The sequence below is a fragment of the Nicotiana tabacum genome, chromosome 8 (assembly GCF_000715075.1).
Source record: "Nicotiana tabacum cultivar K326 chromosome 8, ASM71507v2, whole genome shotgun sequence".
Lineage (NCBI taxonomy): Eukaryota > Viridiplantae > Streptophyta > Magnoliopsida > Solanales > Solanaceae > Nicotiana > Nicotiana tabacum.
The window spans coordinates 91,620,056-91,692,144 of NC_134087.1; the positions used below are offsets into that span (position 1 = coordinate 91,620,056).

The 72,089-nt window shown below is 38.0% G+C and overlaps 2 protein-coding genes across 6 annotated transcripts; one reads left to right on the forward strand and one right to left on the reverse strand.

Annotated features, from left to right (window-relative positions):
• The first annotated feature begins 17,403 nt into the window (after positions 1-17,403).
• On the forward strand, positions 17,404-24,850 carry LOC107791084 (U-box domain-containing protein 13). Of its 2 annotated transcripts, XM_016613088.2 has the most exons (5): positions 17,844-17,975; positions 21,453-21,689; positions 21,799-21,915; positions 22,019-22,468; positions 23,335-24,850. In XM_016613088.2, the coding sequence occupies exons 3-5, from the start codon at positions 21,820-21,822 to the stop codon at positions 24,493-24,495; spliced, it is 1,707 nt and encodes a 568-aa protein (XP_016468574.1). In that variant the 5' UTR covers positions 17,844-17,975; positions 21,453-21,689; positions 21,799-21,819; the 3' UTR covers positions 24,496-24,850. The 2 variants fall into 2 exon arrangements, with proteins under 2 accessions (XP_016468568.1, XP_016468574.1); XM_016613082.2 differs by lacking the exon at positions 21,453-21,689 and having other exon boundaries at positions 17,404-17,975.
• A 7,004-nt stretch (positions 24,851-31,854) lies between these two features.
• LOC107791099 (dof zinc finger protein DOF3.6-like) lies at positions 31,855-34,330 on the reverse strand. Of its 4 annotated transcripts, XM_075219471.1 has the most exons (4): positions 33,925-34,330; positions 32,847-33,743; positions 32,649-32,684; positions 31,855-32,078 (listed from the first exon to the last, which is right to left on the reverse strand). In XM_075219471.1, the coding sequence occupies exons 1-2, from the start codon at positions 33,973-33,975 to the stop codon at positions 32,853-32,855; spliced, it is 942 nt and encodes a 313-aa protein (XP_075075572.1). In that variant the 5' UTR covers positions 33,976-34,330; the 3' UTR covers positions 31,855-32,078; positions 32,649-32,684; positions 32,847-32,852. The 4 variants fall into 4 exon arrangements, with proteins under 4 accessions (XP_075075572.1, XP_016468592.1, XP_016468599.1 ...); XM_016613106.2 differs by lacking the exon at positions 32,649-32,684; XM_016613113.2 differs by lacking the exon at positions 31,855-32,078 and having other exon boundaries at positions 32,594-32,684.
• Positions 34,331-72,089: the final 37,759 nt, after the last annotated feature.

The window sequence follows — 72,089 nt, forward strand, 5'->3', positions numbered from 1 at the left end:
GCTTCTCAACCTACAACGCCAATAACTTCATGCTCCTCTACACCAGTTGTACCTTCACCACCAGCATCCACTGTATCTCCTCCACCAGCCACAAACGCTCGAGAGGAGGGTGCTTCTCCTCCCCAGTTTCCCGACAATGGATATTTGGGGCACAATTATTCACCCTCTTCTCCAGATCACCGAGGGATGGGGGTGCCATTCTTTCGGTTTTGAAGGGGTGTCATTTGTTGTCCAGACTGGTGGAGATCTCATACTACCTCAAGCTATTTGCGTCAGAAAAGGATAAGAAGAAAATACTTTCCCTTTCAAAGGAGTGTCTATTGAATAATGCAATGCATAATGCGGCAATGGTATCGTACTTGTTTTCTTATTGCTTGTTTTCTATTTATCTGTTGTAATGGGGTTTCTAAACTCGATATACTTTTTACAAGCTAACTTCCTTGCTTTCGAGGGCCTTCATAGATTCTTGATAAAGAAGGACCTGTCTCCGAACGGGATCAATTGTTGGTGGAAAGGAATCAACTTGCTATGCGCCTCCCAATGTAGGAGGTAAAAGCTATTGAAGCGGGTGAGGTTGAGACCCGATTGCAGCAAAGTGAGAAAGAAGTGATGGCCCATAACCAAGAAGTCATTCAATTACATACACGGATCCAAGATGCTAAGGCTAAGTGGGTTGAGCTTCAAGATGTTGTGCTTGCTGCCGCCGAACGTGAATCTACCTCCGTTGAACAAGTGAATAACTTGGAGGCAGCCTTGAGCTCCAAAATCGAGGAGGCTAATTCCGTCGAGGAGAAGAGGGCCAAGATGGAAGAGATATTTAAGAAGATCATGGATCAAAATTGGCTTCACCTATATACAATCTGTGATCTTGATTCTAGCCTTGTTGCCACGAGATTCGAGAGGGATGTCCTTCAAGCGAGGTTGGTGGGTTTAAACAAAGCTCCAACACTAAAGGGATTCCTTGTATTTGAAAAGAAGTACGCTCTGTATCATATGAGGAGAAAAACCTTGGAGGACACCAAAGCGGGCATCGTTGATATTGATGATTACATCGCCAAGGCCCGAGCATTGGAGTTAACCGCTCGAGAACATCTCCCTATTAAACTTGATGCAATTGACTCTTCGAGCACCGATTTCGATTATTCAGGAATCGAGGAGGAACTTGAAGAGAATGATGATGAAGGCCCAGGTCCCGAACCGGTGGCTGATCTACCCACTTCCCCCATGGGGCGTAGATACCTCTCTTCCCCCATGTTCTGGCGGATAATGTTTAGATTTCTTCTTCTTTTCTTTTGTTGTTTTCCTTTGTACTTTTTAATTTTTGTCGTTTGGCATTTCAATAAATAAAGAAGACTTTTGCTTAAGTATTGCGCAAAGTTTATTCTCTTTTGCGTCAAATTAGATTAGGCTTCAGGTGTATTTTTGTCTCATAGTTTCTAAACGCTTCCAGAATCAACCCTTTACTATGAAGGTTTCATAAGAGAGGGTCAACTTATGTTTACGGTGCTCTTGAAAATGACGTCGCATGTTCATTCCGGCAAAAGCATTTGAAGTTTTCTGTAACTTTCAAATGATAAAATTAACTCATCGTTTGGACAAGAAACAAGATAAAAATAAAAGGACTTTATTTTATTCCTTTTATCTTTAAAAGTACATAATCATTCGATTTCTAAAAAAAAAGAAATTGCCAATACAAGTGGCTAATTCGTACAACTTATTTCTACGGGGCTAGCCATGCAATCTCCGATTCCGATGAGACATTTTGTTCCCAGGTCTTGTAGTCTGGGTTTGCATGGCATCCTTGCTGCCTTATCCAATACTATTCCCCACCCCAGTGTTCGAATGCAAAGTATGCGAATTAAAACACTGGAAGTCTTGCTTTGTTGGTGGAAACAACTCGTGAATGGTTAAATATTCTTTGGTTCGATGGCAAGTTTTTCTTCCCATCAGGAACTTGTCATTGAGCTAAAGACTATTTAACCATCCAATAGTGGTTTATGATTTTAATGTCTTGTCATTTAAAGGTCTTAACTTTGCTGATGACATTCCTTTCGTAGTATGCTTCCCGTTACTGCCTCGTTAAAAACCTTATCAGAAAAATCCGATTGGGACAAAAACTGATTGAAGAGAAAAAGAGTGTAGTCACATACTTTCGGTATAGATAGGATCCATCAGCAGTAGTATCTTTTGAGGTGAGCCACGTTCTAATTGCTGGACAATCTCATTTCATCTTGATTTTTTAGCTCGTACGCTGCTTTGCCGGTGACAGCTGAAACCCGTTAGGGGCTTTCCCACGTTGGACATAGCTTCCCAATGTTAATTTCTCGATTGTTCTAAGTCACCTTTATCAAAACCAAGTCTCATACTATGAAGTAATGGATATTAGCCCTCCGATTATCTTATCTTTCCATCATTTGTTTCTGAGCCACCATCCTCATGTGTGCCAAGTCCCTGCATTCATCGAGCAGATCCATCCTCACCAGCAATGCCTCATTACTTACTTCTTCATTTGCTTGGGAAAATCGTAAGGTTGATTCCTCCACTTCCACAGGGATCATAGCTTCCGTGCCATATACGAGAGAGAAAGGTGTATCTCTCGTGCTTGATTTTGTTGTCATCCGGTACGCCATCTTCGGGCCACTTGCATTTAGCAGCTTTTAACCTCTTTTTGAGGTTTTGGATAATCATCTTATTGTTTGACTCCACCTATCCATTAGAGCTCAGATGGTACAGTGAGAATGTAATCCTTTTGATTTTCAAGCCTTCGAGAAATTTCGTGACTTTGGAGCTTATGAAATGTGGTTCGTTGTCGTAGGCAATTTTCTTCGGTATTTCGAATCGATAGATTATATGTTCCCATAGAAAGCCAACTTTCATTCACCGATCTTTTGGTAAGGACTTACTTCAACCCATTTAATGAAGTAATCAGTTAAAATTAAAAGAAATCTTACCTTTCCGGGACCTGGTGGCAGTGGACCAATTATATCCATCCTTCATTTCATGAATGACCATGGGGACAGTACCAAATGCAAGAGTTCTGCCGGTTGGTGCACCAACTGTGCATAGCACTGACACTTGTCGCATTTCTGAACGAACGTGTTTGCGTCATGTTCCATCCGGGGCTAGTATTATCCTGCCCTAACCAACTTTAGTACCAACGAATTTACACTGGAATGGTTCTCGCAAATTCCTTCATGGACCTCTCTCATGATGTAGTTCGCCTCCAAGGCTCCTAAACATCGGGCCAACAGACCTTGGTACGATCTCCTATATAATTTGCCCACCATTGAGGCAATAGTGAGCCGCTTTGGTATGTAGTGCCCAGGACACCTTCGGGTCTTTGGGAAACATGCCATGCTGAAGATATTCGATGAACTCATGCCTTCAGTCCCAGACTAGGTTGGTTGTATTTACATCACAATAGCCGTCCACATCTAGTATCGAATGCAGAAGTTGAATGATAGAATCGGAGTCAGAGCCTTTCATCTCCGTAGAGGACCTCAAATTAGCCAACACATCTACTTCCATATTCTCTTCTCTCGAATGTGTGTAATCGACCATTCCATGAATCGTGCAAGTAATACCTGAACTTTATTCACATATTGTTGCATGCATCCCTCATTTGTGTCGAAAATCCTGTACACTTGGTTTACTACTATCTGAGAATCACATTTGATCTCTATGACATCGAAGCCAAGTCCTCGAGCCAGTTCGAGTCCTGCAGCCAAAACCTCATACTCGGCTTCATTATTAGTTAACATAATAGTTTTAATGGCCTGCCTCAGGGTTTCCCCTGAGGGCGTGATTAGAACCACCCCGAGCCCGAACCCTTTCACATTGGATACTCTATCTCTGAACAAGGTCCAAACTCGTGATGTCATTTTTGACACTAGCACCGCTCATTTAGCAGCCAGGAGCAATAACCTGGGACTAAAAACGTCCACAAAGTCAGCTAAAACATGTGATTTGATCGCAGTCCTAGGATTGTATTCAATATCGAACTCACTAATTTCGAATGCCCATTTAGCCAACCGTCCTAATAACTCAGGGTTGGGAAGAACATTCCACGGGGAGAAGGTTGTCACAACGGCTATCGGTTAGAATTGAAAAATAAGGCCTAAGCTTTCGAAAGGCGACTACGAGAGCTAAGGCAAGCTTTTCGAGGTGTTGATAACGAGTCTCCACTCCTGACAAAACTTTACTAACGTAATAGATAGGAAATTATGTACCTTTGTCCTCCCATACTAAAATGGAACTTACCGCTACTTTTATGACCGCTAGATATATTAGTAATTGTTCACCTTCTCCCAGTTTTGATAGTGGCGGGGGGCTTGGTAGATAATGTTTCAGGTATTTCAAGGTCTACTGACATTCCGGTGTCTATTCAAAATTGTTCTTCTTCAGAAGTGAGAAAAAGTGATGACACTTTTCCGAGGATCGAGAGATGAACCTGCTTGAAGGGACCAATCTTTCGGTTAACCTCTGTACTTTTTTTATGCTCGTTAATTGATCCGGGATGTCTTTGATGGCTTTGGTTTTATCAGGATATACCTCCATCCCTCTTTGTGAGACCAAGAAACCCAAGAAGTTGCCAGAGCCAACCTCGAACGCACATTTTTTTTGGGTTGAGCTTCATGTTATGCTTCCTCAATATATCGAAGGTCTATTGGAGGTGCTTTAAATGATCACCTGTATTCAAAGACTTGACTAGTATGTCATTTATTTACACTTCCATTGTTTTGCCTATTTGTTTCTCAAATATCTTGTTCACGAGCCTCAGATAAGTGGCTCCAGCGTTTTTAAGCCCAAATAGCATCACATTATAACAGTGTGTGCCAAAGTTTGTTATGAACAAAAAAATTTCCTGATCCTCCGAGTTCATCTTGATTTGATTGTACCCGGAGTAGCAACAAGGAAACTCATTAACTCATGCTCGACCGTTGCATCGATTATTTGATCAATATTTGGCACTAGGAACGAAATTTTGAGGCACGCATTATTTAAGTCTTTGTAATCTACGCACATTATAAACTTGTTATTCTTTTTTGGAACTACAACTACATTAGCTAACTATTCGGGATACTATACCTCCCATATTGAACCAATGTCGAGTAGTCGAGTTACATCTTCTTTAACAAACCTGTTTCTGACCTCGGCTATTGGACGCTTCTTATGCCTTACCAGAGGGATGCTCGGGTCTAGGCTTCATTTGTGCACGACCACCTCTAATGGGATGCATTTCATATCCGAGGGTGACCATGCAAAACAATCAACTTAACTTTAAGGAAATTAATAAATCCTGACCTGAGTTCTGAGTTGAATTCGGTTCCTAAGTGAAACATCCTTACCAAGAATTCTTCTAACAAAGCCACTTGCTCGAGTTCCTCAGTAGTGGATTTGGTTGCATATGTCTCTTCCGGCACCTGAAAGTATCTCGGTACTTGGTGGGATTCTGATGACTCCTCACCTTTATCATCTTTATTTGGCACAGGAGCAGGCGTCAGTTCCTGTAATTGCTATTTGCTAAGCTCTTTCCCTTTACTGCTGGAAATTGACATTGTATTCATCTCTCTTGGTACCGATTGTTCTTCTCTTATCTGCTTGATTCCCTCCGAGGTTGGGAATTTCAGCAGTTGATAATATGTTGAGGGTACGACCTTCATCTCATGTAACAATGGTCTTTCGAGGAATATATTGTAACTCATGTTGTCGTCTGCTACTTCGAATAAGGTGGTCTTGATTACCCCTTCGGCATTCGTGGGCATTAGGGTCTCTCATCGGGTTGTCACACTTGCCAAGTTGAACCCAGCGAGGAGTTTTGTTGTTGGAATAATGCTTCTGGTTAACTTTACTTATTCTAGCACTCTCCATTGAATGATGTTGGTTGTGCTTCCTGGGTCAATCCAAACACTCTTAATATTGAAATATAAGACATTAAGGGAGATTACCAGGGCGTCATTATGCGGTAGAAGAAGACCATCGGCATCTCCTCCGTGATGGTGACATCATCTTTGATGGCTTCCCGGAGTCTCCTGTTGTGGGTTACTAATACCTTTGTCTTCTTGTCCGCCGAGAAGGTTACACCATTGATTTTGTGTCCTCCAAAAATCATGTTTATTCATCCGAGGAGGATCTTCTGCTATGGTCGCAATTGTTCTTGGCCAGGTCGCTTAAGAACTCCCAAAGATAGCCGTTCTTTAATAATGTAGCCACCTCTTCATGCAGATGCCGGAAGTCCCTAATTCTGTGGTCGTGAGTCCCATGATACTCGCACCATAGGTTAGGATCCCTCTAGCTGGGGTTAGATCTGATTGGCTTTGAGAAATATGCTTCTTTGATATTCTTGACCACTGATACCAACTATACTACGTTGATGTTGAAATTTTAATTTGACAACTTGAGATATGTGGAATCTCGGGTCCCCGGTACCTCATTTTCTTGCAACGATCTGTTGTTCCGGCCACGGTCAGTTCTTCTGTCCGGAGCGAACCTATCCGAGGACCATAACCCTTTGCTGTTGCATCCTTTGGTTATCTCGTATGACAAGAAGTGTCCTTTAAAAGATCACCGGTCTGCATTAAAATCACATTTGAACTTATCCTGGTTCTTGTCTTGGTCCCACCCCTTGGTTAATGCCGGGAACCCGAGCTAATCATCTTCTATACTTATTATTGACACATAAAGATTATGAACATCCACCCATGTGGTCTCTTGGAATTCGAGCAGGCTTTCCTTAAGCTTTAGGGAGACGTCAGAGCTCCTTGGGTTCAAACCCTTCGTGAACGCCTCAGCTACCCACTTTCTTGGTACGGCCGGTAGAAACATCCTTTCTTTTTGGGACCTAATCACGAATTCACGTAATAATTCAGACTCACCTTGTGCGATCCTAAATATGCCCGCCTTCCTGGCTTGGTCCTTTCTGGCCCCGTTGTGGGCCTTAATAAAGGAATCTGCAAGCATCTCAAAGGAGTCAATTGAATGTTCAGGTAAGAGTGAATACCATGTCAAGGCCCCCTTTGCGAGGGTTTTTTCGAACTTACTTCAGCATAATCGATTCGATCTCATGTTGAGCCAAATCATTCCCTTCACAACCGTGGTACAAGTTATGCTGTGCTCCTGCGGGCCCAAAGTCCCATCGTATTTTGGTATGTCTGGCATCTTGAACTTCTTAGGAATTAACCCTAGTGCTGCACTCGGTTTAAACGACAACTAAGTATATTTTTTCGAATTCGGGATCTTCAAAATTGGTGGTGCGCCCAGAATTTGATCCATTCAGGCGTGAAACTTCTTCACGTTTTGATCCATCTGTTCGTTCATTTCCCTCATGAGTCTTATGAGCTTGAATTTGAAGGGATCATTACCGTTATCATTACCGGATCCGCTACCAGTCCTCCCGGCACCTTCGAAGCTGACCTCACCCCTTGGGGTATTGTTATCAACTCCTTGAGCTATTTGATTTGCAGGAAAACCGGGAGGAACCGGACCCCTACCGCTTGCATTGTTAGAAGCGCCTGACAACGCCTGCTTTAATTCCATCATTACCTGATCCTGTCTTGAAGGATGACCCATGATGGCTTTTTGTTGCTCTCTTAGGATCCTTACTATTTTCGCAATCTGTTCATCTTCTGCGTCATCGGGAGTTGGATATCATACAAGTCAAAGGTACTGTCCTCCACGTATCGGGGTTGCCTCATCCCCTCATTGCGGGTGTCGCTTATTGAATCCTCATGTTGAGGTAGATTTCATGCCCCTCAATGTTGTGTGCGATGTTGACATCGTTAGCTGTCATTCTCGTTTTTTTGCTAAGGAAAAAAGAATCAAACAAGTTAGTAGGATCAATCGATTACGCAACTCTCTAAGCCCTACGATGGGCGCCAAATTGTTACTCTCAAAATGGTACAATTGAATTTTTTATATGGTTTATAGACAAGTGAACTGATTTGATAAAAAAATGACAAATAAATAAGATTAAAAATAAGACTGAGCAGTTAAAATCGAAGGAAATGACAAACTTGGCCCCGAGGACAGAAATAAAAATAATATAAAAGAGCTAATAAAGTTATTTGATTAAGCTTGAGAATGAAATATATCGTAAGTTCTGCAAAGAATTCACGTGTTACAATGGCTGTGCAACCTATTATTTATAGTTATACCTAGGGAAACAAAATCCTAGGACCAAGCCCTTCTTAAATAACAATAAAGGGGTCATTGATGAATATGTAACGGTAGGCCATGAATGCAAATATTCTCTACAACGACTCCCCATTTAATGCTAAGAAATATTCTTCATTAGATGCTATCCGGTGACAAATATTCGATCTGCTCACGTTGATAATGCTTCCTTTAGGGTTTATCCGATGCCAACTGCAGATGTTTTTCTCGATACGAGTTGTTACTTGATTTACTTTTTACCTGTTTTTGATTCCACGTGTCACGCTACTATCGATCATTTAATATAAATCAATTTTACCCTATAAATATATATTCAATACGGAAGTGGTAATCAATTGGACCTTTGATTGAATAATATATATCTTGATTGACTTCTCGTATTGGAGCTCTCTTATGGATAGGAGTGACAAACGGGCGGGTCGGGTCAGATATGGTTCGTATTGAAAACGGGTAATGAAAAAACTGATAAATTATTCGACCCGACCGATATTTAATACGAATAAAAAATGGGTTAACCGGCGGATAATATGAGTAACAATATTATCCATGACTTCTTGTATATGATCACTTTTGGGAGAATTTTTAGTCTCCCTAACTTGAAAACCCCCAATTTGAAGCTTTACAAATCTAAAAGTTAGACTCATTGGTTATCCATTGGTTACCTATTGGTTATCCATTTTCTAAATGGATAATATGGTTCTTATCCATATTTGACTCGTTTTTAAAAAGTTCATTATCCAACCCATTTGTTAGTGGATAATATGGGTGATTAACTTCTTTCTTTTAACCATTTTGCCACTCCTACTTATGGATCAAGGACAAAACCAAGAGTTTTTTCTAGAGGCATACGTAATGTTATACCAAATCAAATGTATTATGCTTATAGAAGATTTTGTGCATACATCATATTCGGATAAACTTTATGTGATGGAGCATCGACAAAGTTACTAATTTAAAAGTGGTGTTTAGATCATGTTTGGAAATTCAAAACATATAACACATGTTTTGCATATCAATTTTTACTATCTCTTAATCATTTAATATGTGCACGGAAAATCAATTAGCAGCTTTATTAAATAGAACTCTGCACTTGGTGAAAAGAAAATACAACTCTGCATAACATGGACATTATCGGAATAATATCTTCTTTATCTTTGACTAATGTCTCTTAAATCATTTTCACAGACTGTTCATCTGCCACTTGCAAAATAATTAAAGTATGGACAGATTCATGAAATAGCTTAGTCAATTATGAGGCACATGCTTTCAAGATTCTCGATGCTAATGTTTTGGTTCAATTTAGTGGACGAAAATCATAGCGAAAAATGTATTCAAAAGTTAAGTTGTCCTTGTTAAGGCCCTTTTATGATTATCATTTTTCCCAATTCCTATGTTAAATGTTAGTACCAATGTTTCAAAAGGCGAGCGTGAGGCGAGACATTCTACCTCTGACGAGGCGAGACGTAAACCCTGAGATATGGGGCGTAAGTCCCAGAGATCTTTAAATTTTACTAATTTCAAGAATGTTAAGATAGTATAAAATAAAAATAATTATAAAATTACATTAAAATCACAAAATTTTAACAAATAATCTATTTATAAATTATAATTCAACTATGAATAATACGAAAAGTATGACAAATATCATAATATGCAAATTAGCTGCAACGTCGTTACAACTCAAACATCAAAAGTAATGTATTCGATACGAAATCTTATATGTATCTCTTAAGTAGTAATGCATCTTAAAGAATTTCGATATTATAATTTAATATTTTTCTTAAAATACTCCTTTTATTTAATACGCTTTCTATTTGAAAGAGAATTTATATAAAAACATAATTCACAATTTAAATATGATTCTCTAGCATCATTTATTTTTAAGTTTCAACAAGTTAATAAAGTGACACATAATTCATCATACAATACCATGATAACTAATTATTTATAAATAGTTACTAGCTAATACGGCGTTATTAAATTAATAAGTATTGTATCTCGTAAACATAAAAAAAGAATATTTAGAAAAAATAATTATAAAAAAAATTATGGACTATTATATAGTAAAGACATAACAAAAGTTAATAAATTAATAATTTTTAAATGAAAGATTTATTTAAAATTAACTATCATAGATGTCTTAGTAGATAACGTGCAATAATTTTTATTTTAATTATGACAAAAAAAACTCTCAACTTAATAATTTATGATTAAGAAAAAAATAATTTTGTATTGTCACCGATTTATTAAGAAAATTTGAGGATTTACAAGATTAGTTACATACAATTGCATAAAGTTCTACTAGGCGAGCCCAGTACGCTGGGCGTTGGGCGTGTCCGGGACGTAAGACCCGATGGCCAAGAAGTAAATCTCACGGAACTAAGCCTCACACATAAACTCAGGGGCGTTTTACGAGTGCTCCGCCCCGGGACGACCCCCGGACGAGTTCCAATTCTGCCTTTTAAAACAGAGGTTAGTACCGTATTATCTAAAGTTATTTTTGTCGATTTAAATAGTCAAAAAGCTAAGATATCCAATATTAAGTTATTTTATGGCTTAGCTTAAACAGGCTCACATCATTTCGTAGTTCTTTTTTCCTAAACACAATAGGAATAAGCAGGGCAACTTTTAATAAAAATGTATTTTCAAGCTGTCATTATAGCATTCATTTAGGTGGGATTTGTCACACTAACCATGATGCATGTTAAAAGCGGACCCATTTACTCATACATAAATATTTCAATATTTGTAAATATTAGCTTGGATTTTTGTGTATAAGTACTTTCAAAACTTAATTACTAGTAAGGTATTTTAGAAACTTATAGAGAAGTAGTCAAGTGAAATATGGATTTTCGCCTACAAATATTTAACTTTATTCAAATAAAATTATGGCCAAACATAACTTTAACCACTCAAATAATTGTTTTAATTCCATCTTCAAGTATACATTTTTATAACTTCAAACCAAGCATTTTCCTCAATCTATAATGTTCTTAATTCCCAGAAAAAATAAGAGAAAAGAGAGTTGTTGGTCTTTCGCAATTACATCCAATTTTTCTCTTCTTATACATTTTTTTTTGGATGGAGTGTATATGTGAGCTTGAAAATGAGGATTTATATTACCGATTTAAATTTGTGTAGGATTGATGCATAGCAGTTGTTGTTGTTGAGTGTACCTGTGAATAGAGAAAGGGGCATAGTTGGTTGCAACGAGACGTTTGGAATAATTTTTTTAAAAATTATTTATTATCCTTTATTTACAAAAAGATTAACTTTTCCCCTCCGTTTATTTAATTGTCAGCAAATGTTCCAAAACAATTTCTATTTGTACTTCTCTGCAATTGCCAATAAAATAATTTTTGTCCCCTTTCTTAATTTGTTGCTGTGCAAAGCTTTATTTTAGTGAATTGACAAATGTATGCTTCACCAAAGAAGGAAAAAGAGACAAATGTGTTTTTTGGAGGAAAGAAATGTATCTTTTGGGGGGCAACCAATGGCCTGAAATCATGTTAGTACTACAAAACTTTAGTTGTTTTATCCATATAACTTAGGGTAAATCCAACATATACCTAACCTATGCGGGACCTTTCTTCCTTCAATCCAAGATAAGAAACATTTTATTTCTCTCTTCATCGATTTTCTCTCTTTGTTCTTGCTTCTATCTTCGTAAGTAAAATTATTTATCTGATAGGCTATATTTTTATAATATTCACAAAGTAAAATATTGATAATTAATGGAAGCAAGGAGTAGCAGTTTTTGTTTAGTTATGTGATGATTTTGTGTATACAAAAAAATAGATTTGCTCAATATCAATAAATTATGATTCAATTAACTCACTGCACGCATGTAGTTTTATTTTCTCTTGCTGAATGAAATGATCGCCTATTGAATACCTTTCTTTGCCATAAAATGCTCTCTCCCTCCCTATAAATTTTATATTTTCTCGTTGCTAATTATTCTAGTTCGGATCATTTCCCGAAAATTTTTAGTTATGATCATGTTGCTATTAAATATTGCTTATACTACTTTTTGGAAATTCATACTGAAATTTGATCGCAGTAGGAGCTGATTTGAAGTGATCGAGATCGAAATTTTCAGCCGGAAATCGAAAAAGAACACAATTACATAGCAATATACTACTATGGTATACAATATGTTGTAGAAGTATATAGCTATACTACAATAGCATACTGTTATAGCATATAATATACTACAACGATATATTGTAATAATCGAAAAAGAACACAGTTACCTAACAGTATACTGCTATAGTATACAATATACTATAGGAGTATATAGTTATACTGCAATAGTATACTATTATAGTATACAATATATTGTTATAGCATACTATAATAATATGCAATATACTGTAACAATATGCTGTAATAATATACAATATACTATAATAGTATACTTATTACCCGTAAATTCACTTGTCTTTCCCTTTTAATTTGCTTTAAGTTTTTACCCTGTGTGAGAGGCAAATTAAAAATGCAAAAAAAATATATTATAGAATGTTATATAATGTAACGGTATACTCTTACAATTAGATCCTTTTAGAATTTTTTTAAATTTTTATTGACAAGCGATATTATTTCAGTTTAATAATTGAATTAAAATTTTTTTAACTCTTTACGTACAATTGTATATCCTGTTGGTATATCTATATACTATACTGGTATCATATGTTAGTTAATATTTTTTGGTTGTATTAGCTAAATTTAATTGACACACAATTTAATTTTTCTTTAGTAATAGTATAAAAAAGAATAATAAAAACGGTAAATGAAATTAGATTATGAAGAGAAAAAAGAATATAAAAAAAGAAGTTAAATGAAATTAAAAAAGTAAAAAGGAAAAAATTAAGAAGAAAACGAGGAAAAAGAAAAGGAGAAAAGAAAAAAAAAGAAAAAGAAAAGAAGCATAGAAATTAAAAAGAATTGGAGAATAAAGAAAAAATTCTTTACAAAAACTATTATGGGTAGGAAATATAATTAGTTTATGGATAGAAAAATAAATGGGTAGATAAGGATAAATAGTTTTATTTTTGTGGGTAACTGTGTCAAAACCCCCAATTCTAGTCTCACATAAACAATGAGTTTTCACGCAACTCTTTTTAATCCGAAAATGGTTAATTAGTATATTTAAAGTAGAGTTAATAACTCGATGGACTAAATTTAGAAAAATAAACTAGAAATACTCAATATATTCAACTGGTTCTATAGAGCCTTGAATAAGAAAAAAACAATATATAAACAATTGATTTATCAAAGTTTGACTCTAACTTTAGTATTGTATAAATGATTTGGACATCCAATCTGTTACGCGACGCCTTCCTGAAATTCCTTGGAATGGCGACGTAAGGCTAAGCAACTGATATCAGTGCAGTTGTTGTCCGCCAACTGAGGTCCCCTCCGTACGCTAGACTAGATTGTCAGTGCCGTACGAGAAAACCAATGTCAAGAGAAATTGAGAGAACAAGAATGAGAATTGAGAATGAAAGAAAGCTTGATTGCATTAATGAAAGCTATTACAGAAAGGCAACGCGGTGTTGAGGGGGAGAGACACCAGTACAGAGAATTGTTTGCTTGCTAAAAAGTTTGATTGCTTGATCCCCCCTAATAATACTTAAAAAAATAAACCAAAGCTAAGAGACTAGACTTGATTAAACTAGAGAAACATAATGGAAGTACATGGAATAAAACTACTCTATATTTACAATGAAAAAGACTTAGTTTTCTATAAGGCAGAAACAGGTTCGTTGTCAGCAGCATAATCTTTGGCATCAGGGTCTGCGCGCGCGGCGTTGTCTGCGCGCGCGGCGCTGTTGGCATCCGCCTGCGGTTGGGCACTGGCGAGGGATATCAGTGGGGCGACAGAGGCACATGCGCGCTTGTCACCTGGCGCGACCAAGACCACGAAGCCGTCCGTGGCGCTAGGCATTGGGAGGCTTGCTAGGACGCCACGAGGCGCGCCCAAGGGGTCATGGGGCACGGCTGAAAAGACGCCCATGACATTCTCCCCCACCTGAGTTGGCGACGTCCTCGGCGCCTTACTTGCAAGATAATCTTCAATTAGGCTCTTGTAGGCTTTGAGGTTTGTTCCCCTCTCCCAAGTGTTCTCCTCTGCATTATAGCCGTGCCATTTCACCACCCAGTCTATCGAACAAGTCTACCATTAGCGGAATAGGGTACTTGTTCTTCACAGTAATTTTGTTTAGATCCCGATAGTCCACACAGAGTCGTAGACTACCATCATGTTTCTTTTGGAATAGCACAGGGGACCCGTATGGGGATTTGGAGGGCACGATAATCCCTATGTCTAGCATTTCTGTCAATTGTCTCCGAAGCTAGGTGAGTTCAGGTTGTGACATTCTGTAAGGCGCCCGGGCAGGTGGCTTCGCGCCCGGCACCAGCTCAATCTCATGGTCCACAGTGCGCCTAGGCGGTAGTCTCTTTGGCATGTCTTGTGGCATGACATCTTCAAACTCTAGTAGTAGCTCCTTCACAGGCTCAGGAATGGGACCCGATGAGCGTTCTACATCTTCAATGCAGAGGGTTGCCAGGAACGTGAGTTCATGTCTTTTGACCCCCTTCTTCAACTGCAAGGCCGAGATGTTTTTAACGGCCATCTTCATGGGCATGCACGGGATAATGCAGGGCTTGGTCCCATTTGCTCCCATCATCAGTAACATGTCAGCATACGGTACAGGCATGGTGTTGGTTTGCCTCAGGAATTCCAATCCAACTATCAACTCAAAGTCATCTATGATCACCACGCGCAGATTGAATTTTCCTTCGTAAGGGCCAAGCTTCACTGGTACTTCTTTGGCTATTCCACCCACTGGCTGGGGAGGCGAGTTGATAGCCTTGACACAGCCTCTACCTTTCCCTACAACTAGACCAAGGTGCTCCACCTGAGTCGAGACTAAGTAGTTGTGGGTAGCACCCGTGTCTACCATGGCCCGAATGGGCTTGCCATTCACCTTTATCTCAACGAACATTAAGGTCCTCTCGTGCTTAAGAGGAGTCTCCTCATCCACCTTCTTTTTCCCTTTCTTGGTGACTGGACATGGGTCCTTCTTCTTACGGATACCAGCACTAGTCTCTGCTAATGCCTCAGAAATGGAGCCAACAATTGCATTGAAGGCTCCTACTGGTTCAGTCTGATCCGCATCATCTGAGTCATCATCAGTCCCATCATAAAAAGTCTGATGGGCGTTCATTTGTGCATGTGGGCACTCATTGTTCCAATGTGGTCCGCCGCAATGACGGCATCCTGAAGGAGGCTTCCTCCCCCGATCATTGTTGTTAGACGCAACACTGTTGCTGCTTGTGGAGGGAGCCTTAGGTTTGGTTGAGCCCCGATCTCCCCCACTTCTGCTAGGGCCACCATTGCTCGACTGGCCCCTTTTGAATCCCGCTCGGGCAGGCGACTGAGGCCTATCCTTCCGAGCTTCCATTTGATAGTCCCCAAGGCATTCAGCTGCTTGGATCGCCTTAGACAGGGTATCTACCCGTTTTCTTTGTAGCTCCATACGGGCATAAGGTTTCAGCCCTTCTAGGAAAGTGAAGAGCTTGCTTTGTCCCCCATGTCGCGTATGCTTAGCATGAGTGCGGAGAATTCCCGCACGTAGTCCCGCACGGATTTGGTCTGGCGGAGCTCTCGTAGCTTTCTCCTTGAATTGTATTCAACATTTTCGGGGAAGAACTGTAGGCGTATGGCTGCCTTCAGTTCTGCCCATGTCTCGAGAGCATCTTCACCGGCCTTGATGGCTTCGTATTTCACCCGCCACCAGAGTTTAGCATCCCCCTGAAGATACATGGCAGCAATTGCCACCTTCTTAGCTTCTTCTAGTCCCCCAACAACATCGAAATATTGTTCGACGTCAAAGATGAAGTTCTCCACTTCCTTGGCATTCCTAGCTCCACTGTATGGCTTTGGCTTAGGAATTTTCAGTTTTTGTGTCGCGGATGTGGGGTTTGCAGCGCCCCCGATTTGGTTTCCACCACCCCGCAGCAGGCCCTATAAAGCAACATTGACAACATTGAGCTTGTCTGTCAAGTCGTCAATAGTTTGTTGTATGGCAGTCACTCTGTCTGCCTCTTGTGCCCTGTAAGCTAAATCCTCGGCACGCTCCTATTGGAGTCTCTCGAATTTGCCAAAAATTTCGGCTGCCTCTGTGGCTGCCGTTTGCCGATCTCCCTCGGAGTCACGACTGATGTTTTCTATGTCAACTTCGGCCTGGAGCACCCTGCGGTCCAGGTCATCCAACCTTTGCCCTAGGTTGGTTCTTAGTTCAGGCACCGTATCCATGATGGGCAGTAATCCGTCGACGGTCTGTTCAAGGGCCGCAATGCGGTCCCCATGATTCACCATGGTCAGAAATGGTGGTAATGGCAATGCGTTCCCTCGTCCGATGTCGAGCCTAGGCTCTGATACCAACTGTTACGCGACGCCTTCCTGAAATTCCTTGGAAGGGCGACGTAAGGCTAAGCAACTGATGTCAGTGCAGTTGTTGTCCGCCAACTGAGGTCCCCTCCGTACGCTAGACTAGATTGTCAGTGCCGTACGGGAAAACCAATGTCAAGAGCAATTGAGAGAACATGAATGAGAATTGAGAATGAAAGAAAGCTTGATTGCATTAATGAAAGCTATTACCGAAAGACAACGCGGTGTCGATGGGAGAGACACCAGTACAGAAAATTGTTTGCTTGCTAGAAAGTTTGATTGCTTGATCCCCCCTAATAATATTAAAAAAAATAAACCAAAGCTACAAGACTAGACTTGATTAAGCTAGAGAAACATAATGGAAGTACATGGAATAAAACTACTCTATATTTACAATGAAAAAGACTTAGTTTTATATAAGGCAGAAACAGATCCGTTGTCAGCAGCATAGTCTTTGGCATCAGGGTCTGCGCGCGCGACGCTGTTGGCATCCGCCTGCGGTTGGGCACTGGCGAGGAATATCGATGGGGCGACAGAAGCACATGCGCTTGTCACCTGGCGCGACCAAGACCACGGGGCTGTCCGTGGCGCTAGGCATTGGAAAGCTTGCTAGGACGCCACGGGGCGCGCCCAAGGGGTCATGGGCCACGGCTGGAAAGCCGCCCATGACAATCAAACACTCCAATAAATAAATTAATTAATAAATTAGAGAGTATATTTCCTTCGAGTTAAAATACAGAAAGAATTTACAGCTCACTCATACAGGCAAGTGAGACGAGGCAAACGGTTACTGAAAATCACCAAATAAAAGGCTGCTGCCTGCTTTCTTCTTCACTCGTCCAGTTACCCCACATTCCATTCCTATTTTCACCGCCGTTAGCTATAACCGACAAACAATCCTCAGCCTTCTCTCTCCGGTAAAACTTCATTAACAGCTTGTTTTAGCCGCCACGCCAAAAAAAAAAACAAATCATACTCCAGCTCACTTTAGCTCATATTTATAGGTTCTTTAAACAATTCATTTTCTTTAAATTTTCGCTTGAATTTTTTCTTTGAGAAATTGTGGATCTTCAAAGCAATGGGAGAAGAAAAAAGAGCGTTGGCGCAAAAGCTGATTGAGATAGTGAATGAAATATCAGGCATTTCGGAGTTCAGGATTTCAGTGAAGAAAGAGTACTGCAATCTGGGAAGGAGGCTCAAGTTGTTGATTCCAATGTTCGAAGAGATTCGAGATAATGACGTGCCAGTTTCTGAAGACTCGATAAAAGCACTTGTTTCACTGAAGGAAGCTCTTGAATCAACTAAGGATTTGCTCAAATTCGGTAGCGAAGGAAGTAAGATTTATCTGGTGCGTGTTCCCATTATTATTATTATTTTTTCTGCTTTTTTGGTTTTACTTTAGGAATTTTACTTGATTTATGCTACCATTACATAGAGGATTCATAATTTTGAGCTCAACTAGTTGGAATTGAGACGTAGTTGTTGATAGATCTATTGATTGAAACTGCACAGTTACCTGTCAATTAAACTCCAGTGTGTAGGAGGGGATGCAAAGCCATATATCTAGATGAACAATGGGCATATCCACTCCAATCCGAAGAATTTTCAATAAATCCCTATATTGTCTGAATCCAAAAGGACACTACATTTTCTCAAGTTTGATTAGTTCTCTGGTGATACACGGCAGGTTTTTAGAAGTATCAAAAACTTATGATGTTTGTAGGTGTTGGGAGTGCCTGGACAAGGAATTCACAACCTCGTTAACTTCCCTAAAGCATAGTTGAGCTCCTATTTATGACTTCGTTAACTCATATTGAAGTAACATTCGCTTGTTTAACCTCTACACTGCAACTTCTGTTCTCCTTGGCATGATTACCATTTAAAAAAGATCCTATGGCCTGATAATTTGAATTCTTAACAATGCCTTTGCCATGTTGTACAAACCAAATTGTAATCCATAAAGGCTCAATGCAATGGTACCTTGTGAAGATTCTTGATCTTGTAACAAGGGGAGTCGACAAGTCTTAAGTTGCTGGATGATGAGGAGTTCAATCGGCTAGGATGTGTGGTTTTATGAATTGGTCCTTTGATTATTGCACACCATCAGAAGGTTGTGCTATTATTTCTGCTCTCAATACTTAAGTTTGTGGAGAAATCCACTACCTGTTGCCACCAAACCTCTTAGAAATGCTCTCGTTTCCTATGCAATGATTACATATCATTGCCTATTCGTTTAGCCTTTTGTTTTTATTGAGGAAATGCAACACCAACAAGGTTGGCATGTTCAGTATGCTAGCGGAAATGGTACTTGCTATATGGCTGAACCCTTTTGTTGAACTTTTCTGGTTCATCTCCCTCTCCTACTTTCAAAAAGTGGGGAGCTGACAGTGAATGAGATTAAAATGCAAACTAGGAAAGAGAAGAATCCATGCATTTATCATGAAATGTTTGATGTGTACTTGCCTATTCGGGATCTCACATTGGATTAGACTTTCTTTGTTAGAATGATTTTAAAGTAAGTTCTTTTGAAATGAAAATAGTTGCAGCATCTTGATAGAGAAGCTAATACATGGAAGCTGAATAGAGTTGCAATGCAGGGACTGAAAGATTTTATGTCCTCTTTTAAGTTAAATATGTGATGATCGAAATTTTGAACTGAACATGTAGGAATTAAAGGGTATTGAAGTGTTTGACCATCTCATCTAAAAGTTTAGGTTATTAGTGAGAGCGCATATTTATTCAGTTAATTGTGTTTTCAACGCTCTCCCTCATGTGCATGCCTGCATGACCTCTTTCATTAACCAAGCATGTTGATCTTATTTTAATAATGGGTGGTGGTGAGACACGAACCCAAGACCTCTGCCTGCTGTGATACCATATTGAAGTGTGTGACCATCTCATCGAAATACTTCAGTTATTAGAGAGAGAATACATTGGATGGTTAATTATCTCTTCAACAAAAGGCTTGTGACAGATCAAGTCAGGTAAAGATGTCTCATAACACATGCAACATCAGTAAGTGTCAAAAATGTTAAACTTTGCTTATGAGATCGTAAAAAAAATAAAAAAAATCTTAGCCAAAAAGATCCATGTTGAAGTGTGTGACCATCTCATCGAAATACTTAAGTTATTAGAGAGAGAATACATTTGATTAGTTAATTATCTCTTCAACAAAAGGCTTGTGACAACTCAAGTCAGGTAAAGATGTCTCATAACACGTGCAACATCAGTAAGTGTCAAAAATGTTAAACTTTGCTTATGAGATCGTTAAAAAAAAATTACAAAAAAATCTTATCCAAAAAGATCTAAAAGAAAAAAGAAATAGAGGAGGACATCATGTCATTCCTATAGCTGACAGCTGTCTTTTGACAATTGCTATTGGGGCTTTCTACAACAACTAATACTCTTCAATCCCAAACTAGTTGTCGTTGAGTCTATGATCCTCAATATCTATTCCACTCCATTGGGCTTGTCCCATTCTAATATTCATTATCCTACCAATTACAGTTTCTTGAATACTAGAGATTCTTTACATTTTCTATGTACAAATATCTAAACAAACTAAAAGACCTGTAGTGAAACACCAAACCTGATGTAAGTCTACCAACGCAACTAAGCTTTAATTCCAATTATCAATCTTTTGCTTCCATTATGTTTTGCACTTTCGATAAGTCTGCATGGATGGTGATACTGTCTGTGTGTTAGCTAACTTTTTTCATTTAATTTAGGGCTACCTTTCCTTTTTAATATTTTTATCGGGGCTTATCTATGACATAGGTATAGGGGTGTGCATTCGATTTATCGATTCGATTTTGACCCTTATCGATAATTACTTATCGATTATCGATTTGTACATATGCTTATCGTTATCGTTTCAATAAGGTTTCGATTTTTTCGATTTCGATTTATCGATTTTTGGGGCTTATCGATTCGGTTATCGATTACACCAATAAGAGAATTTGCAGGATTCCACGGAAAGTATATCGCTATAAACACGCCTAACTAATATGGACAAAAAGAAGCTAAAATAAGACGAACGCCATTTATAACATAAAAATTGTGTCAACAAGCACATGCAACGAAACTTAAGTAAGGGATCAAATATATGCCACCAACACTCCAACGGTATAAAAAAAATACATCATCACGGCTAATTCTGTTTTCCATTAATTTGAACTTCACTCCCTTGAGCTTTAAATATGATCATTCCTTAAATGTGGTGAGGAAATAATAGGGTTAGGGACTTAGGGTAAAGGGAAAGGTATTATAGAATAAGGGTAAAAAAAAATTAATTAATTTTTTTTTTGTCTTTTTAGTATATCTTATCGGTTTATCGATAAACCGGATAAACCGATAACCGAAGAGGACAAAATCGAAATCGATAACTTGATAAGGAAAATTTCGAAATCGAAATCGATAAACCGATATCGATAAACCGATAACAAATAATCGATTCGATTTATCGATAAACCGATTCGAATGGACACCCCTACTTACAGGGTAGTACATTTGGAGATCTATTAGGACATGACCAAACCATGTCAGGCGACCTTCTTCAGTTTATCCTTTATGCGTGTAGTGTGCTACTTGTACCTCTTCTGTCAAATGTGATCAATCCTAACCTTGTCTAATCTTATAAGATGCACATCTATTTAACATCTGCATTTTGGCACTCTTGTTGTGGAGAAGTTGGGTGTTAAAGGCCCAACACTCACTCTCTTATTACATTACTGGCATCTCAACCGTTTAGTAGTTCACTTTGGTAAGTCTCTCCCTGTTGGGGCATTATGTTGTAAACTGATAATGGAATAGTTGTTTTCTTTAGGGAGAGGACTCTTTAATGGATTTGGAAGCTATTATTCTGCTACCTTAAAGTGAGCCTTTAATAGCATGCCCGATCCACGGCTTTTAGGTCATCAAGATGTCCTCATTTCTTCTCCCTGAAGTGCCGCTTTTACATCTACTAATCAAGAGTTTGCATGGTAAAATGATTCTCACAGCCATCATTTGGATCATAGCTGGTGTTGCGTATTGAGCAGATTTCTATTTCAACTGCATACATGTATGAGTGATTAACTTTAGTCCTTGCAGAGCACTGTATGTTTAACTGAAACATAGGCCCTATCTTGGCCTACAGAGTAAAGCTCAATTCTAGGAATTTCTCTTTGCAGGTGTTAGAAAGGGAGCAGATAATGAATAAATTTCACGAAGTGACAGCTCAGCTAGAACAAGCTTTAAGTGGAGTTCATTATGAAGAGCTTGACATTTCTGATGAAGTTAAAGAGCAGGTAAAAGCATTACCTCATTAAGTCTTCATTTATTGTGGATGGTTTCATCTCTTGATGTGCAGTTATGCAATTATTCTTTTCCATCTGTGGCTTCAATTTCCAGGTAGAGCTTGTTCTTTCTCAGTTCCAAAGAGCCAAAGGAAGGGTTGATACGCCTGGTACCGAACTACATGAGGATCTATTGTCCATTTATAGTAAGAGTATTGATGCTGCTATAGATCCAGTTGTCCTAAGGCAATTGGTTGAGAAGTTACAGCTGACTGGAATAGATGATCTCACACAAGAGTCATGTGCTTTGCATGGAATGATCACTGCTACTGGCGACGATATAGAGGAGAGGATAGAGAAGATGTCAGTAATATTGAGGAAAATGAAGGTCTTTGTGCTGACTGAGAATCCAGAGAGTGATTCTTCTTCGAGGGAGAAGTCTTCAACTTGTAGCGGACAAGCATCTACAGGGACAACTTATAAGGCCCCAGTAATACCTGATGATTTTCGGTGTCCTATATCCCTGGAATTGATGAAAGACCCTGTCATTGTTTCATCTGGGCAGGTACCATTATTGGATCTTTATCTTGCTTTTTTCCCCGTTAAAATTGGTTGCCTTATTATCCATTTCTCTTGCTTCCTGATGACAGCAAAGATGTTTTTAACAGAGTCCTTCCGTTTCTTCTATCTTGCATTTGTGAGGATACATAATTATTATCTTGTATTGGTGCATGCATGGATGTGACTCAGACTGTCAAAACCAGGCCATAATCATTTCATTCAAGTGCTGCAGGTTCCTCGTCTTGTTTCCTTCTCTCTTTTTTTCCAGTAAGTAGAGTAAATATAACCTAAATGATCATGGAAGAAGCTATCCTCCATCTTCTAGCGGGACTATAACATGTGTATGAAGTAATAACTTTAATACCAGTGGCTCCTACACCCAATATCTCTCTGGCTCTTGCTAGTAGAGGCAGATGGAACATTTTGCCCCTTTATAATTAATTGTGACAAGCTCTCAGATCCAGCACATTTTCAATCATTTTCCGTGAAGTGCTTTGAAATCAGTTTTATCACTTTAAATAGAGAAAGGAGGAATAAGGTAGACAGTGATTATTGTTTGTTTCTCTTTCAATCAGTAAAGTAGACTGATTCATATGCTGAAAAGTATAGACAGACAGGTGATTCGTGTTCAATTTTATTGTTATATGGTCCTTGCTGATTTATGAGATTATTTCCTGAGCAATTATATATTCTGCCAGAATCTTGATGCAGGATTTATGTCGCATCTATGCTACTTCTCTATGAGGCACATGCCTTATAGACCTTATGTTCATGGAAGATGTGGTTTCATGTTGGTAGGCTAAATTTGAACTGTAGTTATCATTCCATATCGTAGTTTGCTAACAATAAATATGGTTTCCTCCACTCCAGACTTATGAGCGTTCTTCTATTGAGAAGTGGCTGGAAGCAGGGCATAGAACTTGTCCCAAGACACAACAAGTCCTCACAAGCAATACTCTCACTCCAAACTATGTGTTGCTTAGCCTCATAGCACAGTGGTGTGAAGCGAATGGGGTTGAACCACCCAAACGACCAGGTAGTTTACCCAATAAGGCAACATCCGCATGCACGCCTGCTGAGCACTCAAAGATAGAAGATCTCCTGAGAAAGCTCACATCTGGCAAACCTGAAGATCGGCTCTCTGCCACAGGTGAAATCCGCCTACTTGCTAAGCGCAATGCTGATAATCGTGTTGCAATAGCTGAAGCAGGTGCTATTCCTCTGCTCGTCGACCTTCTTTCCACACCCGATTCTCGGATCCAAGAGCATGCTGTTACAGCACTACTTAACCTCTCTATTTGTGAGGATAACAAACGGAGCATTGTAACATCAGGGGCAGTGCCTGGTATCGTCCATGTGCTTAAGAAGGGGAGCATGGAAGCACGTGAAAATGCGGCAGCCGCCCTATTTAGCCTTTCTGTTATAGATGAAAATAAGGTCATAATTGGTACTTATGGAGCAATTTCTCCACTTGTGACATTACTAAGTGATGGCACCCAGAGAGGGAAGAAAGATGCAGCTACCGCACTTTTCAATCTGTGCATTTATCAAGGGAACAAGGGCAAGGCAGTAAGGGCTGGAGTTGTGCCCACTCTAATGCAGCTGCTTACGGAACCTCAAGGTGGTATGGTCGATGAAGCACTTGCCATTTTAGCGATATTGGCTAGTCACCCAGAAGGGAAGGCAGCCATTGGAGCTGCAGGGGCAGTTCCTGTTTTGGTAAATGTGATCGCAAATGGGTCTCCCAGGAACAAAGAAAATGCAGTTGCAGTTTTGGTACATCTCTGTTCTGGGGACCAACATCATATAGTAGAGGTTCAGGAGCTAGAAGTAATGGGGCCGTTGCTAGATTTAGTACAAAATGGCACTGATAGGGGCAAACGAAAAGCAACTCAGTTGCTTGAACGAATAAACAGATATGCTGAGCAGCAAAAGCAGCCCCAGTTACAAGCTGAAGCTCCAGTCCATGCTCAAATTCATAACCAGCTTTCACAGTCGCCACCCTCATCCACAGATTCCCTGGACAGCTGAATGTTTTTTGTCTTCCTGTTATATTTATCTTTGCTTGGTTTTTATAGCATTGATTTAAGAAAGGGGTTTAGGTGTGGGAGAATGGGTGGAAGATCACCTGTCACCTCCATCAAATTCTTCATTTATTTTCCGGGGTTGAGGTGTATACACTCCCATGAAAAAAGGCCATGGACTGAGAGTAAAAACTGAAAAAACACAAACAGCTTTGACAATATTGAATGTCAATTGTACCAGTATAATACATGTACAAGTGGCATCTTCCTCAGTTTTTATAGGAGGAGATGCTTTCTATTAGAATAAACCTTGTTCCATTACTTCCCTTGATTAGTCATATTCTTGATAGAATAAGAAATCAGTATTTTTGCCCCAACTCTTGTCAAACCCAGAAAGCAGTACAGCACATATATTCTGTTTGTTGCTCAACTGGGTATCATGGAAGCAGATCTCATTTAATCAGTTCAAAATAATTGAAAGTCCACTTTAACAGGTAACAATCTACCTGCTTTATGGACTGTTTCACAATCAACCGCAGGAAACAGTTTGAACTTTGAATTCACTATAGCCGAAATCAGTTTTGAGCTATTCGAGTGGAGCAATCTTACTTAAAGAGAAAACGATCAAAATAGTGTTTTGCATATATGGGAAGATTTATTTGGTCCTAATACTTTACTTTAACAAAAATTTGTTTTTACGAGCTTGTGAGCACTTTGATTTTTCCAACGAGTACCTGCTACATTTAATAAATACAATTGCATAAGACATATGTGAATCAACTACCCCACTAGATATTTACTGCCTCCTGTCAACACAAGTACCGTATAACTTTGCCTAGCAATTGGGTAGTTTTTTGGAATTTTTACCTATCTATACCATATATCAAACATTATTACTCTCAATGTTTAAGGTTTGTGTTTATTACATTTAAGCATACCAAATTACCATTTCTATACCATAATTCAAATTAGGGATATAATTAAGGGTTCATTTATATTAGGCATAATTATAGGACTGTATCTTCCCACTTTCTCTTTTCTTTCATCTCAACTGTTCACAACACACACACAACTCACGATGCTCCTATGCTTCCTCTCGTTGATCATCCCCAACTGCCCACCACCGTCGAAGAATATCATATTTTCAGATTCACAAGAAAATTTTAAATTCTTTGATCCAACCGCTTGAATTCCCACTAGAAATAATAATGGCAGAGAGTTCGAAATTCTTTGACCTATTTTTTTTTGGACAGTGGTTGAAGGTTACTGGTTAACACAGTCGATTGAAATTCGAAGAAGAAGATGAGGAAGACATATTTCCAGAATTTGTAGATATTTTGTAGTCAAATTGTAGTCAAATTAGAAAAATTGTAGATAAATTGTAGACTATTTTTTGCAGAAGATTTTGTAGAAGCTTTAGTCGTTTTGGATTTGTGAAAACAGAAAATAATGCATCTACAATCAGAATACAAATAATCTACAATTTATCTACAAGATATCTACAAAATAGATACATTGAATTTTAATATCCAAATTCTCATTTCAATTGTAGCATAATTGGCATTTTCGACATAATTGTAGAAGATTTGTAGAAGTTTTAGTCTTCCCAATCTACAATTCATCTACAATTTATCTACAATTTATCTACAATTTATCTACAATATATCTACAATTCTACAATTTAACTACAATTTCTGGAAATACGTCTTCTTCTTCTTCTTCTTCTTCTTCTTCTTCTTCTTCTTCTTCTTCGAGTTTCAATCTAAAATTCAGTCAAAACCAAGTCTAATCTTCACCAAAACCCCTCAAAATTGAGATATAAACTCCTAAACATATTCCGAATTATTTACAACAACACCCAATCCAAACAAATAATGATTTTTGAAAACCCAAATTTGAATTCAAAGCTTTCAAGCTTTTTAATGGCTATCAATGGTGGAAAATATATGGAAGAACAGATGAAGATGAAGATGAAGATGAAGAACATAAATCTCCTTTCCGTTTGATTACTGGAGCTTCAGTAGCTTGCGTTTTTTGAGAATTGTAGTTGAGTGAGAGAAGAGAGATCTCTTTCCGTTGAGGAAGGAGAGAATTACGCAGCAATTCGAATTTGATGTTGACAGAATCACACGCAGATCTGGTGCCTCATTTTAGGGCTTTTTTTATGGCAAAATCTACCTATTTTTGGATTGGTATATAATTTGTAGTAAAAGTATGGACTACACGGGTAAATAACAAATTATAAACATTTTTGGTAATAAAATTTGATATATGGTATAGATAGGTAAAAATCCCTAGTTTTTTTGTGTGTTTGTGTTGGGATACATTCATTATCTTCAAGGTTTACATACACTTTATTTATCACTCTTAGGTGCTTAGCCTTTAACATAAATAGTCCTTCAAGTTGAAGTGTGTCACTTTTTGCTGTCACTTTTTGTCCATGACTACAAAAACATATAAAGATAACGGAAAATTCAAATCTAAGTTAAAACTAACGTCCATGTGAATGCTAATTGGACGAAACGATGAGCCACCGGAATCTTCATCTTATTTTAAAGGCATAATATCTTAAAATCCTTCTAAACTTAACATGAATTAGTGGTTATATTCTTAAACTATTAATAGTCTATCGGCTATTCAGACAATTGTTATCTCTGGACGATTTGATCCTAGAAAAGTGACATACATGCACATGCCACATGGATTTTTGTGTCCATTTGAATTTTTAGTAATACAATATATTTTTACCTATTTAAATTTATTAATTATTTAGATCATCTTTTTCATATAAAATTTAGCTAGAACTCCACTAATTAGGCTAAAACTTTTGGCTAAAAATAATGAAGTTTCAGTTAAATTTTTCAAATTTTGCCTAAGAAAAAAGAAATGCACAATTGAAAAAAAAATAGACATTGCATCTAAAAGAGATATAAAAACACACAGTTTGAACTTCATAATTCTGGCTAACTTTTTTGACTTAGCTAAAAATTATGGAGCTCTAAGCAAGTATTTTATACAGACTTTTCCCGAAAAATAAAGAATACACTGTTAAAATAAAATGGCTGTTGCATCTAATAAGGAAATAAAAATTATACAGTTGCAATTTTATTATTTTTTCTATATCTTTTTTATCTGGTAGAAAATGATTGAGCTCTAGCCAAAAAATTTATACTGACTTGATCTGAAAAAAAAAATACAAAGTTGAAATAAATAGCCAATGAATATGAAGAAAAAATAAAAAGAAATATACTGTTGGTGTTCTATTATTTTGGTTAGAACTTTTTAATTTGGTAAAATGATTGTGTTCCAGCCAAATTTGGCCCACAAAAAAAAGGAGAAATACACAGTTCCAACAAATAGACATTGTATCTATAGAAGAAATCAAAAGAAAATAAATAATTAGAGTAAAGTATGCATTGTAACATAAAACAAGAAGAAATATACAATTGTAACAAATAAATCATTGTGTATGATTATGTGATAATTTTACGGTTAAAAAGTAGTCCATTTGAAAGCTGATTTTTCAATATGTTTTCACTTCCACGCGCCTAAAAGAGAATGTATCTATGTTCTTTGCTACACCAGTGTTTATGGGGTAACAATTATCAAATAATTTGTGTCTAGTTTAACGGGGTATTAGGCATTCTGCCTATTTTAAAGGTGAAATTAAAACGTTCCCTTTTCTGTTCGAGGCCAAACAACTTTAGTTTCTGCCCTCAGCATCGCATCTCATCTCTGCTTGCCTACTTAAGGTGAACACGTAATTGTTGGTGGGAACAAAATTACGAGTGTATTCAAATCCTAAATCAATAAACTCGATAAAGTACTGACAATGTCTCCAAACGATGGGGAGTAATCTTTAACAACTCAGTTGGTGGACTACCTAAACATTTATCTTTGGTGAGGGTTTAATTCCCCGCCTTATAATCCCCTCGCTTCCCCTTCCCCCACCCCTAAATTAAAAAAAAAAAAAAAAATTTGTCTCAAAGAAAACGGTCATACTGGAAAATGAAGTATAAGTCATTAAAAATATCATTTCAGGAAAAGAGGTCTATATGGTCAGTAGCCAACTTTGCAGTTCATCTCTTTCCTCTTTTTATTCCTTTCGATTTTCTTAAATCTTCAGTTCATCCGTCGCATTTATTCCAATGTAGTACTTGCCATTCATATATATATATATATATATATATATATATATATATATATATATATATAAATAAATAATGTATAAACAAGAAATAGATAATATGAAAGGGCAGCCCGGTGCACTAAGCTTCAGGGGCGGATTTAGGGGGTGGAAGGGTGTTCACCCGAACCCCCTTCCCCGAAAAGTTAAATTGTATATATAAGACAAAATCTATTTTTTACCTCTATATATTATGTTTTGAATCCCTTTGACATAGCCCAAAAGCATGGCTTAGTGGACAAGCAGCTTCAAAATTTTTGTAAGGTCATTGGTTCTATTCCCACTTGCTATAACTTCTTAACTTTTTTTTTAAACCCCCTTCAGAGTAATCCTGCCTCGCATACTGCTAAGCTCCCGCTATGCGCAGAGTCCGGGGAAGGGCCGATACACGAGGGTCTATCGTATGCAGCCTTACCCTATATTTTTGTAAGAGATGATTTTCACGGCTCAAACCCGTAACCTCCTGGTCACATGGCAACAACTTTACCAGTTGCGCCAAGGCTCCCTTCAGATAGACGATATGAAAAAGAGGTTGAAAGTTGAAAGGGATGGAAGATGAAGTAGTTCCTCACATTTTCTACTGCCGTATGTCCCTTAGAACATGGAGGAAATTATGGCTCCCTTTCATTAATATATTGTATTTCCATTTACTTAACTAGAGATAGACGCAGTGAAGTCAATTGGCGAAAGGGAAATGTGGAGATTAGGTTCTGTATTTCCTTCCTATATATATATGTACTTTCACGTTGAATTTCAAAAAAGATAAGAGAAAGATTTTGTCTAACTCCGCCATATTAGGGTGGTCTTTTACTAAAAAGAGAAGTACATGCCTCTAATTACAAAATAAGTAGTATAATTTGGACATAGATTTCAATAAAAGAGTTTTTGAAGTTGTGTTAACAATAATTTTTGGAAATTGAAGTTGTATTTGCACATATATTTTACTTGATAAAAAGTTGAAGTTTTGTGAGTGGAAGAAAAAAATTCACCCAAACTAGATTTTGGAACTTGAAATTTTTTCTTCAATTTTTTTTTTTAAAATACTGATCAAATTTCATGAACAAACAATATTTTTATTTTTATTTTTAAAAAGAAAAAACAATCTATATTCAAACGGGAGCTAAATTCGAATCTAATTGGGTAACTTATAAGGGACAATATTCTTCTGCGAATTTAATTTCTATACATGACCGGCAGTGTAAAAGGTTTAAGATTAATTTGAATTAAAAAATATGATGAGCGAGGATTCAAAAAGCGGACTCTAACTAGTACTGGGACTGAAGTATATTTCTTATGTTGTTATTATTGGTGTTGCTATTGGCAGTGTAAGAATTTTATTAGTACATAATTAGGATATCTAAAAAATTAAAGTTACTACATCTAATCATCATAATAAGTGAATTGTTTACACTGTTAATGTATATACAAATTGAGTTAATTTCCTGCTATTACAAACGTTTGCCCTAAAGCCTTTACTAACCCTTCTCTCAAAGACGAGAGAGAGAGATGTAGGTGCTGTACGTAGAAAAAGCGAAAGCTGGACGAAGGAAACAGAGAGAAGCCGAAAGATAAAACAGTATCACTCTTATCCATGCCCAGTGGTGTGGTGGGGCGTCATAAAAATCTCTCTCTCATATTCATGCCTACATACATACACATATATGGAGTATATAAATCACCACATTTAGATCCAATGCTTTACTAAAATAAACAGACAAGAGAAAGGTTTGAAGTTTTCTATTTTTCCTTTTTCTTATCTGGGATTGGAAATAGGGAATGGGGGATGAGAGAAATAGGGTTAACGAGAGCCTACTTTATTATGATAATATTTGTAGTAGGATTTTTAAGTATATAGCCTGACAATATATATTTTTTTAGCACTATTAATGTAATTTAATAGTGGAGAGGTAGAGGCAGGCCGAAAAAGTATCAGGAAGAGGTGATTATGCAAGATATGACATTGCTCCAGCTCACTGAGGATATGATCATGGATAGAAAAGGGTGGAAGTTGAGAATAAAGGTAAATGGTTAGGAATTAGGATAGGTAGCTGAAGGTTGTCCTTGTATGTAATAGTAGCTTTAGTACATGAGTTAGTGTTATTTGTGTATTTTTGTATTCCTTGACTTTTGTGATTACTTGTTGTCGGTTTTGTTTTGCTTTCTGATTGCAGTACTTAGTTTTAGTTTTGTATTTTTGCTTCAGTTTTCTAAATGGTGTGCTTGTTGCTACCCTTCCTTTTACCTTTCATAAGCCAATGGTCTTCTGAAGACATGCTCTTTGGCTTCTTGAAGGTAGGGTAAGCATGGGCGAAGCTACACTATGGCAAGGGTGGTTGACCACCCTTTGTCAGAAATTACACTGCGTATATAGGTAAAATATTAGGTTTTTGAGGCATATAATATATATTGAATACCATTTGTCAGAGATTTTTTTTTTTTACTTCTTTCAAGTTTGAACACCCTGAGTAAAATTCCTGGCTTCGCCAATGGGGGTACAGTCTGCATACACATTACCATCTCCAGACCTCACTTGTGGAATTGCACTGGCCTATTATTATTGTTGTATTAATGAAATTTAACTTACGATAGTAGAATAGTTATCATTTATTTGTTACACATATTTACCTAGTTTAATAGTTCAGCAGAATCTTATCGCTTTATTCAAACCCTCGTTGCTCGAGATGTAGTATCGGTCCTTGCAAAAGTTAAAAATTCCTCCCTCTGGTCTTCCTTTATCTTTTTAGACCACCGTGTCTCCAGTTGTATACTTTACTAGTACTATGCTTTTTCTGTTCATGTAATTATGAATCTTGAAGATTTGCCTCCAACAAACTATCCCTTTATAATTAACAAACATAATTGATTTGACCTAGCTATAGACTAGTTTGCTGCTGTGAACGTGGGGGATGATATCATGTCAATGATAGTATTCTCTCTTCTCTCTTTAACGGAATATGATGACTCTGAGATGAGAGAATCCTTCTTTAATTTGTTTCTTCAATTTTGAGTTTCTCTGTGATTGGATTTTCTTGTGTTTTGAGTACATGTGGTATAGAACAGTTGCATGGTTTTTAGTGGAACTTTGGCGTTTTCTTTCTTTGACTAATACTTTATCTCTTTGTGTTCTTTCTAAATCTTTTCAAGCATCTCACTTATCCCACTCACAACCGACAAGATAATGCTCACTAATAATCTTGTCATAGATTAAGAATCATTCGCAAAAATTCAATCATAGGAAAATACTACGCAAAACTTTTAGAATTTAAGCCACATACATATAGAAGAAGTACACCAAGAGAATATATATTACTGTGCACCCATAACTAGGCTCCTGAGGTTTGAAGATAAAATCGTAAAAGCTTAGTTCCATTGCTTTCTCCTTTTTTGACCGGCAACATCTCTGTCTGAAAAAATTTCAACCGAAATTTACCAGTTTTATTCTATCAGCTTATTTAAAAGGCAATTATTAAATGGAATTAATAAGGCAAATAACCTTTTGCATCAGGTAATTAAATTGCATCGATAGTATAAAAATTCAAGAAATTTTCCGTGGATATAAGTTAATCCGAATATAGAATTTCAAGTGGCGAGCTGAAATACAGAAGTAGTTCAAACATGATCACAAGAATGCTGGAACAATTCGTGTATGAAAGACTTCAGCATATACTGATCAATATATAGTAATATAAGTTAAAATTTATCCTCTTAGATTTCAGATAATGAACGTTGAAATATATGAGATTATATAACTCCATTAAATAAGAAAATCTAATGTAAGTATTTTTACTCAAGAGATACAACTTCATATAGATAAAATTGAGAATATCTGAACTTAACAAAGAGACACAAAGGCAGATGTGGCTAGGTAGTGTTGGGATCACGATATCAAATGAGTTACTAAATATTATCACAATACTACTTGATGGAAACAGATTATAATGTCAGAATCCGAACTTACAAACGACTTCACAAACCTTGTTAAAGAATCTCCAAAAAATTACAAGTGTCCACTGAAACAAACAGACAAAAAAAAGATTCAAATATGCAATATATATATGTTTAATTTAGACCAATCCACACAACCTAGCTACCCATGCATCTCTTCTTTTTAATGAAGTAGACATTGACTTAAGATTGAAAAGAAGGGTAGAAGCTTCAAGTTTCAAGCTTACATGAAATCAAAGGAGATGGCCAGCTGAAGAGGAGTTGAGACCAGAAAACCCTGTCCATGCATTTCCACCCCAATATTGATTATTCTCCATAGTTCCCAAAAACTGTTTTGTGGAATTTAACCCTTGATTATTTTCTTCCATTCTCACTACTGAATCTTGATGAGAAATCCCAGATGGTGTTGCTTCAATTCCTTCACCTTGAAAAGGGTATAAATTTGTGGCTGCCAAAGATGGCAATCTCCACTGATGATGATCAGATCCTCCAGTGGCTGCTTGTAAATTGTTAGTACTATTCCCTATTTGGAATCCCATTTCATGACCAAGTCCCCCATTGTTTTGTGTAGAAACCAAAGGAGGAGGCTGAAATCCTCCGTATTGATGATTTAGGTTTTGGAAGGCAGCCATGAGAGGAGTTAAATGTGTGGATGACTGTGAAAAGTGTTGGCCAGTAATTTCTTTGCTGCAGCTTGAAGGACTTGCACTAGTTGAAGTGGAAGTAGTACCTATTTGTCTCTCCGCAGTGTTGTTACCGCCAGCGGTCTTTGAGCTGTTGTTAGTGCTTTTGCTTCTCTTGTTTCTTCGGCATCCTCCTCCCACCGGGACGCTCCTCAGAGCACCCCCTCTAGTCCAGTAACGACGACAACTCTTACAGAAGTGTCTGGGCTGTGCAAGGTTATAATTATTGAAGTAGCAGAGCTTAGTGTTCGAGGAATCACACCTCGGGCACTTTAGTCCAGCTTCCGGCAGTGGAATCTTTGCTAATCGGGCTCGATCAACCATGGAACCAGGCCTGATCGAGCCTGGACTCCCACCCACATGAGCAGGCGGGACTGCTGTTGGAAGCTGGGAATTTTCGAGCCCAGGGTTTCCTTGTTGATTGTGATCTAGCTGCTGTAACTGAAGAACATCAAGAGGATGAAAAAGAAGAAAGTTAGAATTTCACAACTCTTAAGTACTCATCTATATTTGGTATATTCAACAAAAAGACTAGTAGAGAATATGAATATCTGCTTCTTTTTTTTTTTTTTGTTAGTTGAAGAAGATGTATGAATGGGGGGAATTAAGATTAAAGCCATACCTGTTGCAAATTGGGATGATCTAGATAGACTGGAAAAGATGAGAAACTCATGGTTTCTTTCTTTGATCTCTTTGATCTTTATCTCTTTTGTAAAAGGTTGATGAATTTTTTTGGAAATATGTGGTGGAGGAATCACAGTAAAGAGAGGAGGGGAATAGAATACCAGAGCCCCAATAAAAAGAAAGGAAATGAAAGGAAAAGAGAGAAGGAAGATGAAGGCAGGAAAGGGGGAAATAGAGAGTTTTAGTTTTATTTTCTTCTCTCGTTCGTTCTTTTTGTTTTTACTACTACTACTACTATATTTTTAGGGTTTTGTAATTTGAGTGGGGGAAGTTCCTTCGCATCTAAGCTTTCTTTGTTGATGCCCTTGGACTACATATTGTTATTATTATTAGTGCTCGATAAAAAGGAGAATTGTGAGTCCTCTCTCTCTTGCCTTGTGTAATATTATCTCAGCTATAGCTTTTTATGGTGGGATCCTCTTACGTATTTGAAATTCTAAATAGGGTCATAGTAGCTCCATAATAATCAGGAGTGATATTCTTTGGACCCCTTTTTTGCTTTAATTTGCTTAGCCTTGTTTGGGATAGAGATAATATTTTTAGCTAACTACTGTTGCTAGTACTTTTTATGGTACCCTTGTGTAAGCCCTAGAGTTAGGTTTCTTCTCCTCCTCTTCTTCTGCTTTTTCCCCTTGTCTGTTTATATCTTCTAAAGTTTATGGGTAGCTTTCTTTAATTGACCCACATGCAATTTGATGACACTTAAGTAATTAAACAAGGAGAGACGTTCCAAACTTAAATATCTCAACAGAAAATCTTAATTCTAGTATTGGTGCCAATTGAGTATTCATGGAGTTTTTTTAATGGAGTTCAAACCTAGAGAGAAAGAAAAATCAGCGGTCTAGTTCCTACAGTAGGTTATATTGAAGTGAAATATATCACTTCAAATGAATGAGTTTAAGTTATATACACCGTCAGTGCATGTTATTAATTTTTATAGTATATGTATATATATGTATCATGCATTTCATGTCAGTCGCCCTCAGAGGCACTCAGATGTTACAGGTTGTATCTTCTCTATCTCTTTAAATTAGTATTTTTATTTATGCTTTCCTGCCTTACATACTCGGTACTGTATTCGTATTGACGTCCCTTTTGCATGGGGACGTTGTGTTTCATACCCACAAATCCCAATAGATAGGCTGACGGTCCTCCTTGTAGGTTGCCAACTCAACGGAAGGTGTTGTTGCACTCCATTTACTCAGGAGTTGCCTTTTGGAGTCAGTATGCTTATGTACATATGATGGGTATGACGGGGCTTGTCCCGACCTTATGATGTTTATTTATTCCTTGACAAATATCATGTATATAGATGTTTTGTTTGGCCTAGTAGGCCCGAATATCTTTTGTATATCATTTTGGGGTTGTCCTTTATCGAGCATTCTTTATGTTATGTTCAGGTTATCTCATGACGGACTTTCTCACCCATTTACGCATGATAGTATGGTTAAGGATACGTTACATTGGTACTCGACAAATAAGGCCCGGATGCCCATCGCGGCTCTACGGTTTGTGTCGTGACAGTTTATATGTATTTTGCATTTTCAGCACATTAATAGTTATTGTTTCAGCAGATTGTATGTTTTATGTTTTCTTTTGTATTTAGTTGTTTGGCTTCTTTTTTTAAAATAAAGAAGTATGACATATTATGCAAATTTATGCTACGATAATGTGATGACACGATAGGTCATTTTGAGTTCAGGCATTTATTTTTGTATTCTAAGACCCCGATTAGCTCCGTTTAGTGTTTTTCGATTTACGTGCACACTCCATGTCTTATTCCAAAAATTTTATGTGAAAAACTAAAGAAAATATGAATTAAAGCCTTAAAAATAATTTGAGTTGATTACGGTCAATATTTTGTGTAAACGGACCCAAATCGATATTTTGATGGTCCTGGTAGATCCGTATCGTGATTTTGGACTTGAGCGTATGTCCGGAATTGAATTTGGTAGTCCCTAACATGTTTTGGCATGATTTGTTAAAAATTAGTAATTTGAAGGTTTAAGGAATTCCGAAGTTTGACCGTAGGTTGACTTTATAGTTACCAAGTTCAGATTTTGGTTCCGCGACTTGGTATAGGTTTATTTTACTATTTAAGATTTGTCTGTAAAATTTGGTATAAAACAGAGTTGATTTGATATGATTCGGACGCTCGGTTGTGAATTTGAAAATTCTTGAGTTTATTTGAAAATTTCATGCATTTTGATGTCCGATCGTAGAAATATGTGTTATTTTGGTATTTCGATAGCGCGAGCAAGTTTGTATGATGTTATTACACTTGTGTGCATGTTTGTTGGAGCCCGAGGGGCTCGGGTGAGTTTCGAATAGGTTAAGGATCGATTTTGGACTTAGAGGATCCGTTGGTTCAGCTGTTGCTGATGTCTGGTGTTTTATTCTTCGTGATCGTGAAGCTACTCTTGTGATCGCAAAGGGTAACTTGGGGATGGGGTGGTTTTCTTCTACGCGAACGTGGAGAAGTGGCCGCGAATGCAAAGCATCAGAGGGATTACCCTTCGCGAATGCGATTGTTTAGGTGAGGATCTGGGGGAGGTAGGGGTTACTCTATGCGAATGCGAGCCCAGCTCGCGAATGCGAAGGACATGGGGGACAGGCCATCGCGAACGCGTAGGCCATTAGGGCCGCTGTTCTTCGTGAATGCATCGGGCCCTTCGAAAATGCGAAGAAGACCTGACGCCCAGTGCTTAAAAGGTCCCAAAATCGGGAATTAAGTCATTTTTCACCATTTTCAAGTTTGAGCTTGGCCTAGAGGCGATTGTAAGAGGGTTTTCATCCCAACTTCATAGGTTAGTAGATTTTAACTTGTTTCCTTATAATTTCATAATCACCCATTGATATTAACCTTTAATCTATTCTTTTCTATGGTAGAAATTAGGGATTTAGGTAGAAATTGAGAATTTTGAGAAATTGATATTTAGACCTCAAATTGAGGTCGGATTTTGAACTAATCTCATAACCGGGCTCTAGTGTGAATGGGTAATCGGGGTTTAGTCTGAATCTCAGGTTTTGACCAAGCGAGCTCGGGGTTGACTTTTGTTGACTTTTTCCAAAAAATTAAAGGTTGAATCTTCTTCACTTGTGGGTAGTTTCTAAAGCATATTTTGAATTATTTGAACTATATTTGGTTGGATTTGATTGGTTTGGAGGCTAATTCTAGAGGAAAAGCCGCGGTCGAGCATTGATTTGGTTGCGGAGTGAGGTAAATGTCGTGGTTAACCTTGACTTGAGGGACTATGACTTGTTTGTCTATTTTCTACATGTTTTATATATGGTAACAATGTATATGTGAGGTGACGAGTACTTATGCATTGTTGTTGTGTAACAGCATGCAGGTGGAACTTGTTTCTTTGTATTTTATTGTTTTGTTAATTATGATATCCATACTTAGGTTAGATTATTACTTCTTTGATTATTCGTTTCATATTTATTGATTATTTCAAAGTTGTTAAATATTTTCGGAAGTTGAAGTTTGATATCATGGCACCATATTTGAATTTAATCACTTTTACTCTCGTCCTCACCATGTAATAATGTGAATCTTAATAATACATAATGCGGGGAAATAATTTAACTTCAAATATGGTGCCATGATATCAAACTTCAACTTTCCAAAACATTCAACATCTTTAAAATAAGAAATAAATACGAGACGAATAATTAAAGAAGTAATAATCTAACATAAGCATGAATAACATAATTAACAAAATAATATAATACAAAGAAATAATTTTCACCCGCATGCTTTAACTCAATGATAATACATAGATACTCGTCACCTCACATATACGTTGTCCCCACACATAAAACACATAGTAAATAGACCAACAAGTCTTAATCCCTCAAGTTAAGGTTAATCACGAAACTTACCTCACTTCCACAATCAAATCAATGCTCTACTGCTATTTTCCCTCTAGAATTAGCCTCCAAAACAATCAAATCTAACCAAATATAGTTCAAATAATTCAAAATAAGCTTCAGAAACTACCCACGAATGAAAAGATTCAATCTTTAATGATTTTGAAAAAAGTCAACAAAAGTCAACCTCGGGCCCGCTTGGTCAAAACGTGAGATTCGGACCAAAACCCAATTACCCATTCATCCCCAAGCCCGATTATGTTATTAGTTTCAAAATCCAACCTTAATTTGAGATGTAAATCTCAATTTCTCAAATTTTTTAATTTCTACCTGAATCCCTTATTTCTACCATGGAAAAAACATAGATTAAAGGTTAAAATCAATGGATTTTTATGAAGATGTAAGAAAACAAGTTGAAATCTAGTAACCTATGAAGTTGGGATGAAAAACCTTTTCAAAATCGCCTCTAGGCCGAGCTCAAACTTGAAAATGGTGAGAAACGGGATAAAACCTTACTTTTGAAACTTTAAATCACTAGGCATCAGGTCTTCTTCATGTTCGCGAAGGACCTGACGCGATCCCGAAGAACAACAGCCTGAGTGGCCTTTGCGTTTATGAGAAACGCTCCGCATTCGCGATGGCTTGTCCCCCTAGCCTTCGCATTCGCAAGCCTAGGCTCGCGTTCGCGTAGAGTAACTGACCAGCTCCCCCAGGTCCCTCCTTAATACTACGCGTTCGCAAGAGGAGAGTCACATTCATGAAGGGTAAATCCCCCACTACTTTGCATTTGCGAGCAGCATCTCGCGTTCACGATGAATGAAGTCCTCCCCAAACCTTATTCCCCTTCGTTATTGCGAGAGGCTTCGCGATCGAGAAGCATGTTGCACCAGACACCAGAAAACTAGCTGAAGCTGCAATCTCTAAGTCCAAAAATGATCCGTAGCCTATATGAAACTCAACCGAGCCCCTCGGTATCTAAACCAAACATGCACATAAGTGTAATAACTTCATACAAACTCGCTTGCGCGATCGAAATACCAAAATATCACTTAAACTATAAACCAGACATCAAAATGCATGAAATTTTCAAAGAAACTCAAGAACTTTCAAATTCACAACCGAGCGTCTGAATTCTATCAAATCTACTTCGTTTTGCACTAAATTTTATAGACAATAAAGTCAACTTATGGTCAAACTTCACAAATCCTTAAACCTTCAAATTACTAGTTTTCAACAAATCATGTCAAATCAAGTTAGGACTTCCGAATTCAATTTCGAACATGCGTCCAAGTCCAAAATCGCAATACGGACCACACTAGGATCGTCAAAATACCTATCCGGGTCCGCTTACACAAAAATATTGACTGTAGTCAACTCGATTTATTTTTAAAGATAAAATTCATGTTTTTTTTATTAATTTTTCACATAAAAACTTTCCGAAAAAAAGACACGGACTATACATGCAAATTGAGAAATATTAAACGGAGCTAATCGAGGCCTCAGGACACTGTAATAAGTGCTAGAGCTTAGAATGACCTATTGTTCATCACTCATATTCCCATAGACATGTGTGCCGTCTATAGAGATCACTGACCGAAAATGTGTACAATCGTCAATGGATGGTTTAAATGCCTAAAATATATATCTTAATATGTTTTATTGAATTCTAGGAGGAAGTCACAAAGTGGCTTGTGGTAAGAGTACCACAAGTTAGTTGAGTAAATCCTTTGCAATAGGAGTCATTGCAAAGTGGCTTGTAATAGGTTCTTTACAAGTTAGTGAAGTTAAAAGCCTACAGGTGTAGGTCATGGTTTTTTGATCCCCTTGTGTGAGATTTTTCCACGTAAAAATTCTCTGCCTTATTTACGTATTGTTTTTAGCATTCTCAGCAGAATCTTGTAGAGGACCAAGTACTTTATGGTTTGGTGGACTCATGCAAACTAACATATACACTGTTTTACCTTGTACCTTATGGACTCTCAAGTTGTGAAATCAATACATAGGCAATCATATCAATATCCAGGTTAAAATAATTTTTATTGAATGTGTCCATATTATGTGTATATATGTCTGCCGATGTATTTGCAATCACCCACATGTTGCTTCCACAGTGCCTTGCACAAAGCATCCACTTACAACCTTTCTCCCATCAAATCACCTTTCAAAATTATTTTTGTTAACTCAACAACCTCAAACTCCTTAGAACGTTTGATGCTAAAGTTTTTAACTGCTCTTTTGTAGGATATTCTCGCTATTATATTGAAAAGTATACATTTTCAACTATTCAACTACTTTTCTTCATCTCACATTGTTGTTCGAATCTCATGCATATCTCTTATGAAAACATCAACATCGGGTTGAAATTGAAGGTGATGAAGAAAGAAAAGATGCTTAGAATGATATTGCACATGTACCAAGTATACCTGTGGCCGCATGGCCAGAGCAGGCTGTGCAGTCACAGCCAGCTCAGTGGTGGCATTACGCTCCATTGTCACCACTAGTTCCTCCTCATGATCATAATTTTTGTCATGCCTAAAGGGTGATTCATTGCCCGACTCATCGGTGTTATCATCATAGTCACTATTATCTCTTTCACTCCATGCATCTGCTATATCATTATTCTTTCAATTATGTTAACACATGATCGTTTTCCTTATACAAGCAATCAAATAATAAATATGTTGAACCTATAAAATATTAATTAATTAATTTACGGTTTAAAATTATCATTTATAATTTGTATGTGGCGCCTTATTATGCCTTTTTTATTGGCTCGTAGATGTAACAACATGACCCTCCCTCCAAGAATAGAGAAAGTCCTAACTTTGTACGTTTGTTTGTAACTTGTAAAGGCTTCATTTGAAAAATTAATATCGGGCCAATACGCCTTATAAAAAAGCAAACATAATATTAATATAAGCATAAAAGAGTGATACTATAGACATTGAATATGTCTTTACCAATTGGACTGTGAAGTCTGCCATTTATCGTCCCACCGTAGTTTGATTGTTCATGCATAGACGAGAAGTTGTGTTTTGGTTCCCCATTCGATAGAGATAGGTTCAGATCAGGCCAAACTCGTTGACATGGTACTTATTCTAATAAAACAGCTCTAAAAACATCCTCAGAGGGTTGGGTGTTAGTCGGAGTACACAAAACTTCATTCCCGTTCATATCTTCTAAGATTAAATACATTTTAAGAATTCTTACCGCAAGTAAATTCCTATGTTCATCCGGAGCCCTTAAAAATTCTTGCAAAGTTTCACTATTATGAATTTGAACTTGGCATAATAACTCACACCTGGTGAAGTAATTGAATATGAAAATCTTTCAATTACCTTAAGTTCATCAAACACCTATTAGCACCCATTTTTGAACATAACAGAGCAACTAATATGTGGTACTAGCGCAACTTAACACTAGTTGCATGAGAAAAACTATAGTGCCGAGTTATTATCCAGCACAATCTCACCGCTCCCAATATAATGCAAACCTAATTCATCTTTCATCCGTCATTGTTTAAAGACTACTAAAAATTATAATAAAGATAAAAAAACAAAGGCAAATTCGTATCAACATAATAAAATGTTAGCTCTACATGAATACGGGTCCGATTTAAGTAGATGATAAATGAACAGTTGGAAGGATTTGTAAGTACAGGGGAATTATTATAGATAAGGTTGGCATGTAAAAGGACAGGTATAGAATATGCCTAGCATGCGCTATATCCTATCAAAGTTGACCAGATGGCCGTTAGCCTGGGACGTTTGACCAAGAGGGTATAGCGCATGTTAGTCACGTGCTACATTTACTTGGTTCTTTGTTTTTTTTTTACGTTACTTTGGTTCTTCGAGTTACACTTTGCGTTACTTTGATTCCGGACTCATATAGTTTCTACCATAAATTGGAGAATTTAATAGGTTCAAATTTAACTGCCAAAGAATTGAATACTGAAGGCAGGCGACACTAATAAATTAAAGCCTATTTCTTGGCAGCTGAAAGAATTATCTGAAGGGTTAAAATTAAGCCAAAAAAAAGATAGAGTGTTAAGATTTATGCAATCCATCGCTATTAGAAATTCGGCAAAAACCGACTAAAAAAATCGATCAAAGCTAGTTAGTACTGGCCAATAACCGTCCAAAATACGACCATTTACGTGTGAACGGTATTTTGATGGCCGGAAAGGCATACCGACCAAAGTTTGTCGGAAATTACCAACCAACTTTGGTCGGTCAATTAAATTTAAAAAATAATATTGCAAAAAAAAAAGGACCAAAGTTGGTCGGTATTTTAATTATGTAATCAAAAGATTCACCATCTGGGAATCGAATCGGAGTCTATACTTGGCAGGATACTATTCTACCACTAGACCATTGGTGCATTTTGTTTTAAGACTGTCTTTTATTTAATTTATACTCTTTAATTGTATTTTCGCACGAAAATAACCGACCGAAGTTGGTCGATTTTATTAAAAAATAAATTACCGATCAAAGTTGATCGGTTTTTTAAAATGACCGGCCGAATTAACCGAGCAATTTTTGCCGATTTTTTTAATATTAATATTAATTTATTTTAATTGAAAAATTGATCAAAGTTGGTCGGTTTCTTGAAAAATAAATTTTGCGGGACTCAACTTTGGTCCCAAAAATAAAATATTTTGAAAACCGACCAACTTTTGCACCAAATATTTTGGTCCCAAAAATAAAATAAAATTTTGCACCAAAGAAAACCGACCAACTTTGGTCGGTTTCGTAAAAAAAATTAAAAAATAAAATATTTTGAAAAACTGATCAACTTTGATCGATTTTTTGGCCGATTTTTTGACTGACCAAAATTGATCGATCGAACTTGGTCGATTTTTGCCGAATTTCTAGCCGTGCATCTTATTGAGTCGTGTGATACGGAGGGATGAACCGCAAATAATACTGATCATGATGCCCAAATTTGTAATCCAATAAAAGTAGAAAAACAAAATAGAATGACGGGGAGCTGGTTTGGGGAATTAAGTTGGGGGTGGGGGGTGGGGGTGGGGGTGGGGGGATTAAAAAGGTTTCTATAACTTTTTTCATACATAAATATTTCAGTATTTGTAAATAATAATTTAATTATTATTCGAATATTATAAAATATTTTTGAAAAGTATTTCAAGTGAAATGATTATTTAATTTATTCACTACTTAAAAGCAGTACATCTCAAACTTCTAACCGCTAGAAAGGTGCGTTTGTTAAAGTATGTTGAAACGTTCTTTCTCTAGATATTCGTTGTTGCTACTGTTACAGTTATAGCAGCAATATTGGACGTTCTCTCTTGAAACTATTGTTGCCAAAATGTTGCTTTTAGTTACATATGAGAATATTATTGTCTGGATCGAAATCTATCTATTGAATATTTAACCCAAGATAGTACTTGGGGAAGAGTTCATAAGTCGTCATTTGTCAAAATGGCCCAAGAAGCGGGGAAGTCTGTGGTCGAAGAGTTAACATGGGACGAAGTCGAGGAATCAACAAAGATCGAGCCCAAGGTCGAGTATTTTTTGACGGAGTTATAACTGCTAGTTCCAAGATAGGATATTACAGAGAATATTATAGTGGATATTCTATACACTTGTACTATTAAGGTTTTTAGGAGCATGTTCCCTAAAAAAGTAAGAAGATACTATAATAGGGGACATGTGATATTCTTTTGTAAAAAACACACTTTGACTCGAGAAAGAAAATCGGATCTCATTTGCTAAGATACAAATATCACCTTTTCACAAAGATTCTTGTCTATACTTTTTCACTAGATTTGAGAATAACTCAAATATTTAATGGATTATCTATCATTCATCATTGTAATAAAGAACATCCACTTATTACATTCTTTCTTGGGTGACTCATTCATTCTATTTACTTAAATGTAATTTATTGCTATTCATTGATATTGAATCCATCTGTTGCTTCTTCATAAGCCCCATCTAGGGATGTTGTTGTTAGCTAAGATTAACTCTTATTTATTTAAACTTCATTGTTTGAATCAAGATCTATATTTTTGGTCCAAAAATTATGTGGCTCTATTTCCCAAATTAAACATCTTAAGTAATTGTCTGTTTATAAATAAAGCGATAATAGTCCATTTATAATACCAAAAAGCATTTTGCTGAATTTTGGTTTGTTTCTTGCTCATACTTGATCTTCTATACTTTTCATCTTTAGACATTCAAATTGTTAATTCTGAAAATTTTATTTTGATGGCGAGTGAGGTTTGCTCATATCTTTACAACCAAGATAGTACTGAGGGAAGATTTCTTAAGTCGTCGTTTGTCGAAATGGCCGAAGAAGTGGTGAAGTCTGTGGTCGAAGAGTCAGCAAGGGACGAAGTCGAGGAGTCAACAAAGGTCGAGGCCGAGGCCGAGGTCGAGTACTTTTAACGGAATAATAATGGCTAGTTCCAAGATAGGATATTATAGAGAATATTATAGTGGATGTTCTCTGCACTTATATTATTAGGATTTTTTAGGAGCATGTTCCTTATAAATAGAAACGGATACTATGATAGGGGACATGTGATAATCATTTGTAAAAAATATACTTTGACTCGAGAAAGCGAATCATATCTCATTTTCTAAGATACAAACATCATCTTTTCAGTAAGATTCTTGTCTATACTTTTCCACAAGATACGAGAATGACTCAAATATTCAAGGGAACAAGGGATTATCTATCATTCATCATTGTCAGAAAGAACATCCACTTATTCAATCCTTTCTTGGGTGACTCTTTCATTCTATTTATTTAAATGTCATTTATTGCTATTTATTGATATTGAATGCTACATTATTGCCTCTGATTTCTAGAAATTTTATTGAATGCTACTACCACTGTCCGACTATATCTACATAGTATCTGTTGCTTCTTCTGGAGCCCCATCTAGGGATATTATTGTTAGCTAAGATTAACCCTTATTTATATAAACTTAATTATTTGAACCAAGATCTATATTTTTGGTCCAACAATTTGGCGCCATCTGTGGAAATATTTTTAGGTAAATATTTAGTTTCCCCTAGATATACAATTAATGCAAGTCACTAACGTCAAAAAACCCCGAAATCTCCTTTCATTGTGTAAATAAAATCCTACATGGCAGGTAACCAAGGAGAAAGGATAAAAATAACAATTTGCTTCCCAACCAACCTCACGAATATCATCAACAAATGATGTGAAATAGTAGGTGAGGACACGACGCCTAGCACGTGTCCTAGGCGAGAGAGGTCACCACCCCCGCACCGCATCATAACAAAATCCAGCGAAAAAGGGGCCTCCACGTCTACATAGGAGGCGACGCCCCAGCTGTGAAAAACCTCCTTGAGGCATGGCTGATCGACACACTAGCAAGGGTCCTCAACAAACCCGCTCCAAGTGTGACTGCAGAAATTGCAAGGGCCTGTATGATACAACAAATAGACGAGCAGTGCAACCGAGCCTCCCTCGAACGGTAGGTATAATTCACAACGTTACTGCTTTTACAAGTGACAACGTCTTCGCTGCCATTCTAAAGAGGATGGAAGAATGGAGAATAAGAACAAGGCACTCCAAGACCAGATGAAAGAACACCAAGAACGATTTGACAAGATACTGGGCGCTCTCAAGCTGCTGCCAAAAAGGGATGCTGGCAGGTTCATAGAGCAGCCGTATAACGATGATGCAGTCCCACATGCCATACCAAAGACCTTTAAAATGCCACCCTACCTTAGGATATACGATGGAACGTCCGATCCTAAAGATCAGGTGACTCATTACGTCACCGTCGCGAAAGGCAATAACCTCGCCAAGGAACAAATGTCCTCTATTTGGTTGAAGAAGTTTGGCGAAACCCTCACGGGAGGGGAATTAACATGGTATCACAGCTACCAACCCACTCCATAGAAACTTTTGAAGAAATGGCCGATAAGTTCGTAACCGCCCATGCTGGAGCGAAGAAGGCCGAGGCGAGAGTGAATGAAATATTTTCTATTAGGTAGTCCTTGGGAGAGGGACTAAGGGACTTTCTCGCCCAGTTCAACAGAGTAAGACTGACTTTGCAAAATGTAACTGAAGGGATGGCAGTCGCATCTTTTCAGAACGGGCTGAGTAGAGAGGGTTCAAGAGCAACTAGGAAACTATTGAGCCGATTGATGAAGTATCCTATAATCACTTGGGATGAAATCCACAATGCTTATTATGCTGAGGCCCGAGCAGACGAGGACGATCTCAACGGACTAACTCACTAGCTAACCTCAGTACAAGCCGAATCCAGAAAAGAACGAAGAGATAGTACCAGAAGAGATCATCCGATTCTGCAACTTAACAGGGAACAACACCAACCATATATCAGGGCGGCCGCCACACCCTCCCTTCGTTATAAAGAAGGCCCATCCAGACCAAGGACAAGGACTCATCGGAACGAAAGAGGTATGCCTCCTTTATTATATGCTCATAATTTTGTGTGTCGCCTACAAAAATAGTCTACGCTCTTGAGAAACTCGAAACAAAAGTGAAGTGGCCGCCAAAGATGAGATCAAATCAGAACACTTGAAACTCCGATGCCCTCTGTGAGTTCCACCAGGAAAGCAGACACAAAATAGAAGATTGCATCGCTCTCACACAGGAAGTCGTAAACATGTTACGGCAAGGGCACCTCAAAGAGTTGTTGAGCGATAAGGGAAGGACTAACTTTGCCAGAGGACCTGAACATCAAGGCCTACCATCGCCAGCTCGTACCATCAACATGATCATCGGCGGTAGCAATAACGCCTCTATCTATAATGTGAATTTTACCACCACTCACAAACTCAATCGGTCTATCACCCGCGAACAGTACTACGGACTCGAAGAAAGTATCATCTTCGATGAGTCGGATGCCAATGGTTTGACTTTCCCTCATAATGATGCCCTTGTTATTACTTTACGCATTTTAGATACCGATGTCAAACGTATCATGGTGGACGATGGAAGTGGTGCATACATTATCCATCCTCTAGTCCTTACCCAAATGAGGCTCGAGGATAAGTTAGTGTTGTGTTGCATCACGCTAACCAGTTTTAATAATGCAATTGAGCAAATATCCGGGGAAATTACACTGTAAGGCCCCGTGAATTTCCTACTCATAACCCCGAATCCCGTGGTGCCAAGTTAGGAGCATGTGTTAGGATTCATAAAAATTCTTCGCGGCGAGCAAGCTCGCCATGGTTCGAACCCCTTTGGATTGAAAAGTGCATTAAAAAGTCAAGAAATAATGTTTTCCAGAGAAGTGCGATGTTGCGGTCGAAAATGAGGTCGCATATCAGGTATGCGGACCGCATAGGGGGCATAGTCACCGCAAAGTGAGTCAATATGTTAGTCAAATTTGAGGTTAAATATGCGGTTCATTATTCGATCGCATAATCAATATGCGGACCGCATAATCAATATGCGGACCGCATAGTCGTCATATAATTTCCTTGGGATTTTGTAAGGAGCAGTTCTGCGGTGCATTATGCGACCGCAGAATGGGTATGCGAACCGCATTTCTGCCGCATACCTAGACAGAATGTTCAGATTTTGGGAGCACTTTTGTGGTCCATTATGCGGGCCGCATTTCTACTTTGCGATCACAAATGCGATCGCAGACCTGACTCGGGGCTCCAATTTTCTAAATTTTAAGCCCGACCCCTTATCGATATATTCGGTGTTATAACTCATTTTGAGCATATTTCCTGATACTTTTAGAGAGAGAGAGAGACAGAGGGTCTTAGAGAGGGAAGTGCTTTCCATCAAATTACTCCATGAAACCTTGCCAAATCTTTGAAGATGATCAAGTGAGGGCATCTAAATCTTCATCCCAAGAGGTAAGACTTCATTACCTCAGCTCTTATTCCTATGCTTAGCAATAAGGGATCACTAGTGAAGTAATTCATGGGTATAAGAATGAATTTCTTGCATGCATATCACACCATAGAATATTGGGAGGTAGTGAACTAAAAAGAAAGCAATTGGGGTATAAAATGATAGAAATTTCTCTCAAAAGGGCCTAAGATCACAATGCACCTTTAGTGTTTGATAGTATGCTCAAAACAAGCTAGAATCTCAATCTCATCTCTAATTTTCGGTTTAATTTGTAATTCTTACACAATAGATAGAAGTGCAAAAAGTTCCAAAATTTTGTAAGGAATAAGGAAAGCTTTATTGAGGTATGTATGGCTAAAACCCCGTCTTTTAGAAATTGAGCTTCATCGTTGGTTGTGTGATTACGATAAGATTAAATTGAATTGTTGTATTGATTGCTATTTCACTTGACTTGGTGATTCAACCTTATATGCGTGGAAACTGTGTCTCAAATTGATCAATATGCTATTCTTGATAATTTGAAAAGGTGCAGGGACTATGAATCATGTATCGAAATGCTTAGACCTTAGATTGAAATTGAAGTGTGTTGTTGTGCCATTTACATGAAGTCTCATCTACGCCTACAACCTTATTTGCTCTTGTGTGCCATACTCTCTTGAATTACAAACCTAATGTTGAAAATGGGAACAATGTGAAATGTGAATTATGGAATGTGAAAATTGTGGCCCAAGTGCCGGTAAACTAATACATGTGTAACCAAAGATTGGAGTAAGATGAATAATGGAAATGGTAATGCCTCGGTAAGGCGGCCTAGCCGATCGGGCCGTGTTCGGATGCCATGACATATACACATGTCGGTTATGCATTGATGATTGAAACTGGAAAGTGTGAATAGAATATTGGTAATGTCTCCGGGAGAAGGCCTAGCTGATCGGGTCGAGATCGGACTCCGCTTAAGATAGCGGTGGTAATTTGAACGATGTAGAATAGTATGAAATGCCCAACTAAAGGCTATGGAAACATGATGTGAAGGTTGTGTAATTCTTTCATGTTGATAATGTTGTGATCGTTTAAAGCTTTGGAGTAATACCTGTGATTTCCTTATTTGTGTATGAAAGTTCTTTCTAATTTGATGGTGTTTAGTTATACATACTAGTACTATTCCATGGTACTAACGTCCCTTTTGTCGGGGGCGCTACATTTTTTTAAATGAATGTAGGTGGCTCCATAGCGGATAGTGCCGGTCATGTGTAGCGAAGCATCCCTCTTCTCAAGATCTTGGTGAGCCACTTTCTCCTTCAAGGGGCTATATTGTATATCTTTGTATTGTGGACTTTCACTTTTGAGGTATAGCCGGGGCCTTGTTGCCGGCGTTGTCAAACTCATCTTTTGTATCCTAGAGGCTCCGTAGACATATGTGTGGGTTATGCACGGGGGTTGGATGGGTCTATGAACCATGTTGTAATTCTAAACTTATGTTGCCTATAAATTGTAACTCTATGGGGATCTTGGAAACTAACTCATCTACGGTTTAATGTGGTGTTTAAAATGAACTATCAATGTAGAATGCGTTGTCTTTCCCCGTCTAAATGGATAAACAAAAGTATGGTTTCTTTATTCATATCGAGGTGCGTAGGAAGTGTATGGTAAGGCTTGCTCAGTTGGGTTCACTCGATTGAGCGCAGGTCGCGCCTCCTGAGGTTGGGGCGTGACATACACTCTCAGTCTTGATCGGCGGCGTGACTCTAGAGTTAACATTCCACATCATGGACCAGGCCACTACATAAAACGCCATAGTGGGACGACCATGGATACATCCCATGAGAGCTATCCCATCCAGCCTATACCAAGTAATTAAGTTCTCAACACCATGAGCATACGCAAAGAACAACACACGTCCGGGGAATGCTACCGCATTGCCATGGACAACACGACTATTCAATAGAAAAAAGACAAAGAAAAAGAGGCATATCAATCAATAGGGTTGAGGTCGAAGCAAGAAGAAACCGGGGATGTCATCATAGATCCCGACATGGTCGAGGCTGCAAGTTTGACCATAGAAGACCTTGAACCCGTTCAATTGAACCTCAACGATCATAGCAAGAAGGCCTTTATCGGCTGTAAACTCCAAGAACCAGGTAAATTCAGTCAATTCTTAATAGCGAATGCAAATTTGTTTGCTTTTAGCCATGCAGATATGCCGAGCATCCCAAAGGAAATCGACACACACAAGTTAAACATCGACCCATTCCACCCCTAGTAAGGAAAGTTAGAAGTAAATTCAACTCCGCCATCAATGATGTAATCTGCAAGGAGGTGAAAAAACTATTAGAAAATGGCTCCATTAGGGAGTCAAAGTACCCCAATGGATTACCAACATAGTGATGGTCAAAAAGAAAAATAGGAAATGGCGTATGTGCGTGGATTTCATATATTTGAACAAAGCATGTCCGAAGGATTCGTTCCCGTTACCGCATATCGACCAACTCATCGATGTAACAGCCGGGCACAAACTATTGGGTTTCTTGGATGCTTACTCAGGCTATAATTAAATTCACATGGAAGAAGAAGACCAGGAGAAGCCACGTTCATAACCCACCAAGGAACGTATTGCTATCGGGTCATGCCGTTTGGACTAAAAATGTGGGGGCTACTTATCAAAGGTTGGTAACCAAGATATTCAAAGACCAGCTTGATAAGACCATGGATGTATATATAGACGATATGTTGGTCAAGTATAAAAGGGCAGAGGATCACATTGATCATTTGAAAGACACTATCAACATACTAAAACAATACAGAATGAAGCTGAACCCAAAGAAATGCACGTTTGGCGCAGCCTCAGGAAAATTCTTGGGTTTCCTGGTGTCACAGTGAAGGATCAAGATCAACCCTGGCCAAATCAAAGCTATCGATGGGATACCAGAACTCTTAACCACCAAAAAGCAAGTCCAAAGGTTGAATGGTCGTATCATCGCCCTATCAAAGTTCATTTCGCGGTCGTCGAATAGATGTCACAAATATTTTGGCATACTCAAGAAGGAAAACAACCTCGAATTGACTTCCGAGTGCGTCCAAGCTCTGCGAGAAATAAAGGTATACCTATCATCACCACCCTTGCTTTCAAAAACCAAACCTAGGGAGTAACTCCCCATCTATCTAGCCGTATTCGAGGTAGCATTCAACGCAGTCTTGATCCGCAAAAACAAAGGTACGCAATCTCATATCTAATACATTAGCATACACTTGTCAATGCCAAAATGATGTACCCACACCTGGAAAAATTGGCTCTGGCCTTGGTTGTAGCTTCACGAAAGCTTAGACCCTATTTCCAATGCCACCCCATCTTGGTCGTCACAACTTTTCCCCTGAGGAGCATTTTGCATAAACCTGAGCTATTGAGAAGACTTGCCAAATGGGCCATCGAGCTAAGTGAGCACGATATCACATACCAGCCGTGAATGATGATAAAGTCACAAGTGATCGACGACTTCGTCGCCGACTTCAGTGCAAAAATAATGCCTGAAGTCGAAAGGGAAGATGTCAAAGCTTCCCTCCAAACACAAGACCTCTGGGTCCTATACAATGTATCAAGGTCCATACTGGGACTAGTACTCAAGGTCCCAACAGGTGAAGTAATTTTCCAGTCCCTAAAGTGCCTGGATATAACTATCAATGAGGCCGAGTATGAGGCCGTAATTGTAGGGTTAAGGCTAGCACTCAAATATGGGGCGAAACGGTTGAAACTCTATTGTGACTCCTAGCTCGTAGTCAACCAAGTCATAGGGACTTTCCAAATCAAGGAACAAAGATTGCAAAAATACTAGACCAAAATCTGCAAGCTATTAACTCTATTTGACGAATGCTAGACCGATCAAATCCCACGAGCGCAGAATGCCGAAGTAGATGGCCTCGCCAAACTAGCCGCAGCTACCAAAATCATCACAATTGGAGATAAAAACATAGTCCACCTCCTCAACTCATCACTAGACCACATTGAGGTAAGACCCATTAACTTAACTTGGGATTGGTGCAATCGCATTATCGCATATTGCAGGGTCACACTCCCTATTGACAAAAAGGAAAGAAACTACGAATGCAAGCAGCCAGATATAGTCTCCTTCATAGAGACCTATATAAGAGGACATACAGTGGCCCTCTAGCGAAGTGCTTAGGCCCGAACCAAACCTAGCGCGTCCTCGAAAAAGTCCATGAAGTCCACTGCGGAACTTATTACGGCAATCGAGCACTGGTCAGATGCCTCATACGGGCGGGTTTCTACTGGACCATCATAAAAAAGGATGTCGTAGACATCATGAGGAAATGCAAACAGTGCCAAAAGTATGCCCAAATGATTTACCAAGAAGGAAAACATCTCCACTCGGTCACCTCCCCTTGACCGTTTATCAAATGGGAATGATCATCATGGCCCCCTCCTAGCCGGGAGAGGTAATGTATGGTTTGTTTTGGTTTTATCTGACTATTTCTCTAAATGGGTGGAAGTAGGAGCATTCGCCCAAATACGGGAACATGAGGTAATCACTTCTATATGGATAAACATCATATGCCGATTCAGCCTACCCAAGGAAATCAACTATGACAACGGACCAAAGTTCACAAGGAAGAAAATCGCCGAATTCCTTGAGAAATGGTATATCAAGAGGATACTCTCAACCCCATACTATCCAGCGGGTAACGGGCAAGAAGAGTTCTCCAATAAGTCTATACTAAACATCATGAAGAAAAATCTCAAAGACGCTAAGGGACAAGGGCCATAAATGCTACCAGAAATATTATGGGCATATCGAACAACTCTGAAGACGAGCATAGGAGAGACATTCTACTTTTTAGTCTATGGGACTGAGGCAGTAATACCAGTCAAGGTCAGAGAACCCAACCTAAGGTACTCCCATGAAAGCGGCATGGGCAACGGCGAGAGTAAAAGGAATGAACTCGATGAAATTGACAAACGAAGAGACATGGCCTACATAAGAATGGTCGCCCAAAAACAACAAGCAGAACGTTATTACAACTAGAAAGCAAAGGTCTGGTCGCTTAAAGTCGAGGACTATGTACTGAAAGCCAAAACTCAAGCGAGTAAAGATCCCCGAGAAGGCAAGTTTGGAACAAACTGGGATGGTCCGTACAAAATCACAGCCAAAGCGAACAAGGGTACGTTCCAACTAGAGACAATGGAAGGAAAGCTACTACAAAACAACTAGAATAACCTCAAATACTTCAAGTTCTGAGAGAAAAGGCGTTTCCCAAGTCGTACTCTTTTTTTCCTCGCTTGAGTTTTGTCCCATTTGGTTTTCTCAAGGAGGGTTTTAACGAGGCGGCAAAGGGAACGCTTTGAGTCGAAGTATGTGAAGGTAGGGTCGTGGTTACTATTTCATTTCTCAACCTCTTAATACTCTCTAGGTCAACCAATGAAGCGACTAGATAGACTGGGACTGGTACTGAAACGCTAGACAACACCCAAAAATATGTAAATTTCTCCATGTATGTAACTAAAGCAACAATGTCAAAGCAATAAGAAACTTACGCTTATTAGCACACTTTTTTCGTGTTAAGGTTATGTTCAACTAAGCTCGAACAAACACCTATCGGCCCTCAACCGCCATTTAACAAAATGTTATAGTCGACTAAGCTCAAACAAATACCTACCAGCCCTCGACCGCAATTAACGAAAGGTTATGTTCGACCAAGCTTAAACAAACACTTACCGGCCCTCGACCGCAATTTAATGAAAGGTTATGTTTGACCAAACTCGTACAAATAACCTCAGCCACGATTTAATGAAAGGTTATGTTCGACCAAGCTCGAACAAATATCTACCGGCCCTTAGTCGCGATTTAACAAAAGGTTATGTTCGACTAAGCTCGAACAAACACCTACTGGCCCTCAGCCGTGATCTAACAAAAGGTTATGTTCGATTATGATCAAACAAACACCTACCGACCCTCGGCTACGATTTAACGAAAGGTTACGTTTGATTACGATCAAACAAACACCTACTGTCCCTCGACCGCGATTTAATGAAAGGTCATGCTCGATTACGATCAAACAAATAGATACCAACCCTCGGTCGCAATTTAACGAAAGATTATGTTCGACTACGTTCGAACAAACACTTATTGGCCCTCGGCCACATCCCAAAAAAGAAACAAAAATATACACAAGCACAAAAAATAAAGCACAAGAAGAGAAGAAAACGCAAGGAACAACTTTGTTATTTCATATAGTTAAAACTGTTTACAATAGGCTCGTGAAGATGCCGGCAAAAAATGCACAAAAAATCAAAAAAGAAAACTACTGGTCACCACTATTACGGACTTCAACATCCTCTCCAACTTGGCCCTCAAACAACATTGCTACCCTGACCATCCATACCTTCGCCATCACCACCTCCGCTCAAAGATATGCATCATCATACCTGGTATTTCCTCGAGCCAGTCTACACCCTTGTCCCCCTCGTCCTCTCCAGCCTTAGGCGTAACACGATCATACCTACAAGCGACTCAAGCTTCACGAGCCTTAACACGAACATCTTCGATAGTAGCCTTAGAAACAAATCCCGCCGTATGCAAATCTCGAAAGACATCTAACTGGGCCTCGACATGAATGCACTTCTCATATAACTCAAACATTAGGAAAATCTGAAGTATGGGAAGAGGACGATTGTGCCAGTAATTGGGCCTTCTCGGCCTCTAGAGCAGCAACTCGATTGTAGAGGCCAAAAGTCTCTTTCTCAAACTCTTCAATCCTCTCATCGAGCTGCTCTTCTTTAAGCCTTATCGTTGTTAAGTCATTTTCTTGCTCTGAATGCAGAGTCCGAATCATTACCTCAAGAGACTCTGCCATCCTCAAAGCCTCCAATCGAGAGGACTCCGCCTTCTCTAGCTCCTCCATCTTCTCAGCGACCTCGCCACTAAGAGCCTCCACCCTGAATTGACACTTCTCAAGCTGGGCTCGCACTAAAACCACATGAGCTTGGAGATCACAGCACTGGTCTTCGACCCCCTTGCTGAGCCCGAGCTCTTCTTCTTTGCTCCTCAACGTCCCCTCCCGCACGCTGCACTTCCCTACCATCCGCAACAGCTCCTTGTCTATGGCATTCAAGTCCTCCTTCTAAGACGACCGTCTACAAAACAAGCAAAGGAAGTTAGAGACTGTGAAAGAACAAAACCAAAATAAAACAACTAACAACAAATGTATTTATCCGAAAGGTGAGGCCGACAATGGTATTCGACAGGTCGCTGTCATTCATAGTCTTGAAGGTCGTACCCTCAACTTCAGAACTAAGAGAGACAAGGGAAGGGATAATATTCTTGGTATCCACGAGTACGGTCTATCAAGATCATAATAGTTTTGAACCCCCTCCAACCTCATTTCAAGTTGAGTAAGCCCCTTGTCGATCATCCTCAACTCATCTACATCCATGTCGAAATCGGATCCAACATCCTCCTCAGCAACAACCTTACCTCTATCATTGGTCTAAGAAGGTATGCCCGTACCAACCCCAGAAGATGAGGCCTCTTCGTGTTTGGGAAGAACAGGGTCGTCACTGCCCACCATGCCTTCGATCGCATCCCCCATAGGTCGAATATCCGTATCCTCCAAACAAATGGCCTCGGGACTAGCCTCTTGGCTCTCCCGATATACACTGTGGCCATCTCTCGAAGGACAAAACCATAGTCTCCTACATCGGCAGCAACCGACCTCTCTCCCCCAGCGTCCACAGCCATCCTCTTATGAGGCATCAAATCTCCATCCATGTGCAAAGGTTCGTCGTCCTCGTCTATAAGAGCGTACAAGGGAGAAGCCTAGGTCTCCATGGCCGAAGTCTACATGATTGAATGAGGGATAGATTCAAATGCAGCAACAGGAGGGACCGGGACAAAATCATGATCAGTCGCAGTCGAAGAAGGGACGGGAGCCGAGGACGTAGTAGGTTTTTTTTTCGAAATGAGGGTGCGGGATCTCTCGACCTCCTCGAAGATTCCCTGGCTGAAGCTAAGAAAACACAAGGAAAGAGAAAGGTCAGCAAAAGTAAACAAAAAAGAAAGAACTAAGACACCTATGTTAAAAGGAACATAGCAGTTGAAGGGACACCAGGCCCAAACTTCTTGAAGAAACTTTCCCACTCACGAATTGCTACGGTGTGAGGGAGGAGCCGATCGACCCAATCAGAAATGTACGCAACCCGAAGGAGGAGGTGAGGTCTTGGCTGCATGAGAAGTGGCCAAGAGGTCAAAGCCCATGACCAAGCACAGGAGAAAAATCAGATACCTACAAACAAGAAAATTATGTACTTACGAGCATAATTCGAAGCCTCAGCAAAACCGTCGACATTGACCTTCACATCCTCGGTTCAGACAAAAACAAAGTTGAACCAGAATTGGAGGTTGGCTTTGTCGTCCATCTTTACCACTAAGTACTTGCCCCCTAGGTGGCAAAGATTCAACATCGTTCCCCTACAAAAGGTAGGGGAGAACAGATGTATTAAGTGCCGAAGTGTCAACTCGACCCCGACTAGCTCGGAAAATTTGGTAAGCATTTTTATAAGTTTATAAATGTATGACGCGAGTTGAGCTGCAAAAATGATGTACTAACGATAGAATTCCTCTACCAGCGGAAGGAGAGAGAGAGAAGCCAACTTGAAAGAGGTAGGCGTAGAAGGCTCAATACCTAGGACGGTGGACCTGCACCGTATACCACCCAGCCGAGACTAATTTAATGTGTTTGGGAAGATCGAACTTAGCCTTAAGTTCTTCTAATTCCTTCACCATCATCACTGACCAAAAGCCTCCAGGTTCAACATCAGGTGATTTGGTGAAATCGAATTTGGAATCAGGGTTGCGTAGAATTATCTCCTCCACCGACGGGAAGGTTCCATCCTCAATGGTGGCAGGAACACTCTCCTCATGGAAGGGAAACACCACTGCTAAGGGGGCCATATGACTTCCCTCACCAGACTCAGAAGGCATGTTAGACATAGTTTAATATAGGAAAGAGAGGTATCAAATGAGGAAGAGCTAAGAACAATACAAATTGATGGAACAGAGAAGAGAAGTTCGAAGCAATAGAAAAATATGAGATTTTGAAACAACAGAAAACTTAAACCTCAAAATCGCGTCCAAATACCTCTATTTATAAAAGTCCTGGCGCCAGAACCGAAAATGGCTCATCATTACTGGCATCGGAACCGATGCAGCATATTTAATTAGAGGTCACATGCGAAACATAACAACATATTGGGAATATGCGTCATAATGATGCATGACGTCATTACATCATCCTAATTCGTAGACAGCATAATTCCAGCAAATTGCCTAGGAAAATCGAAACGTTTGAAATATGCGGCCCGCGTAGGGCCACGCTGCTAGTTCGATGCAACCACCACAACCTGCATAGCTCGCTCTATTATTTTGACCATAGAGAACAAGATCCGGTCATCGAACCCGCCTAAAGCCGGCCTCAATAAGCGGAGGGACTAACTGTATGGGTCGAAATCTATCTTTAGAATATTTAAACCAAGATAGTACTAAAGGAAGACTTCTCAAATCATCGTTTGTCGAAATGGCCCAAGAAGTGGTGAAGTCTGTGGTCGAAGAGTCAACAAGGGACGAAGTTAAGGAGTCAACAAAGGTCGAGTACTTTTGACGGAGTTATAATGGCTAGTTCCAAGATAGAATATTACAGATAATATTATAATGGATATTCTCTGCACTTGTACTATTAGGATTTTTAGGAGCATGTTCCTTATAATAGAAAAAAGATACTATGATAGGGGACATGTGATATTCATTTTTAAAAAGCACAGTTTGACTCGAGAAAGAGAATCATATCTCATTTGCTAAGATACAAACATCATCTTTTCACTAAGATTCTTGTCTATACTTTTTCACTAGATACGAGAATAACTCAAATATTCAAGGGATCAAGGGATAATCTATCATTCATCATTGTAATAAAGAACATCCACTTATTACATTCTTTCTTGGGTGACTCATTCATTCTATTTATTTGAATGTCATTTATTGCTATTCATTGATATTGAATGCTACATTATTGCCTTTGATTTCTAGAATATTTATTGTATGCCACTGTCACTGTCCGACTAAATCTACATAGTATCTGTTGCTTCTTTAGGAGCCTCATCTAGAGATGTTATTGTTAGCTAAGATTAACTCTTATATATTTAAACTTACTTGTTTGAATCAAGATCTATATTTTGGTCCAATAATTATGTGGCTCTATTTTCCAAATTAAACATCTTAAGTAATTGTCTGTGTATAAATAAAGCGATAATAGTCCATTTACAATACCAAAAAGCATTTTGCTGAATTTTGGTTTGTTTCTTGCTCATACTTGATCTTCTATACTTTTCATCTTTAGAAATTCAAATTGTTAATTCTGAAAATTTTATTTTGATGGCGAGTGAGGTTTGCTCATATCTTTACAACCAACCGACGAATCACAGGTCTGAGTAGTGTAAAATATAAGTTGGAAAACTGTTAATTGATGGGGTAGGATTAAAAAAGAAAAGGAATAATAATTATCCTAGATGAGATTGCCAAAAGGAAGATTGACGAGAGTGCGAGGAAGGATAACAATTTCATTTTAAATGATAATAGAGTTAGAGGAACAATTGAATGATTTAGTTATGTCAGTATGGAAGAAACGCTCTCTACTTCTCCATCACTACCACCTTCCTCTATTCCTCCAAAACCACCAGATTCATCTTCTATTCCATCTACTCATGAGACAAACTCTATCCCACTCACCACCCCATGATCCTATCCCTTCATTCAAAGCAATTCTCCTTTCAAATTCCCCTGAACACCCCATTTCTTTGCAACTCCCAAATGTTCCAAGAGAAATAGAAATGGCTAGCACTACTGCAACCATGGATCAAGACCAACTAAATCAGCCAGAAGAATTGCAAGTAAACCTCTCATCGGAAGAATTGCAGCGTATCTATTATCCTTGGAGGCACTCATTCATTATCAAACTATTAGGCAAACGTATCCAACATCTCTATCTAAAAAGGAAGCTACAGGATATGTGGAAATCTTCAGAATCTTTTCCCTTAATAGATTTAGGATCTGACTATTACATAGTTAAATTCGTCCTAGAAGAAAACATGTTCAAATCCCTCCAAGGAGGTCCTTGGTTCATCAATGGCTCCTATCTATCCTTACAACAATGGTCCCCAAACTTCGTTGCCTCTGAAGCCAAACCACACATTACAGCAATTTGAGCTCGACTACCTAATCTTCCCACAGAATTCTATGATGCCCTCATCCTGCAAAAAATTGATAATAAAATTGGGAAATTAGTAAAGATCGATGCATGCACTTCTGCCACTATAAGAGGCAGATATGCTAGACTATGCCTAGAGATCCCAATGGATTCCCCAGTTAAGTCACACATCTTCATAGGTAAGCATCGACAAGTCATATAGTACGAAGGGGAGCATTTTCTATGCAAGAATTGTGGCATACTTGGCCACACTTAAGGCAGTTGTCCGTCTGCAAGATTAAATACTTCACAACAGCCACCCATGGAGCAGACCAGCACACAAGCAGTCCTCCCACCAACAACCACCAATGAGCTCAAGGAAGAATGACATACAGTCTCCTTCTCCAGAAAGAAGACCTCTCCACCTCGACAACAGAACCCCTCTCCTGATGATACATGTATAAAAGTTCGAATTTTTGATGCTGATACGGGTAAGTTATTAAATACTCAAAATCTAAAATATGTTAATAAAGTTGCCTCCGGAAAACTTGGCCCAATAAACGATGATTACAATTCCACATGAATGCTCTTAATCTCAAAAGCCAGGAAAACACCAATCAATTTGCAAAGTTGCAAATTCAGCCCACAGACACTAACAAAACCACCTCTAGCATCAGAAAGGACTCTGAGATCGCCCAATGCATGTAGGCTGACTTGGAGCCCCCTTCCCCCGGCAATGGCCACGTGGCAGCATGTCTAAATTCATCATTACCAGCTTCCTCCTCTAATGAGCCATTCCTAAATGATTCTACCTCTACTAATCCTACTAAAATGTGGTTCTTTTAGGCTCAAAGAACAAAAATGTGTAAAAAAAACATAGTGACCAAATTGTATATAACGTCTTTTCTAAAGACGCTATACGTTAACGACCGTTTGGCCAGTTAAGTATATCGTCTTTAAAAAGACGCTATATATATAACGTTCTTTAGTAAGACGCTATATATATTATGTGGGCCCACAAATAATTTTTTTGGTTTTAACTGACATAACAATAACTCAACTGGGTATAGCACCTTAAGCTAAGACGCTATACCTCAAATAATTGAATCTCCGGATTGGTTTTTGCCTTATTTAAAGACCTTAAGGATTTTGTAAAAATCCATTCAGAAATATTCTCAAGTCTTGTAAAATTTTTCTTTGTTAAGTTGTTTTGCATTTTGTCATAATGTCTGAAGAGCGAAGAATTAGAGTTTTATTATATTGGGGGGGGGGAGGGGGAAAGTGAGGTTGTGGTGGCGAATAACTCAGTAAGCTATAGTTTATCTCCACAGTCTCACGTTATGTAGCCACTTACAATGGAGTACGATACATTGGTATCATTGTTATGTAAAAAAAATAAGTGTGAGCAAATGTTCGGTGAATCTTAAAGTAACCGAAAGATATCCGTATTTTGTGACTCTGCAAGGGGTTGTTTGTTATGATAAGTTTAACATCGAAGACGATGAAACTCTGAGATATTTTTTGAGGACTCCAAATGAATACCGAGAATTTATTGTGATAAAACTATATGTACGTCAAGGCTGAAGACGTTCGCAATAATGAGGTTGCACAAAGTAAGGATATCTCTCAATTATCGGGTGTTTATTTTGGAGCAGTTTTAGCCGAACAGGTTCCGGCTGAAAGAGCTTGACCAGATCTAAACTTATCTCTACGGGCGAATGAGGAGAGAGGAAATAATTTCTCCCCTAATTTACATAATCCACAAGCCGAGCGGTAAACTTCAATTTTTCTTTGTGTTACAATGTATATTTTTGTGTATTGTATTTATATTGACACTCATATATTCCACAGGGGTACCGACCATATATGAAGTTTACAAGTTATGAACCAACGGCTAGTTAGTATATGCCTAGTTTTGGTGTGTTGGATCATGGTGATTCATTGGGGAGTCAACATCAACAAGATAATGTGCATCATGGGATATTAACACATTATGATTTGTAAGTGAATATATAAAGTTATATGTATTGTTTTGACCAATTTGAGTATTCATTATTTCTTTGGTTGTGAGGTGAAAACGAGCAATTTGATGGTCCTGTCCTTACTCAATTTCCGTAAGATGACATATTTAATCGATATCTGGTAGATGCGCAAAGTTAGGAGGAGAATAGTGATTATGACAACAATGCCGATGAGTCTAGAGATGACACACACTTCCTTGGCGAGGGTGATAATGAGGAGAAAGAGAATGCTGAACCTGATTTGACGAGGGAGCATGCTCCACTTCCCATTAGACAAAGAGTGTACGAGTCCCACGTGCCGTTTCATTCAAGGCATATTCCCCACCTTGATCATTTTCCAAATATGCCGAATTTGGATGCCCTCACAAGGGATATAGATAAAATTGGAACAGCAATGTGGGATGAATCTAGACCAACAGTGCTGTCAAAGGGCATGCTTTTTTCTGATAAAACGCACCTAAGCAGGGCGATGAAAATATACAAAGTAAAAGAGTACAGTGAGATGGTGGTATGAGAGTCATCTCCGGATGTATATAAGGTTATTTGCCATAGATGATTTACGGGTTGTAATTGGATGCTGCATGCGAGGAAGAAGAAAACAAATATGTGGGTTGTGGGTAAATACATCGACACCCACAATTGTGAAATGGACACATTCAGTAGGAATCATTTTAACTTGGATGTTGACTTGATTTCTCTTGTCTTGATTCCACACATTGAAGCCTTCATTAGGTACAAGATCAAAGAGTGTATTACATCTGTCCACCAGGAATATGGGTGTATTATTACCAAAAGAAAGGCATTTCTCGGGCGCAAACATGCGTTTGAAATTATTTATGGTAACAGGGATAAGTCATTTATATCTCTACCCAGGTACATGGTCGCATTGCAACACTTTAACAATACTTAGTTTGATAAATATTGTTATTTCCTCATGTTATTTTCTTACGTTTGTTGACTATAATTGGAGATAGTATGTTTGAACTATCAGCTTTTGACGCATTTTTGGGTGTAAAAGATACTTAAATGATTAATTTCTATAACTACAAGGCTACTACGCTAAAAGGTACTAAGGATACTACGCTAAAGGGCACTACGTTTTACTATGCTAAAAGGGCACTACATTACAAATACGAGCACTATATTAGGCCACAAGATATTACTACAGGGAATTAAAGTAACAATTTATCTAGTTTACTAGTGTTTTAGCAAATAAATAATTTAAACCGGATAAAAATAACAAATCAATTTAATCACCAAACCTACACGAAAATACATATACCACAGTAAAAAGTAAATAATTAATATTTTTTTAACAACTAATAATAATTTCTCTATTTTACTCTCTTTTTTAGCACACTAATAGCCTGTTTTGCCAAGCTTTTTTTGGGCCAAAAGTGATTTTTTTTTGGCCAAAAGCACTTTTGGCCAAAAATTGAGGTGTTTGACCAAGCTTTTGGAAGGAAAAAAGTGCTTTTGAGGAGAAGCAGAAGCAGTTTTGGAGAAGCAGAAAAAAGTAGCTTCTCTCCAAAAACACTTTTTTGAGAAGTACTTTTGAGAAAAATACACTTAGAAGCAGTTTTTTAAAGCTTGGTCAAACACTAATTGCTGCTCAGAAGTGCTTTTCAAACTAATTAGCCAAACACAAACTAATTCTCACCAAAAGTACTTTTGAGAAAAGCACTTTTGCAAAAAGCACTTCTCAAAATAAGCTGATTTTTGCAGCTTGGCCAAACGGGCTATAATACTATAGTCCGGACAAAAAAATAACAAACTAGTTAAATCGTAAAACAATCAAAAAATAAATAAGAGCACATAAAAAATAACTAATATGCATTTTTTATACGAGTTTTAACAAAAACTAAGTCGGAATATCTCGATTTAAAGTTTTTAGAAATTCGAAAATTTGGTGATTTGGAGCCGAAACAAGCAACGCACTCCGAGATAACGCCTTAACTAGGACGTGGGACCGAGAATCTACATTTTTTGTGGGACCGGTGGACTTCACTCTAATTTTTTTTAATTAAAAATGGCGGTGGGGGGAGGGGAGACCGCTGAGATTTTTATTTTTGTGTGTGTGGGGTGGGGGCGGGGGCGGGGTGGTGTTCTGTGGGAAGGGGAAGGAGACAACATTTATGTATGTAGACGCTATACCTATAGCGTCTTAATAAAGAACGCTATCCTTCCCGCTTTATTAAATTCAAATATAGCGTCTTTTTATAAGTCGCTATAATTAACTGGCCAGACGGCCTTTAAGGTATAGCGTCTTTTTAAAAGACGCTATATATAAATTGGTCGCCATTTTTTTTTACACATTTCGATTCTTTAAATCCAAAAGAACGACATTTTGGTTCCGGACCCATTCTTTTTGCAATTTGACGCATACGCCGCACGTTTCTAATGTTTTGAGGGTAAAAGAGAAAGTTTTACGTTATATATTTTAAAATATATATTTATGATCGGGGGTTTTTATTTTTTTGTTGAAATTAAACCAAATCATAACTGCTATAAATCATCAACCAAATCTTACCGTTGTTTCGGTTTTTGTTATTTTACACAACGCGCAAGTTACGCAGGGGAAAAAAGAAAATAAATCAAGTGGAGAAAACTCCTCATGGAAGTAGCTATAGGAACATGCATATACGCGTTATTGGTTGAGGAAAAGAAAGGTTGTGGGGTGCATGAGCTCGTGAAAACTATGGAGGAAAGAAGACAAAAGGGTCCCAATTATAACGACAATCAACGCAGTCTTCCATCAATCCATCACTTTCATCAGATTCCTATGGTCTGTCTAAGCTGATTTTACCAAAAGCCGATCCAAAATTCTATTTTTATGAATACAATTTTTTGAAATACTTTAGTACGGGGCTTATTATACATCTAATATTTATTGAAAGTTACTATATTTTTTTACATATATATTTATATCCAACATTGTCAAAAAATACTCGACAATGGAATACGTGTGGATCTTGGCGGTAGACGTTGTGGAGGAAAGCATTACCCTCCATTTGGTCTTCTTCTGGGAGGAGGGGTGGCTGCCTTAACTATGACAAAAAGATTTCTTTATCGGCGTTCTGCATATAATATAAGAAAATTTATCTTCCTCTAAAAAGGGAAAACAACAGAAAATTAGCCCATTTTTTCTTAAACGTTCAAAATTATCCAAATTCTCAGCAAATAAGTTAAATACCATTATTGGGTAATAGAAGTAAAAGGAGGACGAGGGAGAAATCATCTTCTCTTTTTGGTACTCGAGACAGAGACTGTTGTGTCATTATTTTCTTGCATCTAAGCCCCCGTTTGGTCATGCAAAATATTTACTTTTTTTCAAAAAAAAAAAAAAAATAATTGAAAATCTTGTTTGCCCATAAAAGCTAAGATTGTCAGATTTTGGAAATTTTTTAAAAACCAAAATTTTAACAGTTTTTTCAAAAAATTAATTTTTCCCACTCACAAAAACATCAACTTTTTAAAAGTAAAATTCATGTCCAAACACACTTCAACGTTTAATATAATTTTTCAACTCAATTTCGAAAACTCTTTTGTCAATAGAAAAAAATTGGTTTCTATGGCCAAACGCCTATGTGAAAAATCTTTCTGATAAATGGATTGTGATAATAGATTATAATGAGGCTTGATCTAGGATCTTTTGTATTCTCTAATACCCATTTATCTTATCTAAAAATTTAAATTATTAAATAGAGAATTTTATTTAATCATTTTTCAAACATGAACTATACGAGATTTAGTTCGAAATTCTAACGTAGAAAAAGGCTTCAAGTAGAGTAAGAGTTTATTTTTTAGTAGGTACTGAACTAATAAAAATTATTTTAAAAAATACTTTATTTCATTCTATTTTGCTTATTGTAATAGAAAAGTCATTTCATTTTGTTTTGTAACCGAAAAGCACTATATTTTACACATTGTAAATGGCAAGTTAATCTATGGTTTCCGAGGATATTTTCGGATCTTTTTGCTGATAAAACATTTATCTTTTCATACAATTATTAAAAAATTAAAAGTATTTATAATTTTTTCTACCGACCCACTCCATGACCCGGCCCGACTTTAATAGATACTTTTAATTTTTTAAATGGTTAGAATGAAAGGTAAAATGCCACATTAGCAAATAAATAACCGAAAATATCCCTTGAAATCATAGAGTGATTTTTTAGTAACAATGTGCAAAATAGAATGAATTTTCAGTTAATAAAAAAAGAAGTTAAGTGACTCTTTGTTAATTTATTGGCCTTACGCGAAATCAACTCAGAAAAGTAAGGACCACAATAAAGTATAAATTTTACGAAACGGAGAAAAAAAGGGGGAAATGGCAAAACTTATACTCCCTCCGATTCACAATAAGTGACCAATTTACTTTTTTATTTTGGTCCAAAATAAGTATTCATTTATATAATCAAGAAAAAATTCAATTTATTTTTTCAAAATTATCCGTATGTACGTTTCCCTAAAAAGTTATTTACTCCTCACATTTGAGAAGTGAAGTAAGTGCTACTATAACTATGCTGCAACATTTAATTAAGGGTAGTTTAGTCACACTATCTATTTTTGTCTAAAATTTAATATTTTCTTAATGGGTGTGCCCAAAGCAAATTGGTCACTTATTGTTGGACCGGAGGGAGTACTCCATAAGCGTGAGCTAAATTAATTCATTCGACGCCTGAGCCTGACTTGCAATTTTGGTTAATATAAACAATCCGAAAGCAGCAAAAAACATGTAAAAAATGAAGGCCATGCATTTGACATTCGATACATTTAAAGATCAGCGTATATACCAAATTAGATCACGCACGTGCATGCAATATCAAAATGCTATATTAATCCCAATAATTTTCTGTATTTAAATTATATTGTTGAAAGTTCAAAGGAATCATATAATCAGACGCGTAATTACACTTTAATCTGATCTGGAAAAAAGCATTAATGCATGATTATGAAGATGGAATCTGCTCATACAGTATATATAAACAAATGTAAAAGAAATGTTGGTGGTGTTAGAATCTAATTCCCTTCACAGACATGGGCTTTTGCTCATTTCCATGCAAAAAGTTTACTCTTCATATGAATATTGCAGACATATATAGTTGGAAAGGTAGCCCTCTTGCAGCTTTACTGTATAAATTAATATATCATAATAAATACTACTTAGTAACATTATTAGCTAATTGCTGTCACACCTCCTTTTTGTGCGCCTGGCCCCGAAGGGTTAAATGCGCGGGTGGAGTTTTTTCAATTTAAGTGACAATATTCGAAATGAGATTATTTATTTAATTCAGAGTCGCCACTTGGGAAAGGTTTGGCTTTTGGTGTCCCAAGTCACCGGTTTATCTTGAATCCCAAATCGAGGAAATTTTTAGACTTTTCCAAATGAAGTCTGCGAACCAGAAATTCTAAGTAAGGAATTCTGTTGACCCGAGGGAAGGTGTTAGGCACCCCCGAATCCCGTGGTTCTAGCACGGTCGCTTAAATTGTTATAATGGCTAAATATCTGATTTAAATACATGTTGTGACTTATGTGCTTTTATTAAGTTTAAACCGCTTTTATTATTATCATTTATTTTTATGGAATTGCAACGTCATGAAAATGCATCTCGAACCACGTCACAATCAATGCACCCGTAGTTGTTAACACATTTTGACTCCGTTGAGACTTGGATTTGGGTCACATCAATGTGCACCCGATTTTAAGAATATAATTTACTTAAAGTCGCGCTTAAAGAATCTAAACGCGTTATTATCTTTGGGGAAGGCAGTGGAATTCACTAAAACCGTCCCTCCCAAACTCTAAATATTTATCATTGTCAATTATTGAGGGCCCTGCAATTTGTATTTTTATTTGGCGAGGCTCGTCTCATTATTTTAGAAGGGCATCCTACAGTGACTACATTTCTATTATTTTGTTTCCAGAGATAGAAGAACGAAAAATATATGCTAATTGAAGTATATGTTTTGGCCTAAATCGGACTCCTATCAATTTCTGATTAATTACTTATAAAGTAAAAAAAACATCATGCCTTACGAAAATACTTTGGTCGAACAAAAGATTACATATGCGATTGATGAAATGCAATACTTAATCCGAACATTACATACGAAAAGATTTCTTGTTGAACTTAACTGAACTTATTTGGGCTAGATTAAAGGATAACTGGCAAAGTAAAATGTTTTAATTTGACAAAGAATCATGTACAAGTTAACGCAATACAACACTTAATCCGAACACTTCTCGAGTTGAAACTAACTAAACTTATGTGGACTAATCTTGACTAAAAAAAAACTAAATGAAACAGGAACAGTATTGTATAAGGTCGAAATATACATGCCCATATTAACAAACAAATTACCGAGCTAAAACATAACAGGATAAACTTAGTCGAATATCAGTACATACTTTCGAACTGTTGAATTATAAACTAATCAATTTTCACAGGCCTGTTAATGTACTATGAATATTACAGCAAATACTTGAACTTCTTCAACCTTTTTCATTTCATGCTTTCAAACTGTTTCAATTACATCAATATGGGACTTGAAATGTGTACCTGAAAAATGCTGAAAGTGCAAAGGAGAAGAAGAAGAAGATGGGGGAATCAGCAGCAGCAAAAAGCAGAATTAACAGTAGCAGCAGGACAGAAATGCAGCAGCAATAGTGAGCAAGATAGCAGCAGCAATCAGAACAGCACAACAGAAAGGATTCTGTTGCGAGATGGAACTAGAGTTGAAGAAGAAACAACCAAATGAAACAGCACACAGTGTGATACTCCAGACAATCCAATTCCGGAATATACCAAATGCAACAAAACACTAACAATAATCTCGATTGAAATTTAGAAGAAAGAACACTGCCTAACGTATTGACAATAGATGAACTTCAGACAAACAAGACCAAGTTTCTGATTTCTTAATCTGTTTTTATCTCTTTCTTGCTCTCTTTCTATTCCTGCCAACTCTTTCTTTTTCTTTTCTATCCTCACAATGTATGTATTTCAAACTTTCTCTTTCAAAACTCCTCACAGTGTATTTTCCTTCTCCCTGTATTTTAGATCTCCCCCTCTTCTGTATCTCTATGCCCTTGTATCTCTCAATGTGCTTCTCCTTTTATAAGCCTCAACACCACCCCTTTTAACAGCCTGTTTTAGAATATCACAGTACCTTCCCATGTGCCTTCCATTTTCAGTTCCACTTTAGCTAATTAGGTATTAAAAACCCCATCATTCCCTGGCAGATTTAACTTTTCCATTTTATTAACTAAAAACAAGTATGGGCAGTAGGATATATCTGACAGCATATGCTGTCAAACCATTTTAAAATTAAAAGCCCTTTTATGCAGGAAAACAGGCTGTGCACAAAACACATGAGGTGCACCAATGCACATGCTGTGCACAAGTGCACATGCCCTCTGATTCAGAATTTAAGCACTACTGATCCAATTCAACAGCTATAAGTAAACAAAACTGATTCTTAATTGATCCAGGCAAATGTTCATCAGAAGCAAATCGATTTACTTTGTTCAGACAGTTGAAACTAATTGACGACACATGTCGACTCGACTATATTAGCATTAACATACACAATCGTAGCCAAAAATCAGACATTTAAACAGTATCGATACATGGTTCGAATTATACTGACTAAGCAAAAATACACTCGAGGAGTCAACTAGTCAGTCCAAACTTGAAAATCAGCTACTTGCACAACATTTACATACACATTATCAGAACAAATGGAAAGACTCATTCAAACAAACAGAAGTTCAGGCAAAGTGGACAAACAGAAGTTGGTAAAATTAAAACAAATATGAACAGACTTTTAAAAACAAATCACACGGACTAAAACAAAAATAAAGAAAAGAAAACAAGACTCACCTCAAATCTTTGAAAAATCAAAACCTTGACTCGGATTTGGACAAACCTTTCTTAAGGCTGAATGGACTTTAGTCGAAGTGTTTCTCAGATGAGAAACACTTTGATTAAAGTCCATTAGACCTTAATCTCTTTGGTTGAACCGGTATGAACCAGTGACGAAGAACTACAAAATTTCCCAAAACTCAGATCCGGGATTCATGCTTCCCTGGTCAGATTTGGACCAAACCAAGTATGGTTTGGTCACGAGGAGGGTCTGGGGAGTGTCTGGTGTGAAGCTGGGGTTGGCTGGTGTAGATCGAGTTTTGACTCGAATCTTCAAATGAAGATTCGAGGACCTGGAGGGTGATTCGAACCAAACGGTTAACAGGTCTATGTTCAGGGTGGTGAGGGGGTTCTATGGTGTTCAGGGCGAGGTCACCGGCGTTCATGCCGCCGGTTTTTCATGGTGAAGAGTACAGGGGCGGCTCTAGGGTTTGTGGGTTTGGGTGAAGACGACGAGGCTGGGGTATTGGATAGGGGGGTAGGGTACGATTATGAACTTATATAGTTAGTGGGTGGACGGCTCTCGACCGTTAGATCAATTTAGATCTACGGTCTGGATCTGGTGGTTAAGTGGAACGGTGTCGTTTCAAGTGTTGAGGGTTTGGGTTCGGTCCGGGTGTAAACGGGTCGGGTTCCTCAGTGGGTTGTGGGGAAGTGATCTTGGCCGTTGATCAATCTGAGATCAACGGCCCAGATCACACTGGACTAAAACGTCGTCGTTTGGACGTCCTGGGTATCAGGTGGTCTGGACCGGGCAGGCCTGGGTTTTGGGCTGTTTGTTTGGGCCAATTTTGTTAAAATTGGCCCAAGTCCGGAAGAAGAAAGGGACCTTTTCTTTTCTTTTTTTTTTATTATTTTTTATTTCTTTTCCTTATTTATTTAAAAACAAAACTAAACAAAAAATCAAAAATTAAATACACACTCAATACAATTATTCGCACACACACTAAAATATTTCAAAACAAGTAAAATCAAACAAAACAAAATCACGGACAAAGATGCCTGTTTATGCCTTTCTATTTAAACCATGTTACGGTTCAGATTATGGATGACACGTACACATTTTTTCAATTTTGTTTTAATAAAGTAAATAAATAAAATGGGCCAAAGTCACAAATAAATCAACAAAGTGCCGCACAAAAAATCCAAAAATTGTACAACAGGACCAATTTTTATTCTTTTGCAGCGACTGTTGCGCAAAAACAAAAATCACGTGCTCACAGCTGCCCCTCTTTGTTCGGAAACACGAAGAGTTTCCGTGCAAAGATAAAGTGAGCGTGTATGAGCGATTTTTGCCTATGGGCCACTCCGTATGAAGCATGTTTTTGAAAGATCTGACCGAATCTTGCTTCAAAGATTTCCTACATATCCTGGGCTAAACAGGAATCAGGTCAATGTAGTTCGAGAAGTTTTGGTAGCTGGGACTACCATGGGACTGCAATGCTTGCTGCTACTGCTGTTGTCACTGCTACGTCACTGACCGCCTTATTACAACCAAACGAAAATTGGAAACTGAACTAACTACTTATATGCATGTCAACTTCTAGTTACAAGATTCCTATCTATGATTCTTTTACGACTTGATCTTGGGTCTTAGCTGATTCTGCTTGTAGACTCCGATCTGAATCTTGATGCTCGCGAGTTGCGGCGACTTGTTTAACCTCTGGGATACTGAGTGAGATGCGATTGGCAGGGTTCAGGCCCTTAATCAAACGTTGGAGTTAATCCTCCTTGCATTTACTCCGATATCTCGGGACATTTTCTCTTTTTTTTTTCTTTTTTTCTTCTTTGATTCCGAACTGGGATTCATCTCGTGGGTCATTTCGATCCATGTGGCTCGAGGTCAGACCTGCGGGAGAAAACAAACGAACGAAATTTTCTGCCCCAGTTTCACTAGGAAAATTTCGTTAATTATTCACCAGGAAGTTCATAAAATTAATGAAAGAGGATATGCATGCTCAGTTCAGGGTTGGAGCCCTAATACCGACTAGCTGGGAAAGGTTCAGTTCCGGGTTTAAAACCTTAACGCCGAACAAAGCAAGAATTCAGTTTAGGGTTTAAAACCCTAATGCTGACTAAAGGGAAAATTCAGTTTAGGGTTTAAAACCCTAACGCTGATTGCATGAAAAGCTCAGTTTAGGGTTTAAAACCCTAATGCTGGCTGAAAGGAAAAGTTCAGTTTAAGGTTTAAAACCCTAATGCTGACTAAAAGGAGAATTCAGTTTAGGGTTTAAAACCCTAATGCTGATTGCATGAAAAAGCTCATTTTAGAGTTTAAAACTCCAATGCTGGCTAAAAGGAAAAAGTTCATTTTAGGGTTTAAAACCCTAATGCTGACTAAAAGGAAAATTCAGTTTAAGGTTTAAAACCCTAATGCTGATTGCATGAAAAAGCTCAGTTTAGAGTTTAAAACTCTAATGCTGGCTGAAAGGAAAAAGTTCAGTTTAGGGTTTAAAACCCTAATGCTGACTAAAAGGAAAATTCAGTTTAGGGTTTAAAACCCTAATGCTGATTGCATGAAAAAGCTCAGTTGTGAGTTTAAAACTCTAATGCTGGCGAGAAGGAAAAAGTTCAGTTTAGGGTTTAAAACCCTAATGCTGACTAAAAGGAAAATTCAGTTTAGGGTTTAAAACCCTAATGCTGATTTCATGAAAAAGCTCAGTTTAGAGTTTAAAACTCTAATGCTGGATGAAAGGAAAAAGTTCAGTTTAGGGTTTAAAACCCTAATGCTGATTGCATGAAAAAGCTCAGTTTAGAGTTTAAAACTAATGCTGGCGGGAAGGAAAAAGTTCAGTTTAGGGTTTAAAACCCTAATGCTGATTGCATGAAAAAGCTCAGTTTAGAGTTTAAAACTCTAATGCTGGCTGAAAGGAAAATTCCGTTTAGGGTTTAAAACCCTAATGCTGATTAAAAGGAAAATTTAGTTTAGGGTTTAAAACCCTAATGCTGATTGCATGGAAAAGTTCAGTTTAGAGTTTAAAACTCTAATGCTGGCTGAAAGGAAAAAGTTCAGTTTAGGGTTTAAAACCCTAACGCTGACTAAAAGGAAAATTCAGTTTAGGGTTTAAAACCCTAATGCTGATTGCATGAAAAAGCTCAGTTTAGAGTTTAAAACTCTAATGCTGGCTGAAAGGAAAAAGTTCAGTTTAGGGTTTAAAACCCTAATGCTGACTAAAAGGAAAATTCAG

Coding starts and splice junctions, on each gene's coding strand:
- LOC107791084 (XM_016613082.2), top strand. CDS start 17,706: ATGGGAGAAGAAAAAAGAGCGTTGGCGCAAAAGCTGATTGAGATAGTG. Junction 17,976..21,798: donor AAGGAAGTAAGATTTATCTG/GTGCGTGTTCCC, acceptor TTCTCTTTGCAG/GTGTTAGAAAGGGAGCAGAT. Junction 21,916..22,018: donor CTGATGAAGTTAAAGAGCAG/GTAAAAGCATTA, acceptor TTCAATTTCCAG/GTAGAGCTTGTTCTTTCTCA.
- LOC107791099 (XM_016613106.2), bottom strand. CDS start 33,975: ATGAGTTTCTCATCTTTTCCAGTCTATCTAGATCATCCCAATTTGCAA. Junction 33,744..33,924: donor ATCATCCCAATTTGCAACAG/GTATGGCTTTAA, acceptor GATGTTCTTCAG/TTACAGCAGCTAGATCACAA.